Genomic DNA, 72,089 nt, shown 5'->3' on the forward strand with positions numbered 1-72,089 from the left:
ATATTTGTGTCTAAACAGTCAGGGAGACACTATTACTGTTTTTTTTTATGTAAAAAAGGCCAAAAGCTGGATAATACAGTGATTTGAACCATGGAACTGCAAAACCAAACTTCTAGTTATCTGGCCTACACCAGAATATTTTAATCAGATATATTTGTGTCTGAATAGTCAGGGAGACACTATTACTGTTTTTTTTTTTATGCAAAAAAGGACAAAAGCTGGATAATACAGAGAATTGAACTGTGGAACTGCAAAACTAAACTTCTAGTTATCTGGCCTACACCAGAATATTTTAAACAGATAGATTTGTGTCTGAACAGTTAGGGAGACACTTTTACTGTTTTTTTTACGGAAAAAAGGCCAAAAGCTGGATAATACAGAGATTTGAAACGTGGAACTGCAAAACCAAACTTTTAGTTTTCTGACCTACACCAGAATATTTTAAACAGATATAATTGTGTCTGAACAGTCAGGGAGACACTATTACTGTTTTTTTTATGTAAAAAAGGCCAAAAGCTGGATAATACAGAGATTTGAACCGTGGAACTGCAAAACCAAACTTCTAGTTATCTGGCCTACACCAGATTATTTTGAACAGATATATTTGTGTCTGAACAGTCAGAGAGACACTATTACTGTATTTTTTTTGTAAAAAAGGCCAAAAGCTGGATAATACAGAGATTTGAACCGTGGAACTGCAAAACCAAACTTCTAGTTATCTGGCCTACACCAGAATATTTTAAACAGATATATTTGTGTCTGAACAGTCAGGGAGACACTATTATTGTTTTTTTTATGCAATAAAGCCAAAAGCTGGATAATACAGAGATCTGAACCGTGGAACTGCCAAACCAAATTTCTAGTTATCTGGCCTACACCAGAATATTTTAAACAGATATATTTGTGTCTGAACAGTCAGGGAGACACTATTATTGTTTTTTTTATGCAATAAAGCCAAAAGCTGGATAATACAGAGATCTGAACCGTGGAACTGCCAAACCAAATTTCTAGTTATCTGGCCTACACCAGAATATTTTAAACAGATATATTTGTGTCTGAACAGTCAGGGAGACACTATTACTGTTTTTTTTAATGTAAAAAAGGCCAAAAGCTGGATAATTCAGAGATTTGAACCGTGGAACTGCAAAACCAAACTTCTAGTTATCTGGCCTACACCAGAATATTTTAAACAGATATATTTGTATCTGAATAGTCAGGGAGACACTATTTTTGTTTTTTTATGGAAAAAATGCCAAAAGCTGGATAATACAGAGATTTGAACTGTGGAACTGCAAAACCAAACTTCTAGTTATCTGGCCTACACCAGAATCTTTTAAACAGATATATTTGTGTCTAAATAGTCAGGGAGACACTATTACTGTTTTTTTTATGTAATAAGGCCAAAAGCTGGATAATACAGTAATTTGAACCGTGGAACTGCAAAACCAAACTTATAGTTCTCTGGCCTACATCAGAATATTTTAAACAGATATATTTGTGTCTGAACAGTCAGAGAGACACTATTACTGTATTTTTTTTGTAAAAAAGGCCAAAAGCTGGATAATACAGAGATTTGAACCGTGGAACTGCAAAACCAAACTTCTAGTTATCTGGCCTACACCAGAATATTTTAAACAGATATAATTGTGTCTGAACAGTCAGGGAGACACTATTACTGTTTTTTTTTTACGGAAAAAAGGCCAAAAGCTGGATAATACAGAGATTTGTACCGTGGAACTGCAAAACCAAACTTCTAGTTATCTGGCCTACACCAGAATATTTTAATCAGATATATTTGTGTCTGAATAGTCAGGGAGACACTATTACTGTTTTTTTTTTTATGCAAAAAAGGACAAAAGCTGGATAATACAGAGAATTGAACTGTGGAACTGCAAAACTAAACTTCTAGTTATCTGGCCTACACCAGAATATTTTAAACAGGTAGATTTGTGTTTGAACAGTTAGGGAGACACTTTTACTGTTTTTTTTACGGAAAAAAGGCCAAAAGCTGGATAATACAGAGATTTGAAACGTGGAACTGCAAAACCAAACTTTTAGTTTTCTGACCTACACCAGAATATTTTAAACAGATATAATTGTGTCTGAACAGTCAGGGAGACACTATTACTGTTTTTTTTTACGGAAAAAAGGCCAAAAGCTGGATAATACAGAGATTTGTACCGTGGAACTGCAAAACCAAACTTCTAGTTATCTGGTGTACACGAGAATATTTTAAACAGATATATGTGTGTCTGAACAGTCAGGGAGACACTATTATAGTTTTTTTATGCAAAAAAGGCCAAAAGCTGGATAATTCAGAGATTTGAACCGTGGAACTGCAAAACCAAACTTCTAGTTATCTGGCGTACACCAGAATATTTTAAACAGATATATTTGTGTCTGAATAGTCAGGGAGACACTATTGTTGTTTTTTTTATGGAAAAAATGCCAAAAGCTGGATAATGCAGAGATTTGAACCATGGAACTGCAAAACCAAACTTCTAGTTATCTGGCCTACACCAGATTATTTTAAACAGATATATTTGTGTCTGAACAGTCAGGGAGACACTATTACTGTATTTTTTTTGTAAAAAAGGCCAAAAGCTGGATAATACAGAGATTTGAACCGTGGAACTGCAAAACCAAACTTCTAGTTATCTGACCTACACCAGAATATTTTAAACAGATATATTGGTGTCTGAACAGTGAGGGAGACACTATTAATGTTTTATTTATAGAAAAAAGGCCAAAAGCTGGATAATACAGAGATTTGTACCGTGGAACTGCAAAACTAAACTTCTAGTTATCTGACCTACACCGGAATATTTTAAACAGATATATTTGTGTCTGAACAGTCAGGGAGACACTATTACTGTTTTTTTTTTACGGATAAAAGGCCAAAAGCTGGATAATACAGAGATTTGAACCGTGGAACTGCAAAACCAAACTTCTAGTTATCTGGCCTAAACCAGATTATTTTAAACAGATATATTTGTGTCTGAACAGTCAGGGAGACACTATTACTGTATTTTTTTTGTAAAAAAGGCCAAAAGCTGGATAATACAGAGTTTTGAACCGTGGAACTGCAAAACCAAACTTCTAGTTATCTGGCCTACACCAGAATATTTTAAACAGATATATTGGTGTCTGAACAGTGAGGGAGACACTATTACTGTTTTATTTATGGAAAAAAGGCCAAAAGCTGGATAATACAGAGATTTGAACCGTGGAACTGCAAAACCAAACTTCTAGTTATCTGACCTACACCAGAATATTTTAAACAGATATATTTGTGTCTGAACAGTCAGGGAGACACTATTACAGTTTTTTTTTACGGAAAAAAGGCCAAAAGCTGGATAATACAGAGATTTGAACCATGGAACTGCAAAACCAAACTTCTAGTTATCTGGCCTACACCAGAATATTTTAAACAGATATATTTGTGTCTGAACAGTCAGGGAGACACTATTATAGTTTTTTTATGCAAAAAAGGCCAAAAGCTGGATAATTCAGAGATTTGAACCGGGGAACTGCAAAACCAAACTTCTAGTTATCTGGCGTACACCAGAATATTTTAAACAGATATATTTGTGTCTGAATAGTCAGGGAGACACTATTGTTGTTTTTTTTATGGAAAAAATGCCAAAAGCTGCATAATGCAGAGATATGAACCGTGGAACTGCAAAACCAAACTTCTAGTTATCTGGCCTACACCAGATTATTTTAAACAGATATATTTGTGTCTGAACAGTCAGGGAGACACTATTACTGTATTTTTTTTGTAAAAAAGGCCAAAAGCTGGATAATACAGAGATTTGAACCGTGGAACTGCAAAACCAAACTTTTAGTTATCTGGCCTACACCAGAATATTTTAAACAGATATATTGGTGTCTGAACAGTCAGGGAGACACTATTACTGTTTTATATATGGAAAAAAGGCCAAAAGCTGGATAATACCGAGATTTGAACCGTGGAACTGCAAAACCAAACTTCTAGTTATCTGACCTACAACAGAATATTTTAAACAGATATATTTGTGTGTGAACAGTCAGGGAGACACTATTATTGTTTTTTTTATGCAAAAAAGGCCAAAAGCAGGATAATACAGAGATTTGAACCGTGGAACTGCCAAACCAAATTTCTAGTTATCTGGCCTACACCAGAATATTTTAAACAGATATATTTGTGTCTGAACAGTCAGGGAGACACTATTACTGTTTTTTAATGTAAAAAGGCCAAAAGCTGGATAATACAGAGATTTGAACCGTGGAACTGCAAAACCAAACTTCTAGTTATCTGGCCTACAACAGAATATTTTAAACAGATATATTTGTGTCTGAACAGTCAGGGAGACCCTATTTCTGTTTTTTTTATGTAAAAAAGGCCAAAAGCTGGATAATACAGAGATTTGAGCCGTGGAACTGCAAAACCAAACTTCTAGTTATCTGGCCTACACCAGAATATTTTAAACAGATATATTTGTGTCTAAATAGTCAGGGAGACACTATTACTGTTTTTTTTATGTAATAAGGCCAAAAGCTGGATAATACAGAGATTTGAACCGTGGAACTGCAAAACCAAACTTCTAGTTATCTGACCTACACCAGAATATTTTAAACAGATATATTTGTGTCTGAACAGTCAGGGAGACACTATTACTGTTTTTTTTTACGGAAAAAAGGCCAAAAGCTGGATAATACAGAGATTTGAACCGTGGAACTGCAAAACCAAACTTCTAGTTATCTGGCCTACACCAGAATATTTTAAACAGATATATTTGTGTCTGAACAGTCAGGGAGACACTATTATAGTTTTTTTATGCAAAAAAGGCCAAAAGCTGGATAATTCAGAGATTTGAACCGTCGAACTGCAAAACCAAACTTCTAGTTATCTGGCGTACACCAGAATATTTTAAACAGATATATTTGTATCTGAATAGTCAGGGAGACACTATTGTTGTTTTTTTTATGGAAAAAATGCCAAAAGCTGGATAATGCAGAGATATGAACCGTGGAACTGCAAAACCAAACTTCTAGTTATCTGGCCTACACCAGATTATTTTAAACAGATATATTTGTGTCTGAACAGTCAGGGAGACACTATTACTGTATTTTTTTTGTAAAAAAGGCCAAAAGCTGGATAATACAGAGATTTGAACCGTGGAACTGCAAAACCAAACTTCTAGTTATCTGGCCTACACCAGAATATTTTAAACAGATATATTGGTGTCTGAACAGTCAGGGAGACACTATTACTGTTTTATATATGGAAAAAAGGCCAAAAGCTGGATAATACCGAGATTTGAACCGTGGAACTGCAAAACCAAACTTCTAGTTATCTGACCTACAACAGAATATTTTAAACAGATATATTTGTGTCTGAACAGTCAGGGAGACACTATTACTGTTTTTTTTTACGGAAAAAAGGCCAAAAGCTGGATAATACAGAGATTTGAACCGTGGAACTGCAAAACCAAACTTCTAGTTATCTGGCCTACACCAGAATATTTTAAACAGATATATTTGTGAGTGAACAGTCAGGGAGACACTATTATTGTTTTTTTTATGCAAAAAAGGCCAAAAGCAGGATAATACAGAGATTTGAACCGTGGAACTGCCAAACCAAATTTCTAGTTATCTGGCCTACACCAGAATATTCTAAACAGATATATTTGTGTCTGAACAGTCAGGGAGACACTATTACTGTTTTTTAATGTAAAAAGGCCAAAAGCTGGATAATACAGAGATTTGAACCGTGGAACTGCAAAACCAAACTTCTAGTTATCTGGCCTACACCAGAATATTTTAAACAGATATATTTGTGTCTGAACAGTCAGGGAGACCCTATTACTGTTTTTTTATGTAAAAAAGGCCAAAAGCTGGATAATACAGAGATTTGAGCCGTGGAACTGCAAAACCAAACTTCTAGTTATCTGGCCTACACCAGAATATTTTAAACAGATATATTTGTGTCTAAATAGTCAGGGAGACACTATTACTGTTTTTTTTATGTAATAAGGCCAAAAGCTGGATAATACAGAGATTTGAACCGTGGAACTGCAAAACCAAACTTATAGCTCTCTGGCCTACACCAGTATATTTTAAACAGATATATTTGTGTCTGAACAGTCAGGGAGACACTATTACTGTTTTTTTTTATGTAAAAAGGCAAAAAGCTGGATAATGCAGAGATTTGAACCGTGGAACTGCAAAACCAAACTTCTAGTTATCTGGCCTACACCAGAATATTTTAAACAGACATATTTGTGTCAGAAGAGTCAGGGAGACACTATTACTGCTTTTTTTACGGAAAAAAGGCCAAAAGCTGGATATTACAGAGATTTGAACTATAGAACTGCAAAACCAAACTTCTGGTAATCTGGCCTACACGAGAATAGTTTAAACAGATATATTTGTGTGTGAACAGTCAGGGAGACACTATTATTGTTTTTTTTATGCAAAAAAGGCCAAAAGCAGGATAATACAGAGATTTGAACCGTGGAACTGCCAAACCAAATTTCTAGTTATCTGGCCTACACCAGAATATTTTAAACAGATATATTTGTGTCTGAACAGTCAGGGAGACACTATTACTGTTTTTTTAATGAAAAAAGGCCAAAAGCTGGATAATACAGAGATTTGAACCGTGGAACTGCAAAACCAAACTTCTAGTTATCTGGCCTACACCAGAATATTTTAAACAGATATATTTGTGTCTGAACAGTCAGGGAGACCCTATTACTGTTTTTTTTATGTAAAAAAGGCCAAAAGCTGGATAATACAGAGATTTGAGCCGTGGAACTGCAAAACCAAACTTCTAGTTATCTGGCCTACACCAGAATATTTTAAACAGATATATTTGTGTCTAAATAGTCAAGGAGACACTATTACTGTTTTTTTTATGTAATAAGGCCAAAAGCTGGAAAATACAGAGATTTGAACCGTGGAACTGCAAAACCAAACTTATAGCTCTCTGGCCTACACCAGTATATTTTAAACAGATATATTTGTGTCTGAACAGTCAGGGAGACACTATTACTGTTTTTTTTTATGTAAAAAGGCCAAAAGCTGGATAATGCAGAGATTTGAACCGTGGAACTGCAAAACCAAACTTCTAGTTATCTGGCCTACACCAGAATATTTTAAACAGCCATATTTGTGTTAGAAGAGTCAGGGAGACACTATTACTGCTTTTTTTACGGAAAAAAGGCCAAAAGCTGGATATTACAGAGATTTGAACTGTAGAACTGCAAAACCAAACTTCTGGTAATCTGGCCTACACGAGAATAGTTTAAACAGATATATTTGTGTGTGAACAGTCAGGGAGACACTATTATTGTTTTTTTTATGCAAAAAAGGCCAAAAGCAGGATAATACAGAGATTTGAACCGTGGAACTGCCAAACCAAATTTCTAGTTATCTGGCCTACACCAGAATATTTTAAACAGATATATTTGTGTCTGAACAGTCAGGGAGACACTATTACTGTTTTTTTAATGTAAAAAGGCCAAAAGCTGGATAATACAGAGATTTGAACCGTGGAACTGCAAAACCAAACTTCTAGTTATCTGGCCTACACCAGAATATTTTAAACAGATATATTTGTGTCTGAACAGTCAGGGAGACCCTATTACTGTTTTTTTTATGTAAAAAAGGCCAAAAGCTGGATAATACAGAGATTTGAGCCGTGGAACTGCAAAACCAAACTTCTAGTTATCTGGCCTACACCAGAATATTTTAAACAGATATATTTGTGTCTAAATAGTCAGGGAGACACTATTACTGTTTTTTTATGTAATAAGGCCAAAAGCTGGATAATACAGAGATTTGAACCGTAGAACTGCAAAACCAAACTTATAGCTCTCTGGCCTACACTAGTATATTTTAAACAGATATATTTGTGTCTGAACAGTCAGGGAGACACTATTACTGTTTTTTTATATGTAAAAAGGCCAAAAGCTGGATAATGCAGAGATTTGAACCGTGGAACTGCAAACCAAACTTCTAGTTATCTGGCCTACACCAGAATATTTTAAACAGACATATTTGTGTCAGAAGAGTCAGGGAGACACTATTACTGCTTTTTTTAAGAAAAAAGGCCAAAAGCTGGATATTACAGAGATTTGAACTGTAGAACTGCAAAACCAAACTTCTGGTAATCTGGCCTACACGAGAATAGTTTAAACAGATATATTTGTGTCTGAACAGTCAGGGAGACACTATTACTGTTTTTTTTTATGTAAAAAAGGCCAAAAGATGGATAATACAGTGATTTGAACCATGGAACTGCAAAACCAAACTTCTAGTTATCTGGAATACACCAGAATATTTTAATCAGATATAATTGTGTCTGAATAGTCAGGGAGACACTATTACTGTTTTTTTATGCAAAAAAGGACCAAAAGCTGGATAATACAGAGATTTGAACCGTGGAACTGCATAACCAAACTTCTAGTTATCTAGCCTACACCAGAATATTTTAAACAGATATATTTGTGTCTGAACAGTCAGGGAGACACTATTACTGTTTTTTTTACGGAAAAAAGGCCAAAAGCTGGATAATACAGAGATTTGAACCGTGGAACTGCAAAACCAAACTTCTAGTTATCTGGCCTACACCAGAATATTTTAAACAGATATATTTGTGTCTGAACAGTCAGGGAGACACTATTATAGTTTTTTTATGCAAAAAAGGCCAAAAGCTGGATAATTCAGAGATTTGAACCGTGGAACTGCAAAACCAAACTTCTAGTTATCTGGCCTACACCAGAATATTTTAAACAGATATATTGGTGTCTGAACAGTCAGGGAGACACTATTACTGTTTTATTTATGGAAAAAAGGCCAAAAGCTGGATAATACAGAGATTTGAACCATGGAACTGCAAAACCAAACTTCTAGTTATCTGACCTACACCAGAATATTTTAAACAGATATATTTGTGTCTGAACAGTCAGGGAGACACTATTACTGTTTTTTTTTTATGTAATATGGCCAAAAGCTGGATAATACAGTAATTTGAACCGTGGAACTGCAAAACCAAACTTATAGCTCTCTGGCCTACACCAGAATATTTTAAACAGATATATTTGTGTCTGAACAGTCAGGGAGACACTATTACTGTTTTTTTTTATGTAAAAAGGCCAAAAGCTGGATAATGCAGAGATTTGAACCGTGGAACTGCAAAACCAAACTTCTAGTTATCTGGCCTATACCAGAATATTTTAAACAGACATATTTGTGTCTGAAGAGTCAGGGAGACACTATTACTGCTTTTTTTACGGAAAAAAGGCCAAAAGCTGGATATTACAGAGATGTGAACTGTAGAAATGCAAAAGCAAACTTCTGGTAATCTGGCCTACACGAGAATAGTTTAAACAGATATATTTGTGTCTGAACAGTCAGGGAGACACTATTACTGTTTTTTATGTAAAGAAGGCCAAAAGCTGGATAATACAGTGATTTGAACCATGGAACTGCAAAACCAAACTTCTAGTTATCTGGCCTACACCAGAATATTTTAATCAGATATATTTGTGTCTGAATAGTCAGGGAGACACTATTACTGTTTTTTTATGCAAAAAAGGACAAAAGCTGGATAATACAGAGATTTGAACTGTGGAACTGCCGAACCAAACTTCTAGTTATCTGGCCTACACCAGAATATTTTAAACAGATAGATTTGTGTCTGAACAGTTAGGGAGACACTTTTACTGTTTTTTTTACGGAAAAAAGGCCAAAAGCTGGATAATACAGAGATTTGAACCGTGGAACTGCAAAACCAAACTTTTAGTTTTCTGACCTACACCAGAATATTTTAAACAGATATATTTGTGTCTGAACAGTCAGGGAGACACTATTACTGTTTTTTTTTACGGAAAAAAGGCCAAAAGCTGGATAATACAGAGATTTGAACCGTGGAACTGCAAAACCAAACTTCTAGTTATCTGGCATACACGAGAATATTTTAAACAGATATATTTGTGTCTGAACAGTCAGGGAGACACTATTATTGTTTTTTTATGCAAAAAAGGCCAAAAGCTGGATAATACAGAGATTTGAACCGTGGAACTGCAAAACCAAACTTCTAGTTATCTGGCGTACACCAGAATATTTTAAACAGATATATTTGTGTTTGAACAGTCAGGGAGACACTATTACTGTTTTTTTTACGGAAAAAAAGGCCAAAAGCTGGATAATACAGAGATTTTAACTGTAGAACTGCAAAAACAAACTTCTAGTTATCTGGCCTACACCAGAATATTTTAAACAGATATATTGGTGTCTGAACAGTCAGAAACGCACTCAATTTTTTTTTTTTGGGGGGGGAATACCAAAAGGTTAATAAGACGCATATTTGTACAGTCTGACTGAGGAAAAAAAGAATTCAGGATTTAGATGAGGAAAAAAGGATTTTTCCTGGACCCTGAGACCGGGGGATAAGTCTAGCAATTTGACCAGCAGGAGCACACAGGACTGTAATGCAGTGTTTGCTGGTATAACCACTGGGTCTCCTATACAGCCTGCCTGCCTGATATCTGGGATGGATATTAGTCCTGAGAAGGACTGTTTGTTTGATTTAGCAGGCTTTAGAGTCCCTACACTAACTATTTTGTAGTATAAATCTCTCCCTAGCTCTGCAGCACTGACCCTATACTGTCAGATCCGGAGCGACTTTGTCCAAGATGGCGGCGCCCGGTTTTAAATACTCGTGGTGACGCTGTGCAGCCAGCCAATCACTGTAATGCATTACAGTGACTGGCTGGCAATCCCTGAATGTTCATTGGCTCTGTAAAGAGCGCCAAACTTGCAGGGCGGAGACCCGCCCTCCTGCCCGGAAATGCTTGGTGCTCGCCGAACATCCCGAGAAGCAAGATGCTCGGGCGAGTACAGAGCAGTGTCGAGCATGCTCGCTCAACACTAAAAGGGAGATTTCATCGGCATACGCCATTACCCTCAAGGCGGCCTCTGGCTCCACCCGTTCCATCCCGACTCGCACCAACGGTCCACGCTCCACCCTCCTTAGAATGGTTCGATCACGAACACGTATAACAGTGGGCTCAGAGGACAGCCCTGGCGGACACCAGACTCCACCAAAAAGGGTGTCCGACCCAACCGTTCACAAGCAGAAAAGTCTCTGCCCCATTGTATAAAACTCTCAACCAATCAACAAACCTCCCTGGCAGACCGTACCTCAGAAGGACGGACCAGAGGTACTCATGGTTAACCCGGTCAAAGGCTTTCGCCTGGTCTAAGGACAGCAAGTACCCCTTCCAGTGACCTGCCCTGCTCTGCTCCACTGCCTCTTGGACACTGAGCACAGCACTAAAAGTACTGCTGCCTGGAACAGAGCAGTGCTGGGCCCCCGAAAGGAGTCTTCACCAACCGATTAAAAAGCACCTTTGCCAGAACCTTTCAGTCCGTATTGAGAAGCGCTATGGGACGCCAATACTCAATACGGGACAAGTCTTTACCTTTTGACAGAATAATCAAGGCTTACTTCCGCATTGAACTGGGCAGAGTGTCCGAGGAGAGACACTCATTAAACACCTCAGTCAAGAGGGGGACCAAAGAGTCCCTAAAAGTCTTGTAAAATTCGGGTATTAAGCCATCTGAATCAGGCGACTTTTTGGGCCGAAGCCCATCAATCGCCCGTCTCACTTCCTCTTCCCTGATTGCTTCTGCCAAAACATGAAGAGAGGGGTCATCCCCTGGCTCAGGGATGGTCTCAGCCAGGAAAGCCGACATCTCAACCTGATCAAGTTCCCTCCTCCCCAAGAGGTGTGAGTAGAAGGATCTGACCACCTTCAGGATTCCTGAATTGGATCTGTTCAGGGACCCCATACTGTCAATCAGTCCTGTCCCCACCTTACAACTCACTGACATCCTGCAGTTCCTGTAAGGGTCGTGCGAGCGGTACCTCCCAAAATCCCTCTCAAAAACCAAGGATGTATGCCTATCATACTGGCACCCCTTGAGCAAGGTCTTCACCCTGGAGATTTCCTCACGGTCCCCTCCAGTCGAGACGAGCTGCTCGAGTTCCTCCCCAGATCCCGAAGCAGGTGGTACCTGTTCAGGCCCCTGTGGCTCGAGAGCTGATGGAAGAACCTGGCGACCCTTCTTTTGAAGATCTCCCACCACTCAGACTTATTTCTACAGAGACCAAAGAGAGGTACCTGGCTCTGAAGAAATTCCTCGAAGGATTGTCTTACATCCGCTTCTTCCAACAGGGAAGAATTCAGCTTCCATAGGCCTCTCCCCATCCGAGTGGTCTCTAACATTCAAGGAAAAGAAAATGAAACTGGTCGGAGAATTCCACCGAAAGCAGCGGACACCGCAGAAGATACGGCTTCCTCCTTTAAAAAAAAACTATCTATCCTAGACTTACTGCTCCCCCTATGAAAGGTGAAACCCACATGACCTGGGGTATGCTGGATGTGGACATCCACCAGGCGAGCCTCACTCACTATGCTATTAAGAGAATTACTATCATAAGCCAGCTGGTCTCCGGGGATTCCCCTATCACGGGATCTAGTTATACTGTTTTGAAATCCCCACCGAAGACCACCTGCTGGCTTGTATAAAGATAGGGCTTGACCTTCAGGAAGATACATTTACGGTCCAACTTAGACTGCGGGCCATAGATATTAATGAGCCAGAGCTCTTGTCCCCTCACGAAGACGTCAAAAACCAAGCACTTCCCCATTTCCACCTCAATCACCCATCTGCATTGCACCGAAGTAGCCTTAAAAAGGACCCCTACCCCGCTATACGACTTGGCCGCAAGAGACCAGTATGAGGGCCCGCACCTCCACCCCCTTTTTGCTTTGTAAATGGCACCCATGTTGGTTAGTCTGGTCTCCTGCAAAAATAAAATGTCAGCCTCAACTCGGGTGAAAAAATCAAAGGCCGTAAATCTGGCCGCATCTGACTTTATGCTGGCGACATTAATCGACGCCAGAGTCAACGGGGTAAGTTCCGCCATTATGGGTGAATGAGTTAGACGGCCTTCTTATCACCATACCCCCCGATTTCCTCTGAGGAGGAGCCCGACTCGCCCCTCCTCTTTAGCGACACTGAGGTGTCAATGCCCACCCCTCCAGCATCGGACACCTCCTTCCCATGACAAGATTCCTCACCTCTGGACCCAGGGGCAGTCCCCCCCCAGGAGAATGTGAGTCCCCCGGAGGACGGACCCCGTTGCTACCTGAAGGCACCTGAGATGTTACCACCGGCTCCTCACCTCTGACCTTTGACACAGCAGAGTCATCGAGAGCATGGAACCGGTTGGAGAGGGGGATCAGAGGGGAGCCGTTGAGCCCTTCTGTAGGCACCTCAGCGGCCGGTGGGGGGGGTTTAGATTTTTTTGCCTTTTTCCTGTTCTTCTTCCGATTCTTACCTGTACTTTTGTCACCTGTTTTTTTTTGGCTGCTCCTCCTCATCCAGACTTTCATACTGGGAGGAGGTATCGGAAGCAGCCGCCTCCTCCCTCTACATCCTCCTGATCGCCTCGCTCACCGCTTTCTCCCAAAGGCCTCAGAGGCTGCGGCTGCAGCCTCCGGGGAGGGGACAGTCATCACCCCAGTCGCCTGAGGCTTATCCTGCCCCCTATCCCCCCGGCGCCTCACCTGTTGCCACTGGTGGGCAGGTGTACTCGCCTCGCCTTTCCTCACTGACCCCTCAGCTCCCCTCCCGCCCCCATCTCCAGTTCCAGCAGAGGATGCACCGCTGGGACACCCCCCACGGCTCCCCCCCGCCTGGCCAGTGAAGGTGTTGGAAATGGAGCGGGGGCAGCAGCTATACGGGTGACCTAGATCACCACACAGGTGACACCTAATGTCACCACAGGGCGAGGCCAGATGACCTACCCTGCCACACAAGGCACATTTCTGCACCTTGCAGCCCGCGCTGAAGTTGCGGGGGTCACCGCACCTGTGGCAGACTTTCGGTTGCCCCTGGTATAAGGTCAGGATCCTGTCCCTCCCCAGAAAAGCTGAGGAAGGGATGTGGGTGACAGTACCACCTGAAACCTTCAACTTCATCATGAAGGTCCAGCCCCCTGACCAAATACCGAACTCGTCCCTGTTCTTTTTTGGGACCTCCATGACTTCCCCATAGCGAGAAAGCCACGTCATTATATCAGTCCCAGAGAGTGACTCGTTATTTGTCTGAACGGTCACCCTCTTTACGCCATTTTGGCTAGACACCGCCTGCACGGCAAAGTCTCGCCAGCCGGACTCCCCCTTCACCAGTTCAAAATTCGACCAGAAGAGCTCTAAGCCCTCCAGCCGAACAAAACTGATGTCGAAGATGGAGGTACAAAAAGGATGGATCAGGGCAAAGATGTCAAGAGCTCCACGACCCTCGCTCTTGGCGGGCATGCTTCACTGCCCCTCCACCGAAGATGGACCACATTCCTCCTGGCCACCCCCTGCCCAGTTGTCGGGAGGGACCATACTGTTTCACCCTCCCTTTTATCTTGGAAGGCAGCCTGGCCGTGTCTGTCCAACCAAAAGGCCAGGTCCACCTCTCTTCCCTCTACCATGATCGTCCGTTCTCCCTTCTTGAGGGCCTCCTGGAAACAGCGTCGCAAGTCACCATCCCTGAAGTCCAGAGGCGAGGAAACCCCCCAAGAAGACCCCGGGGCCCCGGCCACAACCCCCACAAAACTCCGGGGACTCGCGGCCTGGGGGGCAAATGGACCAGCCCCCACCCCAAGCTCCCCGCTACCAACAGACACTCCATTCATGCACGCTGCCGCAGACACACCGCCATTTGCATCCTCAACCACAGACACATTCATACCCACACCATCCCCATTCATGTCTACTATCACCCCACTCGCCAATCACCCCACTCACCCTGCTCCCACTCCCATGCACACTGGGGTCAATGTTTTTTCCCTTTTGGGTGCACTTTCTGTGCTCCGTTTCCTTTCCACCATCCACTTTACCTGTAATGTTGGTACTGCCACCTGCTGGTGGCGTCTTCCCTGCCTGGGGGTTCTGCACGCTGAGCGCTGTTGGCCCTTTAAGGACCACGCTGCAGGGCTTAAGCAGCGCAGCACCACTGTTCCCAGCATTACTTGCAGGAAGAGAGCCAGGAGTAGCTCCTTCCTCAGCACCATCCAGCACTGCTGCAGAATCTTTGGACGCCCGCACTGCCGGAGCCCCTGCCCCAGGTAAGCCCTCAGACACAGGGAACCCCGACAGGCAGGCACCCCCATCAGCCACAGCCGCAGCCCCCACACTCGCACTTACTGCACCAGGAGCAGCCGCTGGCGCTAAGCCCCGCCCCTGAGTGTAGCCACGCCCATAGGGAGATGGACCCCGTCCGTGAAGCCACGCCCCAAATGCCCCGACAGCACAGCACAAATCTCTGGAGCCACTCCCACAGGGGCGGGCCCTGCCGTGGAAGCCACGCCCCAGCACCTGGCAGCATAGTACGGCTCTCTGAGGCCACTACCACGTGGGCTGGGGATGGCAGAGAGGCCATGCCCCCAAAACCGGCCATGTCAGGACCCCCAAAACCGACCCGTAGCCGGGTATACTCTCAGGGGCCTCTGGTCCAGCGGCACCAGCTCCCAGGGGCACAGCACCCCCCAACGTCACACCCTTGACAACAGAGAGTCTGGCTACAGCAACTCCGGCGGCCGGCCCCAGGTTAGACCACTCCCCCTCAGCATCCACCAGGGGCAGAGCCCCCGGTGATGACCCATTACTGGGCCCCTGCGCAAGGGGCCCTCAAGTTTGCTGCGGATCCCACCAGGGGAGCAGGCCCCACCACCTTCTTTTTACGAGCCAGCTCTGCCGGAGCCACAGGCCCAGCACTCTTTGCCTTATCAGGTGCATTTACCAGGTGCCTGGGTCCCCAAAGGTGATACTGTTTTAACGGATCCGTGAGTGGGGGACCCAGACACCCCAGCACACATCGCCAGAGGTGCAGCCCCGGCTGTCAGTGTGCCGCCAGCAGTGAAGGAGGCAACGGCAGTTACGCTCGCTGCCCCCCGCACGCCAGCAGGAACACCAGGTCCCAGGCCAGCCCCCTTTCTCACAGGAGACCCAGCCTGGGCACCACCACAGTTTTTGCCCGCCACCGGGCAGCCCTTCGCGCCATGCTCCATGTCAGACACATCCGACACACCGCCTTTATTACCACAAACAGAGAAGGCGCTCTGCTTGCCATGGCCTATATTCTCCCCGCTCCCCCGCTGCGGACACACAACAGAGCCCGAGCCGGGGTGGGTAGCGGGTGCCGCACAACGGGACTGGGGGGGCCCCAGAGAAGGGGACAAACACAAATTTATGTGCTACCGATGTTTTTATTTTTGCCTTCTTTGTCTTTTTCCTCTTCATCCCCCTCCCGATTGCCTCGTCCTCGCAGATCTCATCCCCGAACGTCAGCTGGTTAAAACGTAATGGGGACTCGATCTGCCGGATCTGACGAGGCAGCCCCCCTCACTGCTACTGCTACCGCCTTCCTCATCCTCCCCCTCGCTGCCCTCTGAAGGGCCAGAAACAGCTGGGAGAGCCATCTGCTCAGGGGCTATCCCGCTGTGCGACACCTGGAGATCACTTACCAGGCCACTAGGCAGTGGGTAGGGCGCGTCCTCCTCCTCGCACTCCTCTTCCTCCTCATCATCCTGCTCCACCACCTGGCCAGAGCTCCGTGACCCCTCCAGAGATCCACCGGCCATGGCTCTGAACCAGTCATCGTTTTCCAGCTTCTCCCGGAAAGGCCCGCTGCCAAGATGACACACCGCCGGCTCTCCACCTCCTGTATAGCCCGCTTGATCCTCCTGAACGCGGCGGATAGCGCAGCTTTTTTACTGCTAGAGGCCCTGTCGGACCTCCCATGAACTGCCCTCAACTCCCCCCAGAGGGATTTTAGCTTCCTTGAGGCGTCCTCATACTCGCAGAGGATGCGGGAGCAATAGCTGATGGTTGAGTCCTTCGCCACCTTGGTGCCCTACCGCTGCAGCACCCCTGCTTGTACTCGACCTACCTCCGGGGGGAGGAGCTGCCGCGTCCATGGCCTTGGGGGTCCTTCGGGTCTTCATGCTGGACCCCGAGCCTTGGCCAGACCTGGGTGTCCTAGCCGGTTGGTAATCCTCCCCCCCCCCCCGCCGGCTTGGACCGGGGGGTTGGAGCCGGGGGCCCAGCCCCGGAGGCCAGTCCCACCTCGAGCCTTCTTCCCTGGGAAGGGGGCAGACAAAAGTCCCAGTTGAAAAATTACCTCCTTTCCCAGGAGCTCTCTCTACACTGCCAAACTGTCCTTGCAGCACACTGCAGACTCCGCCTCCTCCTCTTCCTGTCTGGAGCTGCAGCAGACAGAACTGGAGCTCTTTTATTATAAAAGTATAAAACAAACCATAAATACACATTATACAAAGAACAAACAACCCAAAGGAAACCCCAACAAGCCCAAAATTATAATGTCCAGTAAAACTTATAAAGCAAAAATGTCCTGCAATGTTCATAGAACATAAAATGTCAATTTTCCCAAAATCCCCCCCAGCAAGGAAAGATCTTAACCTTTTTTTTTTATATATAACCAAAATATGTTTTTTTTTTTTTTTTCCAACATTCACTCACATCCATACCCATACATTTATAACTAACCCCCAAAAGAAAACAACAAACTGGCCCACTGTCAATAATTTAAAGAAATAGGCCACCTGGCCGAAAACTTAATACACAGCAAACTTATTTTTTTTTTTTTTTATTATTTATTTCTTTTTTTTAATTTTTTTTGTTAATAACCTAAACTAAATTTTTCCCACTCCCGACAACCAAGGTCCCACAACAGTCTGTGGCCTCATCACACCAGGGTCACACTAAAGTTTGCGGCCCACAAAGATACCTGGTCCATTTGCCTTTCTTTTTCATCCATTTTAGGATGTCCATATCACCAACCCATCTGACTCGCCCCCAGGGCCATGGGGTACTCGGCAACTGGGCCTTATGGCTGCTTGCAGGGGATATCACGGTGGCTGGCCCGGTCCGTGACCCAGGGCGGTCAGTGCAAAAAGGGTATTTTTATAGGGGATTTGTCGTGACGCCACCTGTGGTGTCTGGTGAGGATCACCAGCGCTGCAACAGTCCTCTGAGGCAGATGATAGGGCAGCTTGAGATGGAACAGCTCCCCACAGGTGAAGCAGGCCTCAGAGCAGTGTAGATAAATGGAGGCGTGCTGGGCGTTGTAGTGCAGGGAGGGAAATGGCGCCGGTGAAAGAAAGGGACGGAGGCAGTTCGGTGCAGTCATCCAAGATTTACTCACAGTTCTTAGACAGTCCACAGGTGCACTGTACTGGTGCAAGCCTCCCGCGTCGCACTGCGTTCACCGGGTTGGGGTTCAGTCCTTCCTCAGGCAGCTCAGGTGTACCTGGCAGAACCCCACTTTCTTATGTACCTTTCTAGACCGACTTCACGCTGGGTCTTTCTCCCTCCTGCCCTGCGCTTCTGACGCGCCCCCTGGGCCATATTCTTTTGGGGAATACCCGGAGCCGGATCAGATGGGGGTTGTAGTCTCCGAGTGGCTGTGACCCGGTCCGTGCCCAGGGTGTCAAGCTCAGAGTATGTGGCAGTCCTACAGATGTTACAAAGTTCGTTATGTCGACTACGCCACCCGTTGGATTGCGGTCACTACGGCCGCCGCTGCAGCAGGGTCCGCTGAGGCTGATGGTGTTGGTGCAGCTTTAGATAGTATAACCCCCAACGGGAGGGGTATGGCCTCAGGGGGTCAGGTGCAGAGGATGGGGGTTGTGGTGGTGCAGCGTAGATGATAAGTAAAGACAGAGTCGGGTTGTGCAGTTCAGGGTGTTTACTTACTGCAGATATTCCGGTCACTCCGGCCTTGAGTGACCACCCGAGCCGTGCTGCGTCCACCAGGTCCTGGATTCAGCCAACCCCCAAGCAAGTCCGGAGCGTGTCCCTGAGCTCTCCTTCTTGTCCTTTCTTCTGGCCGTCCCCACCAGGGATCCACCTAGGTCCAGCTCCCTCGGGCCTTCTGTTGGGAGACCCTTGGCCTTGGGTTCCCTGACCCTACATGTGGTTTGCCTTCAGGGTGGATGTGGTGGGTGGCCGTGGCAGATCCTGCCCACGGCCTCCGGTCTCTGGCTGAGGTATGCTTTAGCCCCCACCAGTTTGGGATCCGGTACCCTATTGCCAACTCTTCACCCTGTGTTTGTATGTGGGTTCTCAGAGTTCCTTCTGTCTCCCCTTCTCTGGGTCTTTCTTGCTCCACTCTCACTCTCTCTCTGGGCCTTGGAGCTGCTCTTCTCCTCTGCTCTCTTCCTCTGCTCTGCTCTGACAAAAGACTGACAGACTGACCCTGATCTTAGATGGTGCCCACCTTAAATACTCCCTCTATGTGTGAGCTCAGGTGACCAGCACCCAATGAGCTCCTATCTTTACCCAGGCTGCTCCCCCTATCTGCCCCTACACTACTGGGATGTACCACCCCCCTCCCACTCCAGCCAGGAACAGACTCGGTCGTACCTGCACATTTCTAAGTGGGAGTACCGTTGGTCTGCTCCTCGGAAATGGGATGTGTGTAGTGCATGCAGCTGACTGAGCTCAGTTCCACACTCCATCCTTACCCGGGAGTGGAATATCACACCTCTGGGTTGAGGTGCAATACCCCTGTAGCAGCCGAATCCTCAGGGTGCTACATTCCCCCCTGGTAAATCACAGCACGTCCTCGGGCTGTAAGATATAAAACAACACCAAACATACATTTTTGCATAAACAACATAATAAAACATATAAAACAACATATATTAGCAGCATCATAAAACTTTTCATATAAAACATTCTCGTAGTCGTTTCTTGCTTCTAACTCCTCCTCCGGACACTGTGCAACGTGTGCCCGGGAAAAGTGCAACAGTTTCTCTAGAAAAATGGTCTTCCTATAAAACCGGTAGGGGGCGCTTTAGGAAGCGCAACTATTTACAAGGGGATATGGCCGCTCTCAGTCCTCGGCCAGGTATTTAGGAAAGGGATGACCGCTCTCAGTCCTCGGTCAGTGGGATTAAGGGAAATACGGGTAACAGTTCAATTCTCTGGTCCCAACGGGGACTATAATAGCAACAACGGTTCACTGTGCCCCGACGGGCAACTATATACAGCTTGTACTCTGCTGTACTCAACGACGACGTCCTCCTGCTCTTTCTTTGTGGTTACCTTTAACTTCAGACCCGTCCGGGTCCTCTTGCTCCTCCTCACACCGCAGCTCCTCCTCCGTCAGGCGATGCACATGGAGGGCGTAGGGTCCTTTGGCACACTTGTGCCGGGTGAAGGTGACCTCGTCCCCTATATACAGGTCACGTCCTCTGTGTCCCTCCGGTAGGTGGGACTCAACGTCTCTTCTTGTCACGAAGACGTCGCCTGGGGTGCGGTGATCTCGGATGAAGCCCCACCCGTGCTGCATATTAAACTTGATCACAGTCCCGGTGGAAGGGGGACCATGAGCTGCACGGGGACTCCTCCTGGCCCGGCTCTTCTGCTCCGCGCTCCTTATCTGGGCTTGTTGTTCCCGGACCCGCCTCTCTCTCCGCTCCCTCTCAAAGACCTCGAGCTGCTGCCGGCAGCACTCTGCACGCTCCGCTGCAGCTGCCCGGGTCTCCTGAGTGAACCCCATGAGGTCTTCTCCGGTGGGGTCCCACTCAAACTGTGCCTCCTCTAGCGGGGGCGAGGTCCTTTTTACGGGCTTTGGAACCGGAATCAGGGGTTCATCTAGGGGTCTCTCTTTCCGGAGTCGGGGATGGTGAAACTCCGGTGGCCATATAAAGGGCTGCCCATCCGGGCAGGTATGTTGGGCGAACAAATCTTCTCCCAGATGCGGCACTCTTGGTTTTATGGGCGCGGTGGTGGTGGCGCCCGGGTTGCCCAGGCCTTGCGACCAGGCCTGGGGCACCTGGAAAGTGAAGGGCACCGTAAGGACGGCGGCGCCCTGGGCTACTTGGCCCTGCGACCAGGCCGGTGGCTCCGCGGAGGTAGGGGGCGCTGTTGGTATTGCGGCGCCCGGGGGTACTAGGCCTTGCGACCAGGCTGGTGGTACTTCCTGCTTGGTCACGCTCGGGGTCGAGGCGTGTGACGTCACAGGGGTCGCGGCTGCGGCTTCCGGTTGAGGCCTAGTCTGTGGCGGTGACGTTGCGGTTACGGGCACGACAGGGGGTACTTCGGGCTCTGCGACGGGGAGCTGGGGCAGGTACGCGGTTTCCCGGTTTGGGGTAGAGACGTCCCCTTTACCTGCCTCCTTTCGTTCGGCTCCCTTCTCGGCGCCGTCTCCGGCCTTGAGTCCTCCTGCGCCATCCTCAGAGGCGGTCTGTCTCCTCGTCTCGGGTGGCGTGCTCCGCTGACGAGTCTCGGTCCGCTGGGCCATCTCTCGGCTCCACTCCGCCAACGTCTCTCGCTGCACCCGGGCCATCCTCCGTGCGAGGCCCTCCAGCGCAGTCTGCGCACACTCCCGATCTCGGGGGAGCTGTGCCAAGACCTCCACTAAGCCTAGTGGGGTCGTTGCTTCTAGCAGGCTCCTGACCAACGGGTCGGTGCTGCTCTGCTCTCTTCTCGTTGTCTCCAGCAGGCTCCTGGCCAGCGGGCCGGTGCTGCTCTGCTCTTCTCCCATCTCCGGGTAAGCTTCTTCTGGACTCAGCTCTAGGCTTCTTGTCTCCGGGTGCGCTCTCTCCAGACTGCTCCAGGCGACACCCATCTTTGTTCTCTTCTTCTCAGTCCTCCCACTTCGAGGGCGGTCCCGGGGCCACTTGGTGATTGTCAGCTCCAGGGGCAGTTCTTTCACGCTGACAGACACCTCTAGCATCACAGTCTCTGTTGGTGGGGGCGGTTTCCACTTTTGGCGCCATTTTCGGTCCTGGCCCACGATGGGAGGCGGCCTCTTGCCACCCTCTGGCACGCCCATAATGGCGTCCGCTCTTCCAAGGCGGGAAATCTTCGGAAATGGCGGGAATCGTCTCTCAGTGGCGGGAAACTCTGCAGATGGCGGGAAAAAGCTGTTAATGGCGGACAACCGGCGGGAATCGATCTGTGATGGAGTCCGATGGCGGGGACCCTCCGGAACCGGCAGGAGACTTCTTTTTGAGGTAAACTTGTTCTTTTCTTCAGGCACGCAGTACCCGGGTGTTGCGGGCACGTTATCCTGCCGACTACGCCAAAGTTGACGCGCCCCCTGGGCCTTATTCTTTTGGGGAATACCCGGAGCCGGATCAGATGGGGGTTGTAGTCTCCGAGTGGCTGTGACCCGGTCCGTGCCCAGGGTGTCAAGCTCAGAGTATGTGGCAGTCCTACAGATGTTACAAAGTTCGTTATGTCGACTACGCCACCCGTTGGATTGCGGTCACTACGGCCGCCGCTGCAGCAGGGTCCGCTGAGGCTGATGGCGTTGGTGCAGCTTTAGATAGTATAACCCCCAACGGGAGGGGTATGGCCTCAGGGGGTCAGGTGCAGAGGATGGGGGTTGTGGTGGTGCAGCGTAGATGATAAGTAAAGACAGAGTCGGGTTGTGCAGTTCAGGGTGTTTACTTACTGCAGATATTCCGGTCACTCCGGCCTTGAGTGACCACCCGAGCCGTGCTGCGTCCACCAGGTCCTGGATTCAGCCAACCCCCAAGCAAGTCCGGAGCGTGTCCCTGAGCTCTCCTTCTTGTCCTTTCTTCTGGCCGTCCCCACCAGGGATCCACCTAGGTCCAGCTCCCTCGGGCCTTCTGTTGGGAGACCCTTGGCCTTGGGTTCCCTGACCCTACACGTGGTTTGCCTTCAGGGTGGATGTGGTGGGTGGCCGTGGCAGATCCTGCCCACGGCCTCCGGTCTCTGGCTGAGGTATGCTTTAGCCCCCACCAGTTTGGGATCCGGTACCCTATTGCCAACTCTTCACCCTGTGTTTGTATGTGGGTTCTCAGAGTTCCTTCTGTCTCCCCTTCTCTGGGTCTTTCTTGCTCCACTCTCACTCTCTCTCTGGGCCTTGGAGCTGCTCTTCTCCTCTGCTCTCTTCCTCTGCTCTGCTCTGACAAAAGACTGACAGACTGACCCTGATCTTAGATGGTGCCCACCTTAAATACTCCCTCTATGTGTGAGCTCAGGTGACCAGCACCCAATGAGCTCCTATCTTTACCCAGGCTGCTCCCCCTATCTGCCCCTACACTACTGGGATGTACCACCCCCCTCCCACTCCAGCCAGGAACAGACTCGGTCGTACCTGCACATTTCTAAGTGGGAGTACCATTGGTCTGCTCCTCGGAAATGGGATGTGTGTAGTGCATGCAGCTGACTGAGCTCAGTTCCACACTCCATCCTTACCCGGGAGTGGAATATCACACCTCTGGGTTGAGGTGCAATACCCCTGTAGCAGCCGAATCCTCAGGGTGCTACACTTCCCACTGTGAATCCTGTTCGGGTGCTGCGAGGTCCCCCCTGTCCGTCGGAGTTGAACAGACCTGCTTGACCTTACTTTGGATTGAAGTGAGGGTTTGGCTTGTGGCTATAGAAGCCAGAAGCCTCCGGTTTTTCCAGCCGAGGCTTGAAGCTGCACGACTGGGCCAGGGGCCGGTCCCCTTCTTGCGGCCTAGATCCTCCTGACACTTGGCAGGTTCGGGGTGTACGGGTGCTGCCTGCACTCGCCGTACTCCCCTAGGATCCTTTCTACAGAACGGAGCTTACTCCCTGCTCCCCTCCTGGGCCTCAGTCCTAGGCCCTTGTGGTGGAGCAGAGCTCCTAAGAGACTCTGCTCCCGGACTGTTCCTACTCAACCACACACTGTTCTCTAACTCCCTCTGTTAAGATGTCTACCCTTTATATATCTACTGTATGAGTGCTCCCATGAACTACGTCCTCCACCCACACCCACTATTGGTTCCCCCTGCCTTTGGGTTCCCCCCACCCTAGCCAGGGTCAGGGCTGAGCAGAAAACTACATTGCCTCTTGCCCCTCCTGCAGACCTGGGGTAGTGTAGTGTTGGATGTAGGTGTTGGGGTTCCGTGCAGCACTCCCTCCTTACCTGAGAGAAGGGAGACACCATACCTCTGGGTGAGGTGCAGTACCTCTGTGGCGACCGAACCCTCAGGGGCGCCACACATCCACCAAACCCTTCCCCCCTCTCCCCTGAAACCCCCACCCAACCTACAGTAAACCACCCCCCAGACACACAAACATCATAATACACATACATATCATACAAATAAAAATAATATACACAACTTTATAACATTGCAATAAACATAAGAACGTAATCACATTACCGCAAACAACAACCATGAACCAAAATCAGACCCAAGTTCAGTGCTTGCGAACCCAATATACGGGTTCCCATACCATAAAACAAAAAACTACACGTGAGGGTAACAGCCCACCACCGGGAAATGGAGACTACAGAGGCTCTCACCCTAATCTACCACACAGCACCCTATCCCTCTCTAATAAAGAAAAAGAAAAAAACTGTCCCTACCACCCTACCAATCTTTCCCTACCTGTCCCTCACTGACCCTACCTGTCCCTAAAGACTGTGCCTATCTGTCCCTCCCTGTCCCTACACATATATCTGACCCTACAAATAAAGATAAAAAGACTAAACTCACCCTATCACAAACACACAGAACCGAATTCTCCCTAGGGCACATTAAATGAGATCCCCCTCCATAGAAGGGAGGCCCTCCCTGCACCCAGCCTCTCATACTCCAGCGAGCGCACTTTTGCCAGGTCACCCAGGATGTTCCTAATCACCTCTTCCCAGGGGAGGACTTTCTGCTGGGTGGACACTAAACACCGTGCGTTCCACGTGTAGAACCTAGTCACTAAAATAACTAAGAAAACAGTGCCCCGATCTCGGCCACCAAGGGACCTGAATGCCCCATAGGCCCACTCCGCATAGGAAAGGCCTGCCAGCCTAGGCCAGCCAATGGAAGCACCCACCCTACTGTAGACCTCTGTATTAAAGGGACACTGAAGCAGGAAGTGCTCCATGCTTTCAAGCATGCCGCCACACTCCTCGCGGGGACAATCCCGGTCATCAGAGTTCCTGTACTTCAGGTTGTCCCTCACATACAGTCTCCCATGGAAGCAGCAAGAAGTCAAGTCCCAAAACTTCAAGGGGATCCGCTTAGAGTTTAATAACCCGAGCCCCACCTTCAGATCCCGGCTTGGGCAATCCTGGAGCGCCAGGGGCTTCGGGAAGTGGGTCAACAGAACCCTATTGTCAAGTAACCTCCTTGATAAGGTCCTGATCTCCCACACTCCCAGACCCCACCGGCAGATCACCTTCACAACCAGGGTAGCATAAGCCGGAAGATGACCATGAGGCATTCGAAGGTCCTTCACCCTCCCTCCTGTCTCCCATTCCTGGAAGAAAGGCCGAAACCACCCCCTACAGGAGAATACCCACTACGGAGGTTGGCGATGTTTGCCATAAGAAAGGTGTTTACTAGAAACACCACTGGGTTGACCATACCCAACCCTCCTAGTCTCCTCGTGTGGTACGTGACCTCCCTATTTGTTAGGTTCAGCCTATTCCCCCACAATAGTTGGAAGAACAGGCTGTAGACCCATGTCCAAAGAGGCTCTGGCAAGATGCAGACGCTGCCCAGGTATATTAATAAAGGGAGCAAATACCCCTTGGCCAGGTTAACCCTTTCCCTCACAGTCCAGTACCAATCCTTCCTCTGATCCACCTTCTGGGTGGAGCGATCTTAAGTCTGCCCTCCCAGTTTTGCTGGGGATAGTCCCCTGGGCCAAAACTGATGCCTAAAATTTTTGCTGTGGCCTGAGGCCCTGGAAGGGTGTCCGGGAGATCAAAACTTGGATCTCCCCCTCTCAGCCAGAGACTCTCACACTTATCCCGGTTGATCATGGACCCAGATGCCACCGAGTAGCGCTCAACCTCAGACATGACCCAGTCTGCCTCCTCTCTCGAGGATACAAAAAGGGAAACGTCATTGGTGTACGCCATTACCCTCAAGGTGGCCTCTGGCTCTGCCCGGTCCATCCCGACTCCCACTAACGGTCCACGCTCCACCCTCCTTAAAAAGGGGTCGATTCCGAACACGTATAACAGTGGGCTCAGAGGACAGCCCTGGCGGACACCAGACTTCATCTCAAAAGGGTGTCCGACCCAACTGTTCACAAGCAGAAAAGTCTCTGCCCCATTGTATAACACTCTCAACCAATCAACAAACTTCCCAGGCAGACCGTACCTCAGAAGGACGGACCAGAGGTACTCATGGTTAACCCGGTCAAAGGCCTTCGCCTGGTCTAAGGACAGCAAGTACCCCTTCCAGTGACCTGCCCTGCCCTGCTTCACTGCCTCTCGGACACCGAGCACAGCACTAAAAGTACTGCGGCCTGGAACAGAGCAGTGCTGGACCCCCGAAAGGAGCCGGGGCGCAAACTTCACCAACCGATTAAAAAGCACCTTTGCCAGAATCTTTCAGTCCGTATTGAGAAGCGCTATGGGACGCCAATTCTCAATACAGGACGAGTCTTTACCCTTCGACAGAATAATCAGGGCGGATTTCCTCATTGAACCGGGCAGAATGTCCGAGGAGAGACATTCATTAAAAACCTCAGTCATGAGTGGCACCAAAGAGTCCCTAAAAGTCCTGTAAAACTCTGATGTTAAGCCATCCGGACGGGGCGATTTTTTGGGCCGGAGCCCATCAATGGCCCGTCTCACTTCCTCTTCCCTGATTGCTTCTGCCAAAACATGAAGAGAGAGGTCATCCCCTGGCTCAGGGATGGTTTCAGCCAGGAAAGCTGACATCTAATCCCGATCTGGATCCCTCCTTCCCAAGAGGTGCGAGTAGAAGGATCTGACCACCTCCAGGATCCCTGATTTGGATCTGTTCAGGGAACCCGTACTGTCGATCAGTCCTGTTACCATCTTACAACTCACTGACATCCTGCAGTTCTTGTAGGGGTCGGGGGCGAGCGGTACCTCCTGAAATCCCTCTCAAAAACTAAGGATGTGTGCCTATCATACTGGCACCCCTTGAGCAAGGCCTTCACCCTGGAGATTTCCTCACGGTCCCCTCCAGTCGAGATGAGCTGCTCGAGTTTCCTCCCCAGCTCCCGATACAGGCGGTACCTGTTCACGCCTCTGAGGCTTGAGAGCTGACAGAAGAACCCTGCAACCCTTCTTTTGAAGATCTCCCACCACTCAGACTTACTGCTACAGAGACCCAAGAGAGGTACCTGGCTCTGAAGAAATTCCTCAAAGGATTGTCTTACATCTGCTTCTTCCAACAGGGACGAATTCAGCTTCCATAGGCCCCTCCCTATCTGGGGAGTCTCTGTAACATTCAAGGAAAAGAAAATGAAACAGTGATTGGAGAATTCCACCTCAACAGCGGACAATGCAGAAGAGACAGCAGAAGGACCAAGCACCTCCCCATTTCTACCTCGATCAACCGTTTGCATTCCACCGAAGCAGCCTTAAAAAGGACCGCTACCCCGCTACACGGCTCGGCCGCAAGAGACCAGTATGAGGGCCCGAACCTCCACTCCCTCCTTGCTTTGTAAATGGCCCCCATGTCCGTTAGTCTGGTCTCCTGCAAAAAAAAAATGTCAGCCTAAACTCGGTTGAAAAAATCAAAGGCCATAAATCTGGCCGCATCTGGCTTTATACTGGCGACATTAATCGACACCAGAGTCAACGGGGTAGGTTCCGCCATCATGGGTGATTGAGTTAGACAGCCTTCTTTTTGACCGTACCCCCCTATTTTTTTTCCTCACCTTCAGAGGAGGAGCCAGACTCTCCCCTCCTCTTCAGTGACACAGAGGTGTCCATTGCACCCGACACCTCCTTCCCATTACTGGGTTCCTCACCCCTGGACCCCGGGGCAGTCCCCCCCAGAGGAAAGTGAGCCCCCCGGAGGACGGACCCCGCCGCTCCCTGAAGGCACCCTAGATGTTACCACCGGTCCCTCACCCCCGACCTCCGACACAGCAGAGTCATCAAGGGAATGGAACCGGTTGGAGAGGGGGATCAGAGGGGAGCCGGTGAGCCCTTCCGTAGGCACCTTAGTGGCCAGGGGGGGTGCCTTAGATGTTTTTGCCGCTTTTCGGTTCCTCCTCCTCCGACTCTTACTGGTCTTACTGTCACCTGATTTTTTAGGCTGCTCCACCACCTCCTCGTCCAGACTTTCATACTGGGAGGAGTCATCAGAAGCAGCCACCTCCTCCCTCTCCATCCTCCTGATCTCCTCGCTCACCGCCTTCTCCCCCAGGGCCTCAGGGGCTGCGGCTGCCACTTCTGGGGAGGGGACAGACATCACCCCAGTCGCCTGAGGCTTATCCTGCCCCCTACATCCACGGTGCCTCACCTGATGCCACTGGTGGGCAGATGTACTCGCCTCGCCTTCCCTCACTGGCCCCTCAGACCCTCTCTCGACCCCACCTCCAGATTCAGCAGAAGATGCACCGCCAGGGACCCCCCCACGGCTCTTCCCTGCCTGACCAGAGATGGTGTTAGAAAAGGAGCGGGGGCAGCGACTATACGGGTGACCTAGGTCACCACACAGGTGACACTTAATGTCACCACAGGCCGCGGCAAGATGACCTACCCCGCCACACAAGGCACATTTCTGCACCTTGCAGCCTGCGCTGAAGTGGCGGGGATCACCGCACCTGTGGCAGACCTTCGGTTGCCCCTGGTAGAAGATCAGGATCCTGTCCCTCCCCAGAAATGCTGAGGAGGGGATGTGGGTGACAGTACCGCCTGAGACCTTCAACCTCATCATGAAGGTCCAGCCACCTGACCAAATGTCAAACTCGTCCCTGTTCTTCTTTGGGACGTCTGTGACCTCCCCATAGCGAGAAAGCCAAATCACAATGTCAATACCAGAGAGTGACTCGTTATTGGTTAGAATGGTCACTCTCTTTACTCCGTTTTGGCGAAACACTGCCTGCACGGCAAAGTCTCACCAGCCGGGCTCCCCCTTCACCAGTTCAAAATTTGACCAAAAAAGCTCTAGGCCCTCCAGCCAAACAAAACTGATGTCGAAGATGGGGGTACCAAAGGGATGGATCAGGGCAAAGATGTCAGTCGTCCTGAAGTTCATCTTCAGGAGGAGTTCCACGACCCTCGCTCTTGGCGGGCACGCTTCACTGTCCCTCCACCGAAGACCCACCACATTCCTCCTGGCCACCCCCTGCCTGACTGTTGGAAGGGACCACACTGTCTCCCCCATCCCAGGCCATGTCTATCCAGCCAAAAGGCCAGGTCCACCTCTCTTCCCTCTACCTCGATCGTCCGTTCTCCCTTCTTGAGGGCCTCCAGGAAACGGCGTCGCAAGTCACCATCCCTGAAGTCCAGAGGTGAGGAAGCCCCTCCGAGAAGACCCCGAGGCCCCGGCTACTACCCCCACAAAACTCCGGGGCCTAGCAGCCGGGGGGGCAGATGGACCAACTCTGTCCCCACTCCCCCCACTACCAACAGACATACCATTCTTACCCCCTGCCACAGACACACCAGCACTCGTATCCTCAACCACAGCCACATCCATACCCACGCCATCCCCATCCATGTCAACAGCCACCCCACTCGCCCCACTCCCACTCACATGCACAATTGGGTCACAGTTTTTCCGTTTCTGGACTCACTTTTTCCCACCAGTGTTATCTCCGGCATTGATAGCTGCATTATTACTGCCGCCACCTGCTGGCAGCACCTTCCCTGCCAGGGGGTTTTGGGAGCCAGGTGCTGCTGACATTTTTTCGGAGCCCCTGCCCCAGATAAGCCCATGGACACAGAGGACCCCGACAGGCAGGCACCCCCTCTATTGTCTGCCACAGCCATGGCACTACTTTTCTCAGCAGCTGCCAGCGCTAAGCCCTGCCCCTTTTCGGACGGAGCCATGCCCACTTGGGCGGGGTTTGCCTGTGAGGCCACGTCCCCCGCACCAGGCAGCACGGTGGGGGAGATGATCCCTATGACATGATTCCTTCCAGTCATTTTCTTTCTGCCCGATAATACTCCGCACTGTTAGCTCAGGGAGTCTATCTGACCTGTGTTTAGCTCCCCTCCTGACCTGACTTCTGTTCTCTTGCCTTCTGTGAGATACAGATCACACACCACCAATCTCTTTGGCTCCAGCCAGGCAGTAAACAACTTCCCCACAATCCCCCTGGGGCTCTGCTAAACACTTCTTGTCTCCTGTGACTGTGTTAACCTCTCTAGTTGATGGATACTTCTTGAGCCCAACACTTCCTGACTCCTGTGTTTGTGTTACTTCTAATAGTTGCTAGATGCTTTTGAAACAGCAGCACTTCTTCTGCATGTCACATATACTGTTTTCATGTATATTTGCACACCTGGCTCTGCTTCAACTGGTGCTTCCTGCAATACTTGTCTGTCTGTCATCCTACATACACCGTTATCCTAGTCTTTGTTGATATACATGTTGTCTGGCAAGACCCACTCTTGTGCACCATCACCTCTGGTGTTTGCTGCTCACCCTAACCTGCAGCTTAGAGAATTCACTTTACCAGGAGAGCACCAAAGAGATTTTAGGGGCAAATAATGACAACAGAACTTCATGCAAAATTGACTTAAAAATCATTTAATGATGAAATACCCCTTAATTTTCAAATACTTTATTTGGAACCAAAACTGAGGTTGAGGAACTCAGTCTTGGAGGAGAGGGATTCACATGTTAACCCAGTGTACATGCTACTGGATTGGTAATTAGGGTCGACAACAAGGGAAAAACTCAAGAAACGACTATGGCTAATGCACTCCTGACAGTTACTCACACAAAAGAGGGGTTGATGGAAGAAGGCTGATCAGTCTCATGTGACAATGTGTCTACAATAGATCAAGTATGGTGGATTCCATTTATTGCTCACCATTGATTCAATTCCCTTGAGTCACAACTCTCCCTTTCTGCTGTTCTTCTTAGTGCCATTTGTTCCTTCCACACACTAAACTACTATCTGTCCCATCCCTCCACCTTCTTCTTTTGCCCATCCCCTTGACTGCAATACACCATGCTTAATAAGGCTTCTAATCAGCCCTTCTTTCTTGTCTCCGCTGGTTGCTGTATACAAGACCTGAAAGGGTCTTACCCTGCATTTTCCTAATTTACAGTGATAAGACCATCAATCTGATACCAATAACCATATAAAATGGTTGCTTCCACAAACTTTGCATAAATCAGTAATACCAAAGAAATGTTGTCATATAATTTATGAAAAAAATCAGCTATTTCTCCACTTATGAGCCACTTCTTCCCTTTCCTCCTGCCTCCTGAACCTCTCATAGCATATCCACAATGAAAAACAGCTCAAATTAATCATGATTCATGATAAAGCGAGATGGACTGCCAACTCTCAGTGGCATCAGGTAACAGTTCTTAGGAAACTCTATGGAGAGAGGAGGGGATTGAATGAGTGTGAAACCAGTTTTGACACCATTTTTTGTGCTGTATCTTCAAGCAACTATTTCACTGAAAGAGGACCTGTCACCAGGGGAAAGTTGCCGTTTAGAGATATGGGCCTTATTTGTTAGTGCAAATTTTTATGGTCTTTCCAAGGGGCTGTGGCTCACAGGGTAATTATACAGTGCAACCTAATGATACACCCCAGAAAATTACTTGAGCTACAACCACTTGGAAAGACCATAAAAATTTGCTCCAAATAAAAATGCCAATGTTTCCATATTTGTGGAACCATAGGGTGGAAGAAGCAGTGTGTTTCAGGTGTGTATTAAAATACATCCACAGGTGTGTCTCTAATTAACTCAGATGTTGCCAAAAAAACTATCAGAAGCTTCCAAACACATGACATTATCATATGGGCAGTCCAGAACTGTTTAAAGGCATAGTAATCTTAGTGTGTGTAAACTTTTGACTTTGCAGTAAGTAATAAAAATGCTTTATAACATTCTCTTTCTCTCATTATTCTGGCATTTGGCAAATATTAAAAATCATGGTAATCCTAATTGACCTAAAATGGGAAAGGTTTATTCTGATGTCATGTCAGATATTGATAAAAACATGCATATATGTCTTTTTATATTGTGTATGCAAACTTCTGGTTTCAACTGTATATGTTTACAGTACAGACCAAAAGTTTGGACACACCTTCTCATTTAAAGATTTTTCTGTATTTTCATGACTTTGAAAATTGCACATTCACACTGAAGTCATCGAAGCTATGAATTAACACATGTGGAATTATATACTTAACAAAAAAGTGTGAAACAACTGAAAATATGTCTTATATTCTAGGTTCTTCAAAGTAGCCACCTTTTGCTTTGATGACTGCTTTGCACACTCTTGGCATTCTCTTGATGAGCTTCAAGAGGTAGTACTGTAAATATATTTATATATATTTATTATATCTGTAGCTTGATTGCCATAAAAGTAGGGTGAACCAAACAAATTTCCTGCACAGGAGCCAAAGCTGTCAGTGTCCGCTCATACCGTATACAGGAGACTTTGTGGGACCTCATACTGTAAACAGGGGTGTGTGAGAGTGCTCAAATTGTATATAGAGAGACTATGTGGGGGCTCATACTATATATAGAGGGGCTATGAGAGGGCTGATACTGTTTACAGGAGGTTATGTGAAGGCTCATATTGTATATAGGAGGCTATGTGGGGGCTCAAACTGTATATAGAGGCTATATGGGAGCTCATACTGTTTATAGGAAGCTATGTAATGACTCATATTGTATATAGGAGGCTATGTAGTGGCTCATAATGTATATAGAGAGGCTATGTGGGGGCTCATACTTTATATAGGGGACTGTATGTGGGCTCAAATGGCATGTAGGGGGCTGTTTGCGGACTCATATGGTCTGTAGGAGGATGTTAGCATACTTAATTATGCTGAATATTACTTGATACAATTATTTTATATTAATACTAAATGTAATTAATATGTTAATATCAATATTGTACCGAATTATTTTCAGCCAGTTTGTTCAGCCCTCCACAATAGTCCCGGTCACTCATGTGGCCCCTCGGGAAAATGTATTACCCATCCCAGGTTTAGATCAAAGCATAATCATTTGTTTGAATGGCCCAGTCAAAGTCCAGACCTAAATCTCATTGAGAATCTGTGGCAAGACTTGGAAGTTGCCGTTCACCAACGTCTCCATCCAGTCTCAATGAGCGAGAGCGAGTGTGCATAGAAGAAGGGGCAAAAATGTCACTTCTAGATGTGGAAAGCTGCAGCGAAAGGTGGTCCTACAAAGTATTAACTCGGGTGGGGCTGAAAACACATGTATGTCATGTCTGTAATTTTCAGCTTTATATTTTCAAAATTGAACATTCAAATGGCATGATTTTTTTACATTTTTAATATTAGATCCTAAAAAAGAGAATATTTTAATTTCATTGGCTTCTTAAACTTCCACAATGAATATTATCAATACAGTATTCCTGTGGTGCCACATATACATGAGATTTTGCAGAATTTTTCCAATTCCTATTGGCTGTAGTGAACGATGATCTCATAACCAGGTTCCCATGAAAAGGCTGATGACATCACAGAGATTAGAATGTTAGGATCATGAGTGTTCCATAACAGACATTAATCTGGTGAAGAGAATCTGTGAAGACATCCTCAGGAACTTCTGCAAGTAACACCATGGACTTTACCGCAAATAGTCTGAGTACTTGTGATGATCAAAAAGTTATCACTGACAACACGCGTCTATTAAAGGAGAATGCTGAATTGCGCAAACGGATGGGGTTAATGCAGGAGAACGTGGAACTTCGCATGATTTTTAAAAAACATGAGAAAAACGCACAAACCATGACTCCTGCACAACAACAAAAAGACGACCACAAAACTGGTAAGGCTGGGTTTAAGACTGGGTAAGAGTAAGACTGGGTTTACACATATTGATTTCCCCTAAATCAAAAATTGCAGTGTAATGTTTGACGTTTTCTAAAAGAATTGGTGTAATCTCAATGGTGCAGCCACACATTGGCAGGAAGGTGTATATTCATTGCATGTGTTCCTATATAAGTACACATCACTGGTAAAATTACACTATAGACTGGCTCATAAAATCAACCTGTGATCTGCAATAAATCAGAATGATGGAAATTAAAATGTAGGAGAACTTTCTTAATAAAACTGTCAAGAATTCTCCATGAAATCAGGTTTTGTAGGCCTACTATTAGTATTATAGATTACTTTTTTTTGCATATTCTAGACAGGAATCAACCACATGAATTCAACTATGAATGCAAGTTATTTTCCCTACACCAGTATTTTCTTAATATGTGGTATTCCGATTATTACATTAGATGTACATCTATGTCTGTTTACTAGTATCCTTTCTCACGATGCCCTCAAAGCCATGGAGCTAGAAGTTATAACCTTCATAATGCAGACATTCATAAAGAAACCTCTCGAGTTTAGAGAAATCTTAGTAATTTAGGATTTATGGAACAGACCATGCACCATTTATAATATTTTGTGGCAGAGGAACTTTTAGGAAGGGACCTAGCCTCTGGCTCTCAGTGGTACGCAATTGTAGCACCCTGAGGATTCGGCTGCTACAGGGGTATTGCACCTCAAACCAGAGGTGTGGTATTCCACTCCCGGGTAAGGATGGAGTGTTGAACTGAGCTAGTAGGCTGCATGCACTACATACATCCCATTTCCGGGGGACAGAACTACGGTACTCCCACCAGTATATGTGCAGGTACGACAGCGTCTGTCCCTGGCTGGAGTGGGAGGGGGGTGGAACATCCCAGTAGTGTAGGGGCAGATAGGGGGAGTAGTCTGGGTAAAGCTAGGAGCTCATTGGGTGCTGGTCACCTGGGCTCACACATAGAGGGAGTATATAAGGTGGGCACCATCTTAGATCAGGGTCAGTCTGTGAGTTCAGGCAGGAGGAGAAGAGCAGAGGAGCTCAGCCAGGAGGGCTGACAGGGAGCTGTGGCTCCGGCTGGGCCCAGCTCCAGGGCTGAGCCTGCAGTGAAGCAGAAGAGAGAGAGAGGAGTCAGAAGGACCCAGAGAGAACGAGTCAGAAAGAACCCCAAGATCCCAGAATAAGGACAGAAGGGTGAAGGGTTGGCGGACAAGGGTACCGGATCCCAAGCTGGTGGAGGCAGAAGTAGACCTTAGCCAGGAACCGGAGGTCGTGGTCAGGATCTGCCGCGACCCTCACCAAATCCACTAGAAAGGCACACCAAGTATAGGGTCAGGGAGCCCAGAGGAGGCTTGACCACCAAGAGACCCGAGGGAGCCGGCCAAAAGTGGATCCCTGGTGGGAACGGCCAGAGGAAGGGAGAGTCAGAAAGGAGCTCAGGACCACGCTCCGGAATTGCCTGGGGGTTGGCCGAGTCCAGGACCCGGTGGACGCAGCACGGCTCGGGTGGTCACTCAAGGCCAGAGTGACTAAAAGGACACCAGTAAGTAAAAACCCTGAACTGCATCTCCCGACTCTGAGTCTTCTTCTGCACCATCACAACCCCCATCATCCACACCTGCTGCCCTGAGGCCATACCCCTCCCGTTGGGGGTTATACCATCACTGCTGCACCTATACCACCGGCCTCAGCGGACTGCTCTGCAGCGGCGGCTTCAAAGCCGCACTCAACGGGTGGCGTAGTCGACACTTAACAACATCTACTGCCATAGACTGCCACTTAGTTTGACACCCTGGGCACGGACCGGGTCACCGCCACAAGGACTACTACCCCCATACAGATCCGGCTCCGGGTATCCCCTTGAACATGGCCCAGGGGGCGCGTCAACTTTGGCGTAGTCGGCAGGATTCCGTGCCCGCAACCACCGGGTACTGCGTGCCTGAAGAAAAGTTCACATTTACCTCAAAAAGAAGTCTCCCGCCAATTCCGGAGGGTCCCCGCCATCGGATGCCATCTCGGATCGTTTCCCGCCGTTTGCCCGCCATCTGCAGTCTTTTCCCGCCATCCACAGAGTTTCCCGCCACTGGGAGACGATTCCCGCCATCTGAGAAGATTTCCCGCCTTGGCAGAGCGGACGCCATTATGGGCGTGCCAGAGGGTGGCAAGAGGCCACCTCCCATCGTGGGCCAGGACCAAAAATGGCGCCAAAAACGAAGACCGCCCCCACCAGCAGAGACTGTGATGCTTGAGATGTCCATCAGCGTGAGGGGTCTGCCCCTGGAACTGACAATCACCAAGTTGCCCCAGGGCCGCCCTCAATGGGGGCGGAGAGAGAACAAACGGGAGAAGATGGGAGCAGCTTGGAGGAGTCTGGAGGAGTCGTACCCGGAGATGGAGGGGGAGGCAGGCAGCACCGACCCAGTGGTCAGGAGCCTGTTGCAAGCGACAACCCCAGAAGGCCTGGTGGAGATCCTGGCGCAGCTCCCCAGAGATCGGGAGCATGCACGGACCGCACTGGAGGGCTTGGCTCAGAGGATGGCCCGAGTGCAGCGAGACGTACTGGCCGCATGGAGCAGAGAGATGGCCCAGCAGGCTGGAGCCCGCCAGCGGAGCACGCCACCCGAGACGAGGAGTCAGACCGCCTCTGAGGATGGCGCAGGAGGAATCAAGGCCGGAGACGACGCCGAGGAAGGAGCTAAAGAAACGGAGGCAGGTAAAGGGGACGTCACTACCCCGAGCCGAGAAGCCGTGAGCCTGCCCCAGCTCCCCGTCGCAGAGCCCGAAATTTCCCCTGCCGTGCCCGTCGTTGCACCGTCACCGCTCCCGACTAGGCCTCAAACAGAAGCAGCGGCCACGCCCCCTGTGACGTCACGCGCCTCAACCCTGAGCGCGGCCAAGCAAGAGACGCCACCGGCCTGGTCGCAAGGCCGAGTACCCCTGGGCGCCGCAGTACCCACAGCGCCCTCTACCTCCACTGAGCCACCGGCCTGGTCGCTGGGCCAAGTAACCCCGGGCGCCGCCGTCTTCACGGTGCCCTTCACCTTCCGGGTGCCCCAGGCCTGGTCGCAAGGCCTGGTGAACCCGGGCGCCGCTACCACCACCGCGCCCTCAACGTCCACAGCGCCACACCTGGGTGAAGACCTATTTGCCCAGCACACTTGCCCGGATGGGCAGCCCCATGTGTAGCCACCGGAGTACCACCATCCCCGACTCCGGAAAGAAAGACCCCTGGATGAGCCCCTGATCCCGGCTCCGGCGCCCGCCAAGATCACCCCACTCTCGTTGGAGGAAGCGCAGTTTGCGTGGGACCCCACAGGAGAAGACCTCATCGGGTTCACCCAAGAGACCCGGGCGGCCGCAGCTGAGCGTGCGGAGTGCTGCCGGCAGCAGCTAGAGGTCTTTGACAGAGAAAGGAGAGAGAGGCGGGTCCGTGAGCAGCGGCTGCAAATAAAAAGTGCAGAGCAGAAAAGCCGGACCAGAAGGAACCCCCGTGCAGCCCACGGTCCCCGTGCCACCGGGACTGTAATTAAATTCCAGTTGCAGCACGGTTGGGGCTTCATCAGAGACCATCACACCCCCGGCGACGTCTTCGTGACCAGAAGAGATGTCGAGTCCCACCTACCGGAGGGACACAGAGGTCGTGACCTTTACCTGGGTGATGAGGTCACCTTTACCCGGCACCAGTGTGCCAAAGGACCCTATGCACTTCATGTACATCGCCTGACGGAAGAGGAGTTGCGGTGTGAGGAAGGTCAAGAGGACCCGGACGGGTCTGAAGCCTACCCTCAGGAAGGAGCAGGAGGGCATCGTCACCATTAAGAGGTGAACTGAAACTGTATATAGTTACCCGTAAGGGTATATGCCATGCTGCTAATTTAAATATATTCCTGTTCCCCACTGGCCGAGGACTGAGAGCGGCCACCTCCCTTTGTATATAGTTGCGCTTTCTAAGGCGCCCCCTACTGGTTTTATAGGAAACTGTGTTTTTTTTCAGAAGAGACTGTTGCACTTTATCCGGTCACAAGTTGCACCGTGGCCGGAGGAACAAGAATGTTTATAATGAAAAGTTTTATATGAAGAGTTTATTGCTGCTGATAATGTTTATAATGTTTAATATGTTTATGATGTTTTGAAAAAAATTGTATGTTTTGGAATGGTTATTCTTTTACAGCCCGAGGACGTGCTGTGATTTACCAGGGGGGAATGTAGCACCCTGAGGATTCGGCTGCTACAGGGGTATTGCACCTCAAACCAGAGGTGTGGTATTCCACTCCCGGGTAAGGATGGAGTGTGGAACTGAGCTAGTAGGCTGCATGCACTACATACATCCCATTTCCGGGGGACAGAACTACGGTACTCCCACCAGTATATGTGCAGGTACGACAGCGTCTGTCCCTGGCTGGAGTGGGAGGGGGGTGGAACATCCCAGTAGTGTAGGGGCAGATAGGGGGAGTAGTCTGGGTAAAGCTAGGAGCTCATTGGGTGCTGGTCACCTGGGCTCACACATAGAGGGAGTATATAAGGTGGGCACCATCTTAGATCAGGGTCAGTCTGTGAGTTCAGGCAGGAGGAGAAGAGCAGAGGAGCTCAGCCAGGAGGGCTGACAGGGAGCTGTGGCTCCGGCTGGGCCCAGCTCCAGGGCTGAGCCTGCAGTGAAGCAGAAGAGAGAGAGAGGAGTCAGAAGGACCCAGAGAGAACGAGTCAGAAAGAACCCCAAGATCCCAGAATAAGGACAGAAGGGTGAAGGGTTGGCGGACAAGGGTACCGGATCCCAAGCTGGTGGAGGCAGAAGTAGACCTTAGCCAGGAACCGGAGGTCGTGGTCAGGATCTGCCGCGACCCTCACCAAATCCACTAGAAAGGCACACCAAGTATAGGGTCAGGGAGCCCAGAGGAGGCTTGACCACCAAGAGACCCGAGGGAGCCGGCCAAAAGTGGATCCCTGGTGGGAACGGCCAGAGGAAGGGAGAGTCAGAAAGGAGCTCAGGACCACGCTCCGGAATTGCCTGGGGGTTGGCCAAGTCCAGGACCTGGTGGACGCAGCACGGCTCGGGTGGTCACTCAAGGCCAGAGTGACTAAAAGGACACCAGTAAGTAAAAACCCTGAACTGCATCTCCCGACTCTGAGTCTTCTTCTGCACCATCACAACCCCCATCATCCACACCTGCTGCCCTGAGGCCATACCCCTCCCGTTGGGGGTTATACCATCACTGCTGCACCTATACCACCGGCCTCAGCGGACTGCTCTGCAGCGGCGGCTTCAAAGCCGCACTCAACGGGTGGCGTAGTCGACACTTAACAACATCTACTGCCATAGACTGCCACTTAGTTTGACACCCTGGGCACGGACCGGGTCACCGCCACAAGGACTACTACCCCCATACAGATCCGGCTCCGGGTATCCCCTTGAACATGGCCCAGGGGGCGCGTCACAATCACAGTGTAGTCTATATAGAGCAGAGATATGCCTCGTAACGAGTGGTTCAGGTATGCACCTTTCATGAGGCCAGGTGAGACACTTCCCTCAGGAGGCAACATTTTATGCATATAGGATTTGGACATTGATATATGGAAAACATTTTATTTGTCTGTTCCAGAAATCATAGACAGAAAACAAAAGTCAGACTCCTACTCACAGCTAGGTAAGTATTTGGATATTATTATTACACCCTAGGCACATGGTGCCAGTTTCAATTTGCATTGATTCAGCAATTTTTAAGCTTTTATGTGATTTTACTAATTCGTTTTTGAAAACCCAGAAAAAGTGAAGAAGTTTCAGCGCATTGTCGGAGAGATAGCCTTTCAGCTAGACCGCCGGATTCTATGTACCATCTTCCGAGAGCAAGAACGACTGTACGGATACAGTGTGGCTGATATAGAGGAGAAGATTTTACAGGTGACAAACCTAAATTCCTATTAAATACTTATTTATTTTAGAGAGAAGTTTATCAATGTGTGAGATCCAGATAGATTGTACCAACTATGTTACAGAGGCGCTAGATATTAATATAATACTAGTTGTTACAAAAAAATGGCTTCCGCCTATGGAATTGAAGGGAATTGTCCAGGGAATAATTGATAATTAATATACCTACCCGTTAATTCCTCCACAGTCACAGCACCAGCTCTCCAAAGATCTCTGCTGGTCTCTGACGTGCCATAAATGCACTTGCTGCAGGAAATTGCTCTCTGTGACGATGCCTATATGTGCGATAGTTGGTCTTGTGCGAATGTACAGCTCATGATCATTGCAAGACAAGTCAGCAGACCGGCGGGACCACCAAAAGTGATGGTGCTGGAATGGCTAGGGAATTCATAGGAGTTGAAGTTATGTTATTATTTTACAACATTTATTGCTAATAGTAATTTTGCAAATTTTTAAGCTCTAGTGAAGTGAGAAAAATGCAAATGAATGAAAAAGGGGAAATAAAAAATTCAAAAGGGCTATGCTAAATGTATATTGACTGTTGATTTCATGATTACAGGTGACCACATGTCCACGAACCGGCAAAGTTGATGAGAATTTAAGATCCGAGCAGCATATGCGCTACCATCATACAATGAGTCAGCTGAAGAAGTTGGGCTATGACCCCGCAGTGTATGTCCACTTAACGGAACACCTAGTAAACACTTACGGGATCGTGAAGGACAAACACGCCGGAATTGATGACCTTTCCTCCATCAATGATCCAGAATACCTGAGCAATATGGTAATGGAGTGCATGCCATGTGAGGCGAAGGCGAAAGGACATCCTAATAATTCTCAACTGTCTGGCATATTTAGCCAAAGAGGATGGAAAGTCCCTGCTCATTTGGTAATTGTGACTTTTACATGCATGGCCCAATCACAAATAAATGTTGCCAATGCCAACTGAATAATGAGTCTCGTTCATTGGGTTCTTTCTTTCTGCTGATTTATATTTGTTATCATTTTGGCTATGAGATCAGGAGATCTAATCCTTCCTTACAGGTTGATTGTACATTAGAAAGTTGTAGAGCTTGTGACTTAAAAAAACAATGATTACTAGTGATGAGCGAGCATGCTCGCTACTGCTCGGTACTTGCACGAGCATCTCACTTCTCCAGATTTCCGATGTTGCTCGGCGGGAGCTTGGGTCCCCTCCCAGCATGTTTGGCACTCTTTAGAGAGCCAATAAACATGCAGGGATTGTCTGCCACACACTGTAATGCCATAGCCATGTTGGTTGTAGCATTACAATGATTGGCTGGCTGCACAGCGTCATCAGGTCTATATCAGACCTGGCGCCGCCATGCTCGTCACAGTCTACTCCGGAATCAGGCAATGTAGGGAGAGGTGCTGCTGCGTCAGGGAGAGATTCGCTTGTTTCTTAGTTAGTGTAGGTATACCAAACTATATTAGAGACACATATCAATCTCAACAAACAGTCCTTCTAAGGACTAATCAAGCTGCATAGATATCAGTGCTAGGCAGGCAGTGTAAGTGGCAGACTGCAGTGCATATAGTAAGAGGGTCCATTCCAGTTCTGTCTGCTGGTGCTTTTACAGATATTTCTAGAAATAGACTCAGGTATCAGGGGCCAGGAATAATTTTTTTTGGATCTTAATCATGATTATTTTCTTAAAAAGCAATCCAGAGAACACAGTTTTTCTGCTCCATTTGCTTGTTGGCACTGCAGAATACAGCCAGATCCTTTCTATATTACAGGGCTAAAAATCCATCTATTTAAAACTGTGGTTTGTCCATCACACAGATCACATATAAGTGTGCTGAAAATTCTGCCATTTCTGGCCTCCATTGAAATTTAGTTGCAGTGTGTTAGCAAAGTTATTGACATCAGTTTGCTGTTAAAAATAGTTACCTACAGGCCCGCTATTTAAAACTGTTGTTTGTTCGTCACCCGGTTCACATACTAGTGTGCTGAAAATATTGCCATTTCTGACCTCCATTAAAATTTTGTTTCAGTGTGTCAGTGAAGTTATTGACACCGGTTTGCTGTTAAAAATAGTTACCTACAGGCCAGCTATTTAAAATTGTGATTTGACACAGATCACATATAAGTTTGCTCCAAATTCAGCAATTTGTAGTGAGCATGGAAGATATTGTCCTCCATTTAAAATGGGCAAGGCACGTGGCAAAGGACAGGGAACTGGACGTGATGGCGATGGTGCATGCAGAGGCCGAGGCCGTGGGCAAGCTGAAACTGTGCCACAACAAAAAAACAAACCCACATCTTCTTGCTCGACCTTCCTGTTCCAATTCCTAGGGGACCGCAGCACACCACTATTGAACCCAGAGCAGTGTCAAAAGGTTATTGTTTGGATAGCAGATAATGCTTCCAGTCACACCACCACCCCCACCACCACCTTGTCTTCCACACCGTCAAGTCTCAGTAGCCGTGAGTCTGGACCTCATATTCCTCACCCTGATCCTCCTTCCTCCCACCATGCCGAGTGCTCAGAGACAACTGATCCAACATTTGGACACTCCGAAGAGCTGTTCACTTTTCCATTTATAGATTCGGGCCTCTCTCCTGGTCCACTTGAAGCGGGGCAACAGGAGATCGCATGTAGCGATGCCCAAATATTTGAGCAACCAGGGTCACACAAAGGCGATGGTGGGAAAGTGTCACAAGAGGTGGACGATGATGAGGCAAAATTGCCAGAAAGTCAGGAGGAGGACCAGGGTGCGGAAGTGGAAAACGAGGTGGTGGATGATATAGTAACAGACGTAACCTGGCAGGAAGACATGCAGAGCGAGGACAGCAGTACACAGGGGGAGGGAGGCAGAGAACCCCAACAGGCAGGAAGAAGCAGTGAGGTGGCCGCAGAAAGAAGGCGGGCAACCATTCCTCGTAACACCAACACGACGGACGTTGCCAGTAGAACTGTTAGATTTTCTCGAGTCTGGTTGTTTTTTAAAGACTCTGCCGATAACCCCAAAAAGGCCATGTGCACTACCTGCCAGGCCAGCATCAGCAGGGGTAGCAAAACTAGCAGCCTGACCACCACCAGCAGGATCAGGCACATGGCAGCAAAGCATCCGACTTTTAGGGACGAACCCCAGAGTCCAGGAGTCCACGAACAGTGTCTGCTGGTGATACCACTGCTTCTTCCACTGTTGTGCGTGCTAGACAATCCCCTGTCCATAGTGCATGCAAAGATGCCTCCTGCCCTGTACCTGTCATTGCACACTCTCAAATAGCACCATCAGCAAGCATGTCCTTGTCACAGCGCAGTGTTCAGTTGTCCATACCCCAGTCCTTGGAACTGCTTGAGCTTGAAATTTTGCCTTTTAGGTTCTTGGAGACGGAAGCTGTCCGCAACCTGTTGGAGGCGGTCGTCCCTCGGTACTCGGTCCCCAGTCGCCACTATTTCTCCCGGTGTGCTGTCCCCGCATTACACAAGCATGTGTCCCACAAAATTAACCGTGCCCTCGACAATGCAGTTACAGGGAAAGTCCACCTAACCACGGATACGTGAACAAGTACTTGTGAGCAGCGACGGTACATTTCACTGACGGCACACTGGGTTAACCTAGTGAAAGCCGGGACCCAGTCGGACCTTGGGACAGAACACATCCTCCCGACGCCGAGGATTGCGGGCCCTAGGCCAATCAATGTTGACAGCTCCTGCACCTCATCCTCCTCAGCCTCTTCCTCCTCTTCAGCCTCCATCTCCGAAATTACCACATCAGTCACAAGCTGAAAGCATGGAAGCACTGCTTCGGCCAAGCGGCAACAGGCTGTGCTGAAGCTAAAATGCTTAGGTGAGAAACCGCACAATGCTGAAGAGTTGTGGATAGCCCTGAAAGAGCAGGCAGATCTGTGGCTGACACCGCTGAGCCTGCAGCCAGGCATGGTCGTGTGTGACAATGGCCAGAACCTGTTCGTGGCTCAGATGCAAGCTCACAGATGTACCATGCCTGTCCCATGTGCTTAACCCCGTGGTTCCACGGTTTCTCAAAAGCTACCCATAGCTGCCGGATCTACTTGTCAAAGTACGCCGCCTGTGTGCTTATTTTAGAAAGTCAGCTACAGCTTCCGCCACCCTTGCTGTGCTTCTGCAGTGTTTGCAGCTTCCAGCTCACAGACTGGTGTGTGATGTCCCCACAAGTTGGAACTCTACACTGCAAATGTTGGGAAGGATTTTTGAGCAGAAGAGAGCAATTGTTGACTACCAGCAGCAACAAGGCCGTCGGTATACAGTTCAGACTCCACACATAAGACCTCAGGAGAGGACATGGATGTCAGACATCTGTACCATCTGTTATGATCTGCAACATGTACTAAGGAAAGATAGGGGAAGGCTGTCCCTACAGTAAGACTAAGCTGAATCCCTACGATGTAGCGGGCTGCCTGTTCCTAGTGAACAGACCCGCCTTCGTCCTCGGCTAGTCTGAACGAAGACCTATAGGATTAAGGGAAGGGGTCCCTAAAAGGACTAAGGACTGGGACAAAAATGGGACACCTCTTAAACAGAAGTTGTTGCAGAACACAAAAGACAAACTAACAAAAAGTACTAGAGGTCCCAGAGGACAAAGCGAACTCACAGAGATAGGCACCGAAGCACCTGGCTAGAATGACAGTCAAACAACACTGAAGTCCAGCAAAGCCAGAAGGGCGGAGCTGGAATATATAGGCAGATGGTCACGTGACCGCAAAACACAAGATAGAAAAAACGAACAGGAGGGTTCTAACAGTACCCCCTCTTTTATGAGGATCCTCCGGATCCTCCAGGCCCAGGCCTGTCCGGAAACCTCCTGTGGAAAGCTTTAACAAGCCTAGGAGCAGAGACATCATCCGTCCTTACCCAGGAGTTGTCTTCGGGACTGAAACCCTTCCAGGAGACAAGATACTGTAATCTCCCTCTATGCCATCTAGAATTCAAGATACGCAAAATTTCAAATTTGCCGTCTTCCACCACAGGAGATACTGTGACAGTGGCGTCCCTATCAGATACGTCAGCCTTTTTCAACAAGGAAACATGAAACACAGCATTAATCTTGCAGGAAGTAGGGACATCCAACCTAACAGCAGACGGGTTAACATCCTGAAGCACTTTAAATGGACCCACAAACTTAGGACGCAGTTTTTTAGAGGGAATCCTCAACCGCAGGTTCTTCGGGGACAACCAAACCATGTCACCCACAGTAAACAAAACCTCTTTACGTTTCCTGTCAAAATACTTCTTGGACTTCTTGTTAGCCTCTTGAAGGTTACAACGTACATTAGTCCAAACTCTCTCCAAATCACCGGAAAAATTCTCCTCCTCCGGCACCGCCGACCCCAATTTGGAGAACGAACCAAAAGACAGATGTCTCCCAGTACAACAAAAAAAAGGAGAACACCCAGCAGAGGAGGATGTATGATTGTTAAGAGCAAATTCTGTGAGAGGCAGAAACTCAGACCATACCTCTTGATTGTCTGCCACAAAACAATGCAAAAACTGTTCAACATCCTGGTTGTTTCTTTCAGTCTGTCCATTTGACTCCGGATGATAACCAGACAAAAATGACAAATGGACTCCCAACCTGTCACAAAAAGCGAGCCACAAACTGAGGTCCTCTATCAGAAACAATATCCGTGGGAACGCCATGGAGCTTGACAATCTCCTTAACAAACGCCTTAGCGAGTGTCTTGGCGCAGGGCAACTTAATGAATGGAACCAAATGACCCATCATACTAAAACGGTCCACGACCACCCAGATGACAGTAAAACTCTCGGACACTGGAAGATCAGTAATAAATTCCATAGTGAGATGCGTCCAAGGCGCACTAGGAACTTCCAGAGGGCAAAGCAACCCCGCAGCAGGAGTATGTGAAGCCTTTGACCTAGCACACACAGTACACTGACGCACCCACTTGATGACTTCCTTCTGCCATCCAGGCCACTAAAACTGCGACTGATAAGTCTCTTAGTCTCCGAAACTCCTGGATGACCTGCCAACCGAGACTCATGACACTCCACAAACAAATCTCTCCTAAAGGCTCTAGGCACGAACAACCTCCCATGGGGAGTGTTAGATGGAGCATCATTTTGAGCATTCAGAATCCCATTCTCCAAAACGGAGTCCAAAGCCGCCACCACAACTCCTTTCTGCAAAATGCTCTCCTCCTCTTCAGCACCGACCGTAGGAGAGAAGCTGCGAGATAAAGCATCGGCTTTAACATTCTTATTACAAGGGATATAGGTAACAGAAAAATGAAACCGAGAAAAAAAAAGTGACCACCTAGCTTGACGGGCATTCAAGCGCTTGGCAGCATCCAGATAGATTAAATTCTTATGATCTGTGAAAACCTGAATAGGAAATCTAGCGCCTTCCAAAAAATGACGCCAGTGTTCAAATGCAAGTTTAATAGCCAGCAACTCCCGATTTCCAACATCATAATTCAGTTCGGTTTCCGAAATTTTTTCGAAAAGAAGGCACAAGGATCTACTCCATCCTTGTTCTCCTGAGACTAAACTGCTCCGACCCCCACTGATGAAGCATCGACCTCGACCAAAAAAGGCTTGGTCTCATCAGGCTGCATAACGATAGGGGCAGAACTCAACCTCTCTTTGAGATACTCTAACTCTTCAATGGCCTCAGTAGTCCACTTGGCCGTATTCGCACCTTTCCTGGTGAGATCGGTTAGAGGTTTAACAATTACAGAAAAATTCTTAATGAATTTCCTGTAGTAATTGGCAAAACCCTAAAATCTCTGTATAGATTTCAAACCAATAGGCCTAGGCCATTCCTGCACAGCCTGAACCTTCACAGGGTCCATCTCAAAGCCCTCGCTGGAGACAATGTAGCCCAAAAAACTAATTTTCTGCACAGCGAACTCACATTTCTCCAGCTTAGCAAAAAGTGAATTATCACTCATTAACTGCAAAACTTCACGTACACTCTGCCAATGGGACTCGAGATCTGGTGAATAAATCAAAATGTCATCCAAATACACAACCACATTCTTACCAATCAAAGGTCTCAGGATGTCATTAATAAGGTTCTGAAAAAATGCAGGTGCATTGGTAAGACCAAAAGGCATCACCAGATGATCAAAATTACCTGCCGGAGTGTTAAAAGCAGTTTTGCATTCATCACCCTCCTTCACACGTAACAAATTGTATGCCCCCTGGAGATCAATTTTGGAGAACCACTTGGCTCGCACTAACTGGTTAAACAAGTCAGGAATTAACGGCAATGGGTAGGAATTGCGTACGGTAATCTTATTAATTTCACGAAAATCCAGACATGGACGTAAATCGCCGTCTTTTTTTTTAACAAAGAAAATCCAACTGCCACAGGTGACTTATAAGGTCTAATGTGACCAGCAGCCAGGCTGTTCTGTATGTACCTCTCCAAGGCCTTTCTTTCAGGGATAGTCAGATTAAACAAGCGACTTTTGGGAAGAGTAGCACCCGGAACAAACTCAATGGCGAGGTAAAACTTGCGACTCCTCCTCCGAAAAAACCCTCCAAAAATCTTGAATAGGTACTGGTAATTCCCCTTTTTCCACAGCCGCAATGCGACCATTACAACATTTATCATAGCACTTCGGACTCCAAGACTTAATCACATTAGTAGACCAGTCCAATAAAGGATTGTGCAGTTTTAACCAAGGCAATCCTAGAACAACTGGAGAGGGCAAATTATCCAAAACAACCAAGTCCAAAATTTCTTGGTGACCTCCATTGATAGTGAGAGGAAATGCAGCAGTCTTGTGAGTAAGACATTTCAAAGGAGTGTTATCAATTGCAACCACAGAAATAGGTGATGACAAAGGTTTGGATTTCAATTTAAGGTTTTCCAAAAACCCTTTATCAATCACATTAAGTGTTGAACCACAATCCACCAATACCTGAAATTCAATCAAATCTCCCTGCAGAGTAGTACTCCCAGAAAGAAATACTCCTGCAGAGCGTAAACAAGCTATACGGGCGTAACTGACCTTTTTTTTTTCTTTACTTAAACGACGCTGACAATACTTAATCAAATGGTCAGCTTTACCCCAATAAAGACACAAACCCTCAGCAAATCTCCGATCTCTTTCCTGAGAGCGGAGTGACATCGCCCCAACTTCCATTGGTTCTCCGCTGTCAGAGCAGATTTTCTGGGAACTAGGACCTGACGTTACAGGAGTTTTTACATCATTAACCCTGGACCACAGTCTCCTGTCCACACGAACAGCTAACTTCATATCTTCCTGTAGAGTCTCAGGTACAGGGAATGCAATTAGGAAATCCTTAACCCTTTCACTCAGACCAGCAAGAAATAAACATCTCAGCGCAGAATCATTCCATTTAACTTCTGAGGCCCATCTCCTGAAGTGTGTGCAATAATTTTCAACATCATCTGACCCCTGATTCAAACGTCTAAGTTCTGATTCAGCAGATGAGATTCGATCAGGATTGTCATATAATAGCCCCATAGCAGAAAAAAATTCTTCAACAGAACTTAAACACAGATCATTAGGTTGGAGAGAAAAGGCCCACCCCTGTGGTTCTTTGCGCAAAATTGACATAATAATGCGCTGTGATTTATTCCCAGAGGATCTTGGTCTCAAGCGAAAATATAACAAACAAGCATTTTTAGAGGAAAAAAAATCTTGCTGTTTACCATAAAAAACATCAGGCAGTCCTACCTTGGGGTCGACAAAATGCGCTCCAGGACAGCTACTCATGTGTTGCTGAAGCTCGGCCACCTCCAGAGACAATCCCTGCAGACGTCGAGTCAAATCCTGGACGGAAACCATACTGATCCCCGAATTTCTTTCCTTTTTGTTTTTTTTGGGGGGCTGGACTTACTATTATGATCTGCAACATGTACTAAGGAAAGATAGGGGAAGGCTGCCCCTACAGTAAGACAAAGCTGAATACCTGCGATGTAGCGGGCTGCCTGTTCCTAGTGAACAGACCCGCCTTCGTCCTCGGCTAGTCTGAATGAAGACCTATAGGATTAAGGGAGGGGTCCCTAAAAGGACTAAGGACTGGGACAAAAATGGGACTCCTCCTAAACAGAATTTGTTGCAGAACACATAAGACAAACTGACAAAAAGTACTAGAGGTCCCAGAGGACCAAGCGAATTGACAGAGATAGGCACCGAAGCACCTGGCTAGAAAGACAGTCAAACAACACTGAAGTCCAGCAAAGCCAGAAGGGCGGAGCTGGAATATACAGGCAGATGGTCACGTGACCGCAAAACACAAGATAGAAAAAACTAATAGGAGGGTTTTAACACCATCTTCCAAAACTTTGAGGACTCCACCAAGATGGTGACCGGTGATGATGCCATAATTAGCATCACCATCCCGCTTCTCTGTCTTCTGAAACACTCTCTGCTCACAATCAAAGAGGATGCATTGCAGGTGGAGCACGATGAGACGGAGCAAGTAACCATACAGGGTGATTACACACAGGCCAGCCTCATCTCATCCCAACGTGGATTGGGTGACAATGAGGAAGAGGAGGAGGAAGAACAGGAGCTAGTTTCATGTGCTATAGACGGTACTACCTGCACAATTGTCATACTGTCTGTTCAGCGTGGATTGCCTGAGGACAGGAAGGAGGAGGAGAGCATGGTCAGTCATCCTCTTGGTGAGGACATGGAAGTCTTGCCTGTTAGCAGTCTGGTATGCATGGCTGAGTTTATGTTACATTACCTTTCCCGTGACACTCACGTTCTCAAAATTTTGGGTGACAGTTATTACTGGTTTGTGACACTTCTAGACCCACGCTACAAGGAGAACTTTATATCTCTTATTCCTGAGGCGGACAGGTCTACAAAAATGGGGCAGTACCAGAAGGCCCTTGTTGCGGAACTATTAAAAAAATTCCCATCTGAAAACGCAGAGGTCACAGTTAGTGTTGAGCGAGCATGCTCGACACTGCTCGTTACTCGCCCGAGCATCTCACTACTCGGGATGTTCGGCGAGCACCGAGCATTTCCGGGTTACTCGGGCGAGAGCTCGGGTCTCCGCCCTGCACGTTTGGCACTCTTTACAGAGCCAAAGAAACATGCAGGGATTGCCAGCCAGCCACTGTAATGCCGCAGCCATGTTGTTTGTGGGCATTACAGTGATTGGCTGGCCGCACAACGTCTCCTCGAGTATTTAAAACCGGGCACCGCCATCTTGGACACAGTCACTCCGGATCATACAGTGTAGGGAGAGTGTTGCTGAGTTAGGGAGAGATATTTAGTGCGAAATAGGTAGTGTAGTGTCTCTAAAGCCCGCCAAATCAAACAAACAGTCCTTCTCAGGACTAATATCCATCCCAGATATCAGGCAGGCAGGCAGGCTGTATAGGAGACACAGTGGTTATACCAGCAAACGCTGCATTACAGTCCTGTGTGCTCCTGTTGGTCAAATTGCTAGACTTATTCCCCGGTCTCAGGGGCCAGGAAAAATCCTTTTTTTTTTCATATAAATCCATTTTTTTTTTTACCTCAGTCAGACTGTACAAATACGCGTCTTATTAACCTTTTGGTATTTTTTACCCCCCCCCCCCAAAAAAAAAAATTGAGTGTGTCTGTGACTGTTCAGACACCAATATATCTGTTTAAAAGAGTCTGGTGTAGGCCAGAGAAATAGAACTGTGGTTTTGCAGTTCCACGGGTCAAATCCCTGTATTATCCTGCTTTTGGCATTTTTTGCCGTAAAAAAAAAAACTGTAATAGGGTCTCCTGACTGGTCAGACACCAATATATCTGTTTAAAAGAGTCTGGTGTAGGCCAATGAAATAGAACTGTGGTTTTGCAGTTCCACAGGTCAAATCTTTATATTATCCTGCTTTTGGCATTTTTTGCCGTAAAAAAAAAAAACTGTAATAGTGTCTCCCTGACTGGTCAGACACCAATATATCTGTTTAAAAGAGTCTGATGTAGGCCAGACAAATAGAACTGTGGTTTTCCTCTTCCACGGTTCTAATCTCCTTTTTATTACCCTTTTTCCATTGATAGTGCGAGTGTAAGTTATTTTACTTAATTTACAATGGGCAAGGCGCGTGGCAAGGGTCATGGAAGTGGTCGTTCTGGTGATGGTGCGTGACCAAGGTGAAAATGTGCCACAACCAACAGCCACATCTTCTCGTTCCCACTTCTTGACCGAATTACTAGGGAAGCAAACTACAACACCAGTATTGCGAACTGATCAGTGTGAACAGGTTATTAATTGGATAGCAGATAATACTTCCAGTTAACTGGGCACCACCACCTCCGGTCTGTCTTCCACACGGTCAAGTTTTAGTAGCCGTGAGTCTTGACCGCATACTCCTCCTCACCCTGATGCTCCTTCCTCCCACCATGCCGAGTGTCGTCAGACAGCAACTGATCCCACAGATGGACACTCTGAAGAGCTGTTCACTGGTCCATTTCCATATTTGTGCCCCTTGCTTGCTCAGCTTGAAGTGGTGGAAGAGGAGATCCCATGTAGCGATGCCCAAATATTTGAACAGCCATGGCCACAGGAAGTCAATGCTGGCAATTTGTCACAAGAGGTGTACGATGACGAGACACAATTGCCACAAAGTGAGGAAGAGGATCGTGGTGCACAAGTGGAAGTGGAGGAGGTGGTGGATGATCTAGTAACTGACCCAACGTGGCAGGAGGACACGCAGAGCGAGGCCAGCAGCACACAGGGGGAGGGAGGCAGAGTACCCCAACAGGCAGGAAGAAGCAGTGTGGTGGCCGCAGACAGAAGGAGGGCAACAGTTCCCCATAACACCAACAAGAGGTACGTTGCCAGTACAACCGGTAGGTCTTCCAGAGTCTGGAATTTTTTAAAGACTCTGCTGATAACCCCAAAAAGGCCATTTGTACCACCTGCCATGCCAGCATCAGCAGGGGTGACAAAACTACCAGCCTGACCACCACCAGCATGATCAGGCACATGTCAGCAAAGCACCCGACTTTGTGTAGCGAACCCCAGGGTCCACGACCAGTGTCAGCAGGTGTCACCATGCTTCTTCCACTGTTGTGCGTGTAATAGAACCCTCTGTTGTGCATGCAAGGCAATACCCTGTCCATACTGCTTGCAAAGATGCCCGCTCCTCTCAGTCTTCTCAAGAAACAGCATCAACGTTCACGTCCATGTCCCACCGCAGCGTTCAATTGTCCATATCCCAGAGCTTTGAACGAAAGCACCAATACACAGCCAACGCCCCACAGGCCACAGTCCTAAATTCGCACATTTCACGACTGCTTGCGTTGGAAATGCTGCCGTTTAGGCTGGTGGAGACGGAATCCTTCCGCAACCTTATGTCGGTGGCCATCCCTCGGTACTTGGTCCCCAGCCGACACTGTTTTGCCCGGTATGCCATCCCCGCACTACACAAGCACGTGTCCCAAAACATCTGCTGTGCCCTCAACAGCGCAGTTACTGGGAGAGTCCACCTGACAACGGACACGTGGACAAGTGCTTGTGGCCAGGGACGGTACATCTCCCTGACGGCACACTGGGTAAACATAGTGGAAGCCGGGACTCAGTCGGACCTGGGGACGGAACACATCCTCCCCACACCGAGGATTGTGGGCTCTATGTCAGTCAGAGTTGCCCCCACAGTGTACAGCTCCTGCGCATCATCCTCCTCCTCATGTTCAGCCTCCATCTCAGATATCGCCACATCAGTTACAAGCTGGAAGCACTGCAGCACTGCCTCAGCCAACCGGCAACAGGCTGTGCTGAAACTCATAAGCTTAGGTGATAAACCTCACACTGCTTTGAGTTGTGGACAGCTGTGAAAGAGCAGGCAGATCTGTGGCTGAGAACGCTGAACCTACATCCAGGCATGGTCATGTGTGACAATGGCCGTAACCTGGTGGCGGCTCACACACGTACCATGCGTGGCTCATGTGCTTCACCTCGTGATCAGCGGTTTCTTAAATCGTACCCCGAGTTGCCAGATCTGCTCGTCAAAGTACGCCGCCTGTCAGCTCATTTTCGGAAGTCTGCTACAGCTTCCGCCGCCCTTTCTGTGTTGCAGCAACATTTGCAGCTTCTGGCACACCGACTGGTGTGTGATGTCCCCACACGTTGGAACTCTACCCTCCACATGTTGCAAAGGATTTGTGAGCAGAAGAGAGCAGTTGTGGAGTACCAGCTGCAACAAGGCTGTCGATATTCAGGTCAGACTCCACACATAAGACCTCACGAGTGGACCTGGATGTCTGACATATGTACCATCCTGACAAACTTTGAGGAGTCCACCAAGATGGTGAGTGGCGATGATGCCATCATTAGCATCAGCATCCCACTTGTCTGTCTTTTGCAACGCTCTCTGCAGAGAATTAAAGAGGAGTCATTGCAGCCAGAGTATGATGAGATGGATCAAGAAGCCGTAGCGGGCGATTACACACAGCCCAGCCTCATCTCATCCCAACGTGCATTGGGGGACAATGAGGGAGAGGAGGAGGAGGAGGAAGAACATGAGCTGGTATCATGCACTGTAGACGGTAGTACCTGTACAACTGTCATACCGTCGGTTCAGCGTGGGTGGCCTGAGGACAGGGGGGAGGAGGATGAGGAGGAGAAGAGCATGGTCAGTCGTCATCTTGGTGAGGACACGGAAGTCTTGCCCGTTACCAGTCTGGCACGCATGGCTGACTTTATGTTACGCTGCCTTAACCGTGACCCTCGTGTTGTCAAAATGTTGGGTGACAGTCATTACTGGTTGGTGACACTTTTAGACCCCCGCTACAAGGAGAACTTTCACTCTCTTATTCCTGAGGTGGAGAGGTCTACAAAAATGGGGCAGTACCAGAAGGCCCTTGCAGCAGAACTGTTAAAAGAATTCCCATCTGAACATGCTAGCGGCAGAGGTCACAGTTCGTTGCCCAACCAAGGCATACAGCCGAGAGAGAGACAACTCCAATCCAGCAGAGGCAGGGGAAGACTGTCAACGTTCTGGGACAGTTTTCTGAGACCAGCCCAGCTTACAGGCCCTGAGGTGCGGGGTACTCTCACAAGGAGTGGAAAGTTTCATAAGATGGTGAGGGAGTACCTTGCCGACTGTACCAGCGTCCTCTGTGATTCCTCTGTGCCTTTTAATTATTGGGTATCCAAGCTGGACACTTGGAATGAACTCACTCTGTATGCCTTGGAGGTCCTGGCATGCCCTGCCGCTAGCATGTTATTGGAGCATGATTTTAGTGCCGCTGGAGGAATTATAGCTGATAAGCGCACTCGCTTGTCAACTGTCAATGCTGACAAGCTGACCCTTATCAAAATGAACAAGGGCTGGATTGGGCCAGACTTCTCATCATCACCAAATGACAGCAGAGTAACAAAAAGTCAAATCCACTGTGCTATTTCGGGAAGTGTATTCCCATGCACCGCTTCACACCCACACATGGGTATATGCTTCCTCATTTCGGCTGTTTTTTGCTCTTCTCCTTATCCTCAGCCTCCTCCACCACTATACCACCAGGGTGACCGTGGTTTGTGTTGCCAGCATTGCAAGTTCCTCCATCCTAATTTTTGGCAGCTTTTGCTTGGAAGGCATAGGCAAAGACTATGGGAAACCCACTCCCCAATAATGGGAATAATGTTTTTAATATGCTGTGCTGCATGGCTCTTGTAAGGGGCATTAACCTCTTTACCCCCGAGGGCGGTTTGCACGTTAATGACCAGGCCAATTTTTACAATTCTGACCACTGTCACTTTATGAAGTAATTACTCTGGAACACTTCAAGGGATCCCCCTGATTCTGAGATTGTTTTTTCGTGACATATTGTACTTCATGATTGTCATAAAATTTCTTCGATATCATTTGCGTTTATTTGTGAAAAAAATGGATATTTGGCGAAAATTTTGCAATTTTCAAAATTTGAATTTTTATGCCCTTAAATCAGAGAGATATGTCACACAAAATAGTTAATAAATAACATTTCCCACATGTTTACTTTACATCAGCACAATTTTGGAACCAACATTTTTTTTTTGTTAGGGAGCTATAAGGGTTAAAAGTTGACTAGCGATTTCTCATTTTTCCAACAAAATTTACAAAACCATTTTTTTAGGGACCACATCACATTTGAAGTCACTTTGAGAGGTCTTTATGACAGAAAATACCCAAAAGTGACACCATTCTAAAAACTGCACTCCTCAAGGTGCTCAAAACCACATTCAAGAACTTTATTAACCCTTCAGGTGCTTCACAGGAATTTTTGGAATGTAGAAGAAAAAAATGAACATTTAACTTTTTCACAAAAATGTTACTTTAGACCCAATTTTTTTTTTTTCCAAGGGTAACAGGAAAAAATGGACCACAAAATTTGTTGTGCAATTTCCCCTGGGCACGCAGATACCCTATATGTGGGGAAAAACCACTGTTTGGGCGCACTGCAGGGCTCGGAAGGGAAGGAGCGCCATTTGACTTTTTGATTGTAAAATTTGCTTGAATAATTAGCGGACGCCATGTTGCGTTTGGAGAGCCCCTGTGTGCCTAAACATTGGATCTCCCCCACAAGTGACCCCATTTTGGAAAACTAGACCCCCCAAGGCACCTATCTAGATGCATAGTGGGCACTTGGAACCCCCAGGTGCTTCACAAATTGATTTGTAAAAATGAAAAAGTGGGAAAATAAAACACTTTTTTGTTTTTACAGATTAATTTGTTGAGCACCTGGGGGTTCCATGTGCTCACTATGCATCTAGATAGGTGCCTTGGGGGGTCTAGTTTACAAAATGGGGTCACTTGTGGGGGATCTTCAAAGTTTAGGCACACAGGGGCTCTCCAAACGCGACATGGTTCCAATTTGTTAGCGGACACCATGTCGCGTTTGGAGAGCCCCTGTGTGCCTAAACATTGGAGCTCCCCCACAAGTGACCCCATTTATGAAACTAGACCCCTCAGGGAACTTACCTAGATGTGTGGTGAGCACTTTGAACCTCCAAGTGATTTGCAAAGGTTTATGACGTAGAGCCGTGAAAAAAAGCAAACATTTTTTTTCCATAAAAACGCTCTTTTAACCGCAATTTTTTTATTTTCACGAAGGTACTAGGAGAAATTGGACCCCAAAACTTGTTGTGCAATTTCTTCTGAGTGCGCTGATACCCCATGTGCTGGAGAAAACTACTGTTTGGGCGCATGTCAGGGCTCGGAAGGGAAGGAGTGACGCTTTGGAATGCAGACTTTGATGGAATGGTCTGCGGGCGTCATGTCATGTTCTCAGAGCCCCTGATGTGCCTAAACAGTGGAAATGCCCAACAAGTGCCCCCTTTTTGGAACGGATACCTGATTTTTCAATTTTATAATGTAGTGTTATACGCCAGTTGTATAGGACAACCTGACAAACACTACACAACTGAAGTATGACAACCTGATGAACACTACGTCAACTGTGTAGTGTTCGTCAGGTTGTCATACGTCAGAAATGAATTCAATAGTCCATGGAAGTATGGTATCTTTTGAAGCAGTCTTTCAAGCAGAGGCCAGGTTTGTCGGGGCAGGTGTCACATTGGTAAATGGTGTCCTTGCGTATTCCCCTTCGGTAACACACTCGGCACTTCTTTTGTGACTTACCTTTTTTTCCGCTGTGAGGGATCTGCCCCGGGAAATGCTGGCCCGGTACAATTCGAGGTCCTTCAGTTCCAGAAGTAGTGGGGCCCACTCCACCACCACTGCCAAATATCAGGGCCTTGATAACTGTCTCCTGAAAGTGAAGATACGACGCAGAAGTCTGGCCTGCACATTTTGACAGAAGGAAAGCGTTGTGTATTGCTATCTCAACAATGTGCATGGCCATCTTCTTATACCATACCTTGGCCTTTCTCAAAGCACTGTACGGCTGGAGGACTTGATCAGAGAGATCAACTCCCCCCATGTACTTGTTGTACCCCACTACACAGTCTGGTTTGGCGACCTGTGTAGTGGAACCTCTTACAGTGCTGAGGGTGCTGCCATCACCATGTATGGTGGTCAAGAGAAGGACATCGCTCTTGTCCTTGTACTTGACCACCAATAGGTGGTCGCTACATTGGGCTCTGCTCTCACCCCTTCTGAGCAGCTGCCCAATTAGCGTCTTTGGGAGGCCTTTCTGATTTTTGCGGACAGTACCGCAAGCTGCGGTATGTCGCGCAGAGAGGGACTTGAAGAGCGGGATACTTGTATAAAAGTTATCCACGTTCAGGTGATAACCTTTATCCAGTGGGTGCACCAAGTCCCACACAATTTTCCCACTCACTCCCAGAACAGGGGGGCATTCAGGGGGTTCAATCCAGGAGTCCTTCCCTTCATAAACTCTAAACTTGTGAGTGTACCCTGAGGTACTCTCACAAAGTTTATACAGCTTGATCCCTGGACCTTTTACTGGGCAGGTACTGCCAGAATCCAAGCCTCCCCTTAAAAGAAATTAAGGACTCATCCACGCAGATGTCCCTTTGGGGCACGTACACTTCACCAAACTTGTTGTTGAAGTGCTCGATGACCGGCCGAACTTTGAAAAGACGATCAAAGTTCGGGTCATCGCGTGCAGGACTCCTTGCATTATCTTGGTAATGCAAGAACTTGTGGATGGCCTCAAAACGTGTCCGGGTCATGACCATTCAGAACACTGGAGTGTTATACAAAACATCAACACTCCAGTATTGCCGAACCTCTGGTTTTTTCAGAATCCCCATATGAAGGACCAGGCCCCAAAACTTCATCATTTCTTCTGCGTCTACAGGAGACCAGTTAGAAAATGATGAAGAGGGGTTTTGTTCCAAAAATTGATGAGCATACAAATTAGTTTGGCCCACCATGAGGTTTATAAAATCCTCAGGGAAAAAGACTTTGAAAAAGTCTTTTTCTGTGAGGCCGGTGGTGTCAAACTTGATTCCTGATTCCGCCACGAAATCAGGAATCAGTGGCTCAAAATTTTCGGGGGGCGAGGTCCATATGGGGTCAGTAGTGGTGGGCGCTGGAACATATTCTCTCCTGCGACGACTGCGGGGCGGTGCAGCTGCACCTGAGGAGGAAGAGGAGGAAGAAGAGGAGGAAGAGGAGGACGATGAGGTGTCGGAAAAGCAAAGAAATGTGGGATCCTCGCCCTCACTGTCACTCTCAGTGTCGGAGGCAACAATAGCGTATGCCTCCTCCGCTGAATAGTGAGTTTGGAATGATCCTGACATTTTTTTTTCTCGTCTATGTGGTGCGTGTGTGTCAGTACTTTATTTAGAGTGTGTGTGTGTCAGTGTGCTTGGTGTGAACTTTTTTTTCTGAAAAAAAAAGAGAAAAAAAGGAACTACCGTAGGTGGTGCAAACAGCGAGCACGAGTGCGGATCGGTGAACTATGTCACCAATCAACTCTCAGCAGCTGCTGGGTGTGTGCGCGGATGTGGTGCAAATGTGTATGGGGGGGGATTGACAGGGACAAGAAAAAGTCCTGAAAAGCAGCGAGCACGGATGTTGATCAGTGACGTAGACACTGCTCAGCGCTTTGCCGCTGCAGGACGCACGAAAAAAAAAACAAACTGGGGGGGAGGAGGATTGGGGGTAAAAGGAGGGGGGGGAAGGAGGAGGGGGGGAGAGGGGTGGATGACGGGAGAACAGAGATGGACTTACCAAAGCCTACTCTGTTCTTCTTTCAGCAGGATCAGCAGCAGGTTCTGGAAGAGGCTCTGGAGCCGGATCCGCAGCAGCAGGATAAGGAGCTGGAGACCCAGGACCCTGGAGACAGAAGCAGGACGCCGAAGCTGGAGACCCAGCAACCTGGAGACAGCAGCAGGATGCCGAAGCAGGAGATCCAGTACCCTGGAGACCACAGCAGGATGCCGGAGCAGCAGCAGCGACTGGAGAAGGTAGGAGAAAGGTCTTGTAGTGTAACAGAAGATTCGGTGGCACTACAAGGCCCAGCACAGTGCAGATCAGATGTGACCGCGGTCACAGGGGGGTGACAGGGTGGTGACAGGCAGGTCACAGGCCGGTCTTCACCCGGTCACATCTCGGTCAGGCACTTTGATTGGTGCGATCGATGATGACATCAGAGATGGCTGGGCCCTGGGCACGCACCACAGGGGGTCACAGGGAGGTGACAGGCAGGTCACAAGCCGTTCACCGCCCTGTGACCGCCCTGTCACCTGTGTTCAGGTACTCTGATTGGAGCGATCGATGTCATGGCTGGCTGGGGCTTCTATAACAGCACAGGGGGTCATGGGGAGGTGACAGGTAGGTCACAAGCCGGTCCCGCTGTGATGGGTGCGATCGATTCGATCGGCGATCGTACCAATCCTAGCAGTTTGGGGAGAGGGCTGGGGTTACTAGGCAACAGCCTAGTATCGGTGCTCTTAGGAGCACCGATCCTAGGCTACACATCACTGTTTGCGGCAATATGATTGCCGGAAACAGTGAGAAATGCTGTGATTGGCTGATCAGAATTGAACAACCAATCACAGCTATCATAGGTGTGAAGGGGTGGCGACACCCCCAGAGATGCCGGCGCCATCAACCCTAAGGTAAGATGGCACTGGAATTTTAAAGCTATCACCGCGACTTCGGTCGCGGTGCCGCATTAAAGATAGGGCGTATTAATACGTATCTGGTCCATAAGGCCCAGGGCATAGATACGTACTAATACGCCCTATGTCGTAAAGGAGATAAAACCGTCTTGTTAAACCACTCTGAACTCCACGTCTCTTCCAAGGGGCATTAAAACCGTCTTGTTAAACCACTCTGAACTCCACGTCTCTTCCAAGGGGCATTAAAACAATCTTGTTAAGCTACTGTGATCTCCACGTCTCTTCCAAGGGGCATTAAAATCGTCTTGTTAAACCAGTCTGAACTCCACGTCTCTTCGAAGGGGCATTAAAACCGTCTTGTTAAACCACTCTGAGTTCCACGTTTCTTCCAAGGGGCATTAAAACTGTCTTGTTAAGCTACTGTGACCTCCACGTCTCTTCCAAGGGGCATTAAAACCGTCTTGTTAAACCACTCTGACCTCCATGTCTATTCCAAGGGGCATTAAAACCGTCTTGTTAAGCTACTGTGAGCTCCACGTCTCTTCCAAGGGGCATTAAAACCATCTTGTTAAACCACTCTGAACTCCACGTCTCTTTCAAGGGGCATTAAAACCACCTTGTTAAGCTACTGTGACCTACATGTCTCTTCCAAAGGGCATTAAAACCGTCTTGTTGAACCACTCTGACCTCCACGTTTCTTCCAAGTGGCATTAAAATCGTCTTGTTAAGCTACTCTGACCTCCACGTCTCTTCCAAGGGGCATTAAAACCATCTTGTTAAGCTACTGTGAAATCCACGTCTCCTCCAAGGGGCATTAAAACCGTCTAGTTATATCACTCTGAACTCCACATCTCTTCCAAGGGGCATTAGAACCGTCTTGTTAAGCTCCAGTGACCTCCAAATCTCTTCCAAGGGGCATTAAAACCATCTTGTTAAACCACTCTGACCTCCATGTCTCTTCCAAAGGCCAATAGAATCATCTAGTTAAGCTACAGTGACTTCCACGTCTCTTCAAGGGGCATTAAAACCATCTTGTTAAGCTACTGTGACCTCCACGTCTCTTCCAAGGGGCATTTAAACCATCTTGTTAAACCACTCTGACCTCCACGTCTCTTCCAGGGGGCATTAAAACCATCTTGTTAAGCTACTGTGACCTCCACGTCTCTTCCAAAGGGCATTAAAACCGTCTAGTTAAACAACTCTGAACTCCACGTCTTTTCCAAGGGGCATTAAAATCTTCTTGTTAAGCTACTCTGACCTCCACGTCTCTTCCAAGGGGCATTAAAACCATCTTGTTAAGCTACTGTGAAATCCACGTCTCTTCCAAGGGGCATTAAAACCGTCTTGTTATATCACTCTGAACTCCACATCTCTTCCAAGGGGCATTAGAACCATCTTGTTAAGCTACTGTGACCTCCACGTCTCTTCCAAGGGACATTTAAGCCATCTTGTTAAACCACTCTGACCTCCACGTCTCTTCCAGGGGGCATTAAACCATCTTGTTAAGCTACTGTGACCTCCACGTCTCTTCCAAGGGGCATTAAAACCGTCTAGTTAAATAACTCTGAGCTCCACGTCTTTTCCAAGGAGCATTAAAACCGTCTTGATAAACCACTCTGAACTCCATGTCTCTTCCAAGGGGCATGAAAACCATCTTGTTAAGCTACTGTGACCTCCACGTCTCTTCCAAGGGGCATTAAATCCGTCTTGTTAAACCACTCTGAACTCCACGTCTCTTCCAAGGGGCATTAAACCCCTTTTTGTTAATCTACTGTGACCTCCACGTCTCTTCCAAGGGGCAATTAGACCGTCTTGTTAAGCTACTGTGACGTCCACATCTCTTCCAAGGGGCATTAAAACCGTCTTCTTAAACCACTGTGACCTCCACGTCTCTGCCAAGGGGCATTCAAACAGTCTTGTTTAGCTACTGTGACCTCCATGTCTCTTCCAAGTGGCATAAAAACCGACTTGTTATACCACTTTGAACTTCACATCTCTTCCAAAGGGCATAAAAACTGTCTTCTTAAACCACTCTGAAATCCACGTCTCTTCCAAGGGGCTTCAAACCATCTTGTTAAGCCACTGTGACCTCCACATCTCTTCCAAGGGGCATTAAAACCGTCTTGTTAACATACTGTGACCTCCACGTCTTTTCCAGGTGGCATTAAAACCATCTTGTTAAGCTACTGTCACCTCCACATCTCTTCCAAGGAGCATTAAAACCGTCATGTTAAACCACTTTGACCTCCACCTCTCTTCCAAGGGTCATTAAAACCGTCTTGTTAAACCACTCTGTACTCCACGTCACTTCCAATGGGCATTAAAACCGTCTTGTTAAACCACTCTGAACTCCACGTATCTTCCTATGGGCATTAAAACGATCTTGTTAAGCTACTGTGACCTCCACGTCTCTTCCAAGGGGCATTAAAACCATCTTGTTAAACCCCTCTGACCTCCACGTCTCTTCCAAGGGGCATTAAAACCGTCTTGTTAAACCACTCTGAACTCCACGCGTCCTCCAAGGGGCATTAAAACCATCTTGTTAAACCACTCTGAACTCCAAGTCTCTTCCAAGGGGCATTAAAACCATCTTGATAAGCTACTGTGACCTCCACATCGCTTCCAACTGGCATTAAAACCGTCTTGTTAAACCTCTCTGACCTCCACGTCTCTTCCAAGGGGCATTAAAACCATGTTGTTAAGCTGCTGTGACCTCCACGTCTCTTCCAAGGTCCCTTACAACCGCCTTTTTTAGCTACTGTAACCTTCACGTCTCTTCCAAGGGGCAATTAAACCGTCTTGTTAAGCTACTGTGACCTCTACGTCTCTTCCAAGGGGCATTAAAACCGTCTTGTTAAGCTACTGTGACCTCAACGTCTCTTCGAAGGGGCATTAAAACCGTCTTGATAACCCCTTAACAACATTTGACATACTAATACGCGTCTGTGCCCTGGGACTTAAGAGCCAGACCCGTATTAGTACGTCATGGCGATCGCGCGCGCACACAGGCTGTGCGGGCGCGATCGCCGCGGGGTGTCAGCTGATTGTCACAGCTGATACCCGGTACTATGTGCAGGGAGCAGTCCTGCACCGCTCCCAGCACATTAACCCCCGCGATGCTGCGATCGAAGTCGATCGAAGTCGATCGCAGCATTGCGGGGGCAAGGGGAGGTGATCGCAGATACTCACCTCCTCTTCTGGCTTCCAGCACTGTCTGACGCGGCTTCCCGGGTGTTGCCATGACGACCCGATGTCGTCATGACACCATCCGGGTCACCAGACAGCAGGAAGATTGTTTGGACATGCGCAGTGCATCTCCAAACAATCCTCTCCCTGTCCAGCGCTGACAGCCTGCATGGCACAGGGATGGTGCTGTATTCCTGTGCCATGCAGGCGATCAGAGAAAAAAAAGTGAAAGTCCCATAGTGGGACAAAGTAATAAAGTATATAAACTTTCAGAAAGTGAAAAAAATAAAAAAAATTGCAAAAATATTTAAAAAAAAATAAAAAAAATAATCCACCAAAAATAAAAATATAATGTACCCATCAATAAATATTATTATAAAAAAAAACAAAAAAAAACAATAAAAGTACACATATTTGGTATCGCCGCGTCTGGAACAACCTGACCTATAAAACAGTCCCACTAGTTAACCCCTTCAGTGAACACGGTAAAAAAAAACAAAAAAAAACAAAGCAAAAAACAATGCTTTATCACCATACCGCCAAACAAAAAATGGAATAACACGCGATCAAAAAGACAAATATAAATTAAAATGGTACCGTTGAAAATGTCATCTCGTCCTGCAAAAAAGAAGCCGACATACAGCTCCATCAGCCGTAAAATAAAAAAGTTATAGCTCTCAGAATAAAGCTATGCTAAAAAATAATTTTTTCTATAAAATTGCTTTTATTATGTAAAAGTGCAAAAACGATATAAATGTGGTACCGCTGTAAATGTACTCACCCGAAGAATAACGCTGTCTTATCAATTTTACCACAACCGGAACAGAATAAAAAAAAAAAAAAAAAACAATTCCTGAATTGTTGGTTTTTGTTTCTTCTGCCTCCAAAAAATCGGAATAGAAAGCGATCAAAAAATGTTACGTGCCTGAAAATGGCACCAATAACAACGTCAACTCATCCCGCAAAAAACGAGCCATCACATGACTGTCTGCCAAAATCTGGAAAAATTATAGCTCTCAAAATATGGCGATGCAAAAACTAGATTTTACAAAAAATGCGTCTTTTAGTGTGTGACAGCTGTCAGTCATAAAAACCCCATATGATTCTTGTATCACTGTAGTCTCACCGACCCGAAGAAAAAGGTCATCTAATCACTTATACCGCATGAGGAACGGTGTAAAAAATAAACTCTCGGGTTAGGGTTGGGCTAGGGTTAGGGCTGGGTTTGGGGTTAGGGTTGGGATTTTTTTCAAAAGTAAGAAAAAAAGATGACGATATGGCGACTAGTGTTGAGCGCAAGTGCTCGCTACTTGAGTTTGCATCGGCTGCTCTGGTATGCATTGAGTATCGTGGGTATTTGAGTGACATTCTCGAGTCTCCGCCCCATATGCTTCGCGGCCAAAAAAACTTTACGGGGATTGCCTGCCATGCACGAGCGATCCCCGCATGTTTTTTTTGGGGTGTCTAATAACTGTGAAACATGCGGGGCTGGGACTCGAGCATGTCACTCGAGCACACGCAGTACATGGTGCATACCTGAGTCCCCGATGCAAACTCAAGTAGCGAGCACTTGCGCTCAAGACTAATGACAACTTATTCAATATGATGACCTAATGTTATCAAATTCTGTGTCGTACCTCTGGGTTCAAAATGTTCACTATACACCTTAATCAAATCCTTGAGGGGTATAGTTTCCAAAATGGGGGAGCTCCACTGTTTAGGCACATCACGGGCTCTCCAAACGCGACATGGTGTCCGCTAACAAATTGAATGGAAAATCGGCTCAAAATTGTTAGCGGAGGCCATGTTGTGTTTGGAGAGTCCCGGTGTGCCCAAACATTGGAGCTCCCCCACAAGTGACCCCATTTTGGAAACTAGACCCCCCAAGGCACCTATCTAGATGCATAGTGAGCACTTGGAACCCCCAGGTGCTTCACAAATTGATTCGTAAAAATGAAAAAGTGTTTTTTTTTTAACTTTTTTAATTTTTATGAATCAATTTGTGAAGCACCTGGGGGTTCCAAGTGCTCACTATGCATCTAGATAGGTGCCTTGGGGGGTTTAGTTTCAAAAATAGGGTCACTTGTGGGGGAGCTCCAATGTTTGGGCACACAGAGGCTCTCCAAACGCAACATGGTGTCCGCTAACAATTTGAGCCGACAATTTGTTAGCGGATACCATGTTGCATTTGGAGAGTCCCTGTGTGCCCAAACATTGGAGCTCCCCCACAACTGACCCCATTTTGGAAACTAGACCCCCCCAAGGCACCTATCTAGATGCATAGTGAGCACTTGTAACCCCCAGGTGCTTCACAAATTGATTCGTAAAAATGAAAAAATGAAAAAAAAAAACACTTTTTCATTTTTACGAATCAATTTGTGAAGCACCTAGGGGTTCCAAGTGCTCACTATACATCTAGATAGGTGCGTTGGGGGGTCTAGTTTCCAAAATGGGGTCACTTGTGGGGGAGCTCCAATGTTTGGGAACACAGGGGCTCTCCAAACGCATCATGGTGTCCGCTAACAATTTGAGCCGATATTCCATTCAATTACCAAGCACCTGGGGGTTCAAAGTGCTCACTATGCATCTAGATAGGTGCCTTTAGGGGTCTAGTTTCCAAAATGGGTCCCTTGTGGGGGAGCTCCAATGTTTGGGCACACAGGGGCTCTCCAAACGCAACATGGCGTCCGCTAATTATTCAAGCAAATTTTACAATCAAAAAGTCAAATGGCGCTCCTTCCCTTCCGAGCCCTGCCGTGCGCCCAAACAGTGTTTTTTCCCCACATATTGGGTATCTGCGTGCCCAGGGGAAATTGCACAACAAATTTTGTGGTCCATTTTTTCTTGTTACCCCTTTGAAAATAAAAAAATTGGGTCTAAAGTAACATTTTTGTGAAAAAAATTAAATGTTCATTTTTTTCTTCCACATTCCAAAAATTCCTGTGAAGCACCTGAAGGGTTATTAAAGTTCTTGAATGTGGTTTTGAGCACCTTGAGGGGTGCAGTTTTTAGAATGGTGTCTCCTTTGGGTATTTTCTGTCACAAAGACCTCTCAAAGTGACTTCAAATGTGATGTGGTCCCTAAAAAAATGGTTTTGTAAATTTTGTTGGAAAAATGAGAAATCGCTGGTCAACTTTTAACCCTTATAGCTTCCTAACAAAAAATAATTTTGGTTCCAAAATTGTGCTGATGTAAAGTAGACATGTGGGAAATGTTATTTATTAACTCTTTTGTGTGACATATATCTCTGATTTAAGGGCGTAAAAATTAAAATTTTGAAAATTGCTAAATTTTCTAAATTTTCACCAAATTTCCATTTTTTTACAAATAAACGCAAGTGATATCGAAGAAATTTTACCACAATCATGAAGTACAATATGTCACGAAAAAACAGTCTCAGAATCAGGGGGATCCGTTGAAGCGTTCCAGAGTAATTACTTCATAAAGTGACAGTGGTCAGAATTGTAAAAATTGTCCTGGTCATTAACGTGCAAACCAGCATCGGGGGTTAAGGGGTTAAACCACACTGAAATCCACGTCTCTTCCAAAGGGCATTAAAACCTTCTTGTTAAGCTACTGTGAGCTCACGGTCTCTTCCAAGGGGCATTAAAACCGTCTTTTTAAACCACTCTGAACTCCACATCTCTTCCAAGGGTCAATAAAACCGTCTTGTTAAGCTACTGTGACCTCAACGTCTCTGCTAAGGGGCATTAAAACCGTCTTATTAAACCACTCTGACCTCTACATCTCTTCCATGAGGCATTAAAACCATCTTGTTAAGCTACTGTGACCTCCACGTCTCTTCCAAGGGGCATTAAAACCATTTGTTAAACAATTCTGAACTCCATGTCTCTTCCAAGGGGCATTAAAACCATCTTGCTAAACCACTCTGATCTCCACGTCTCTTCCAAGGGGCATTAAAACCATCTTGTTAAGCTACTGTGACCTCCACGTCTCTTCCAAGGGGCATTAAAATCGTCTTGTTAAACCACTCTTACCTCCACGTCTATTCCAAGGGGAATTAAAACCAACTTGTAATGCTACTGTGAACTCCACGTCTCTTCCAAGGGGCATTAAAACCATATTGTTAAACCACTCTGAACTCCACGTCTCTTCCAAGGGGCATTAAACCTGTCTTGTTAAGCTACTGTGACCTCCACGTCTCTTCCAAGGGTCATTAAAACCGTCTTGTTAAACCACTCTGACCTCCACATCTCTTCCAAGAGGCATTAAAATCATCTAGTTAAGCTACTATGACCTCCACGTTGATTCCAAGGGGAATTAAATCCATCTTGTTAAGCTACTGTGAACTCCACGTCTCTTCCAAGGGGCATTAAAACCGTCTTGTTATATCACTCTGAACTCCACGTCTCTTACAAGAGGCATTAAAACCGTCTTGTTAAGCTACAGTAACCTCCAAGCCTCCTCCAAGGGGCATTAAAACCGTCTTGTTAAACCACTATGAAATCCACATCTCTTCCAAGGGGCAATAAAAACGTTTAGTAAAGCTACTGTGATCTCCACGTCTCTTCCAGGGGGCTTTAAAACCATCTTGTTAAGCTACTGTGACCTCCACATCTCTTCCAAGGGGCATTAAAACCATCTTGTTAAACCAGCCTGACCTCCTCTTCTCTTCCAGTGGGCATTAAAACCATCTTGTTAAGCTACTGTGACCTCCACGTCTCTTCCAACAGGCATTAAAAAGTCTAGTTAAACAACTCTGAACTCCACGTCTCTTCCAAGGGGCATTAAAACCGTCTTGATAAACCACTCTGAACTCTACGTCTCTTTCAAGGGGCATGAAAACCATCTTGTTAAGCTACTGTGACCTCCACGTCTCTTCCAAGGGGCATTAAAATCGTATTCGTAAAACACTCTGACCTCCACGTCTCTTCCATGGTGCATTAAAACCATCTTGTTAAGGTACTGTGACTTCCATGTCTTTTCCAAGGGGCATTAAAACCATATTGTTAAACCACTCTGTACTCCACGTCTCTTCCAAGGGTCTTATAACCATCTTGTTAAACCACTCTGTACTCCATGTCTCTTCCAAGGGGCATTAAAACCGTTTTGTTAAGCTACTGTGACCTCCACGTCTCTTCCGAGGGGCATTAAAACCGTCTTGTTAAACCACTCTGACCTCCACGTCTCGTCCAAGGGGCATTAAAACCATCTTGTAAAGCTACTGTGAAATCCACTTCTCTTCCAAGGGGCACTAAAACCGTCATGTTAAACCACTCTGAACTCCACGTCTCTTCCAAAGGGGCATTAAAACCGTATTCTTAAGCTATTGTGACCTCCATGTCTCTTCCAAGGGGCATTAAAACCGTCTTGTTAAACCACTCTGACCTCCACATCTCTTCCAAGGGGCATTAAAATCGTCTTGTTAAGCTACTCTGACCTCCACGTCTCTTCCAAGGGGCATTAAAACCATCTTGTTAAGCTACTGTCACCTCCACGTCTCTTCCAAGGGGCATTAAAACCGTGTTGTTATATCACTCTGAACTCCACGTCTCTTACAAGGGGCTTTAAAATCGTCTTGTTAATCTACAGTAACCTCCACGTCTCTTCCAAGGGGCATTAAAACCGTCTTCCTAAGCTATTGTGACCTCCATGTATCTTCCAAGCGGCATTAAAACCGTCTTGTTAAACCACTCTGACCTCCAAACCTCTTCCAAGGGGCAATAAAATTGTCTAGTTAAGCTACTGTGACCTCCACGTCTCATCCAAGGGGCATTAAAACCATCTTGTTAAGCTACTGTGACCTCCACGTCTCTTCCAAGGGGCATTAAAACCATCTTGTTAAACCACTCTGACCTCCATGTCTCTTCCAGTTGGCATTAAAACCATCTTGTTAAGCTACTGTGACCTCCATGTCTCTTCCAAGGGGCATTAAAACCGTCTTGATAAACCACTCTGAACTCCACATCTCTTTCAAGGGGCATGAAAACAGTCTTGTTAAACCACTCTGACCCCCACGTCTCTTCCAAGGGGCATTCAAACTGTCTTGATTAGCTACTGTGACCTCCACTTCTCTTCCAAGGGGCATTAAAACCGACTTGTTATACCATTTTGAACTTCACGTCTCTTCCAAGGGGCATAAAAACTGTCTTCTTAAACCACTCTGAAATCCACGTCTCCTCCAAGGGGCTTCAAACGGTCTTGTTAAGCCACTGTGACCTCCACGTCTCTTCCAAGGGGCATTAAAACTGTCTTGTTAAAATACTGTGACCTCCACGTCTCTTCCAAGGGGCTTCAAACGGTCTTGTTAAGCCACTGTGACCTCCACGTCTCTTCCAAGGGGCATTAAAACTGTCTTGTTAAAATACTGTCACCTCCATGTCTCTGCCAAGGGGCATTAAAACCGTCATGTTAAACCATTTTGACCTCCACGTCTCTTCCAAGGGGCATTAAAAGCATCTTGTTAAACCACTCTGAACTCCACGTCTCTTCGTAGGGGCATTAAACCTGTCTTGTTAAGCTACTGTGACCTCCACGTCTCTTCCAAGGGTCATTAAAACCGTCTTGTTAAACCACTCTGACCTCCACATCTCTTCCAAGAGGCATTAAAAGCATCTTGTTAAACCACTCTGACCTCCACATCTCTTCCAAGGGGAATTAAATCCATCTTGTTAAGCTACTGTGAACTCCACGTCTCTTCCAAGGGGCATTAAAACCGTCTTGTTATATCACTCTGAACTCCACGTCTCTTACAAGAGGCATTAAAACCGTCTTGTTAAGCTACAGTAACTTCCAAGTCTCCTCCAAGGGGCATTAAAACCGTCTTGTTAAACCACTATGAAATCCACATCTCTTCCAAGGGGCAACAAAAACGTTTAGTAAAGCTACTATGATCTCCACGTCTCTTCCAGGGGGCTTTAAAACCATCTTGTTAAGCTACTGTGACCTCCACATCTCTTCCAAGGGGCATTAAAACCATCTTGTTAAACCACCCTGACCTGCTCTTCTCTTCCAGTGGGCATTAAAACCATCTTGTTAAGCTACTGTGACCTCCACGTCTCTTCCAACGGGCATTAAAAACTCTAGGTAAACAACTCTGAACTCCACGTCTCTTCCAAGGGGCATTAAAACCGTCTTGATAAACCACTCTGAACTCCATGTCTCTTTCAAGGGGCATGAAAACCATCTTGTTAAGCTACTGTGACCTCCACGTCTCTTCCAAGGGGCATTAAAATCGTATTCGTAAAACATTCTGACCTCCACGTCTCTTCCATGGTACATTAAAACCATCTTGTTAAGGTACTGTGACTTCCACGTCTTTTCCAAGGGGCATTAAAACCATCTTGTTAAACCACTCTGAACTCCACGTCTCTTCCAAGGGTCTTATAACCGTCTTGTTAAACCACTCTGTACTCCATGTCTCTTCCAAGGGGCATTAAATCAGTTTTGTTAAGCTACTGTGACCTCCACGTCTCTTCCAAGGGGCATTAAAACCGTCTTGTTAAACCACTCTGACCTCCACGTCTCGTCCAAGGGGCATTAAAACCATCTTGTAAAGCTACTGTGAAATCGACTTCTCTTCCAAGGGGCACTAAAACCGTCATGTTAAACCACTCTGAACTCCACGTCTCTTCCAAGGGGCATTAAAACCGTCTTGTTAAGCTATTGTGACCTCCATGTCTCTTCCAAGGGGCATTAAAACCGTCTTGTTAAACCACTCTGACCTCCACATCTCTTCCAAGGGGCATTAAAATCGTCTTGTTAAGCTACTCTGACCTCCACGTCTCTTCCAAGGGGCATTAAAACCATCTTGTTAAGCTACTGTCATCTCCACGTCTCTTCCAAGGGGCATTAAAACTGTCTTGTTAAAATACTGTCACCTCCATGTCTCTGCCAAGGGGCATTAAAACCGTCATGTTAAACCATTTTGACCTCCATGTCTCTTCCAAGGGTCATTAAACCGATCTTGTTAAACCACACTGAACTCCACGTCTCTTCCAATGGACATTAAACCCATCTTGCTAAACCACTCTGAACTCCACGTCTCGTCCAAGGGGTATTAAAACCATCTTGTAAAGCTACTGTGAACTCCACTTCTTTTCCAAGGGGCATTAAAACCGTCATGTTAAACCACTCTGAACTTCACGTCTCTTCCCAGGGGCATTAAAACCGTCTTCTTAAGCTATTGTGACCTCCATGTCTCCTCCAAGGGGCATTAAAACTGTCTTGTTAAACCACTCTGACCTCCACATCTCTTCCAAGGGGCATAAAAATCGTCTTGTTAAGCTACTCTGACCTCCACGTCTCTTCCAAGGGGCATTAAAACCATCTTGTTAAGCTACTGTCACCTCCACGTCTCTTCCAAGGGGCATTAAAACCGTCTTGTTATATCACTCTGAACTCAACGTCTCTTACAAGGGGCATTAAAATCGTCTTGTTAAGCTACAGTAACCTCCAAGTCTCTTCCAAGGGGCATTAAAACCGTCCTGTTAAACCACTCTGACCTCCACGTCTCTTCCAAGGGGCAATAGAATTGTCTATTTAAGCTACTGTGACCTCCACGTCTCATCTAAGGGGCATTAAAACCATCTTGTTAAGCTACTGTGACCTCCACGTCTCTTCCAAGGGGCATTAAAACCATCTTGTGAAACCACTTTGACCTCCACGTCTCTTCCAGGGGGCATTAAAACCATCTTGTTAAGCTACTGTGACCTCCACGTCTCTTCCAAGGAGCATTAAAACCATCTAGTTAAACAACTCTGAACTCCATGTCTCTACCAAGGGGCATTAAAACCGTCTTGATAAACCACTCTGAACTCCACATCTCTTTCAAGGGGCATGAAAACAGTCTTGTTAAACCACTCTGACCTCCACGTTTCTTCCAAGGGGCATTCAAACTGTCTTGTTTAGCTACTGTGACCATACACGTCTCTTCCAAGGGGCATAAAAACCGACTTGTTATACCACTTTGAACTTCACGTCTCTTCCAAGGGGCATAAAAACTGTCTTCTTAAACCACTCTGAAATCCACGTCTCTTCCAAGGGGCTTCAAACCGTCTTGTTAAGCCACTGTGACCTCCACGTCTCTTCCAAGGGGCATTAAAACTGTCTTGTTAAAATACTGTGACCTCCACGTCTTTTCCAAGGGGCATTAAAACCGTCTTGTTTAGCTACTGTCACCTCCACGTCTCTACCAAGGGAGAATTAAAACCGTCATGTTAAACCACTTTGACCTACACGTCCCTTCCAAGGGTCATTAAAACCGTCTTGTTAAACCACACTGAACTCCACGTCTCTTCCAATGGGCATTAAAACCGTCTTGCTAAACCACTCTGGACTCCACGTCTCTTTTCCTATGGGCATTTAAACCATCTTGTTAAGCTACTGTGACCTCCACGTCTCTTCCAAGTGGCATTAAAACCATCTTGTTAAACCACTCTGACCTCCACGTCTCTTCCAAGGGGCATTAAATCCGTCTTGTTAAACCACTCTGAACTCCACGTCTCTTCCAAGGGGCATTAAAACTGTTATGATCTGCTACAAGCACTAAGGAAAGACAGGAGATCTGTCCCTACAATAGAACTAAACTGGATCCCTACGATGTAACGGGTAACCTGATCCTGCGATCAGACCCGCTAAAGTCCTCAGCTAGTCAGTACGAAGACCTATAGATGCAAGGGAGGGATCCCTACAAGAACTAGGGACT

Source organism: Phyllobates terribilis, unplaced genomic scaffold (assembly GCF_046119375.1).
Source record: "Phyllobates terribilis strain yellow unplaced genomic scaffold, ASM4611937v1 Scaffold_3__8_contigs__length_932513732, whole genome shotgun sequence".
NCBI classification, from domain to species: Eukaryota; Metazoa; Chordata; class Amphibia; order Anura; family Dendrobatidae; genus Phyllobates; species Phyllobates terribilis.